This window comes from Anolis carolinensis, chromosome 4 (assembly GCF_035594765.1).
Source record: "Anolis carolinensis isolate JA03-04 chromosome 4, rAnoCar3.1.pri, whole genome shotgun sequence".
Lineage (NCBI taxonomy): Eukaryota > Metazoa > Chordata > Lepidosauria > Squamata > Dactyloidae > Anolis > Anolis carolinensis.
Genome location: NC_085844.1, coordinates 207,795,849 through 207,867,937, shown reverse-complemented (window position 1 = coordinate 207,867,937; position 72,089 = coordinate 207,795,849). Strand labels below are relative to the sequence as shown.

Sequence of the window (72,089 nt, the reverse complement as noted above, 5' to 3'; positions counted from 1 at the left end):
CCAATATATTCTTACTTTTAAAGTGAGATTCTACATCCGGACTAAGAGAGAGGTTGTATTGACTATGTCAGCTAATGATATTCCATTGATGCTCAAATAAAGCAACGTATCTTGCTCTTTCTTCAATTCATAATTTATAATTCAAATTAATTCAATAAAGCTCTGAGGATTATTGAGCTTTAATAGCAGGTAGTAAAACCATTTAACAAAAAACATACAGTGAAACCTCGACTTAATAGCATCCCAATGTAAGAGCGTTTTGATTTAAGAGCCGTCACTCAGCCTAGGTTTATCTTTGACATATGCACAGTATTTTGATTCAAGAGCTAGCGAGAGAGGGAGCACTAGCCTGAGAGTACAGGGCATTAGCACTTCAAGGGAGCAGCCTCCATGCCTCGTGCCTCCATGTCTCATGCTCTTTGGAAGATTACTGCCTGCCTTGCTCTTGTCCACTTTGAGAGATTGCTATCCACTTTGCTCTTGTCTTCTTTGAGGTTAGTTGATTTTATGTGGATTTTATTCCTGGCATGTTTGCTTCATGAAGAGAGAGTGTGAAAGAGAGCAAGAAAGATAAGGAGTTTGGAATGAGTACAGTATGGAGAAAATGATGCTTCTGCCTCTTCATTTTGTGCTTTGTGGTTCCTTGCCACAACTTTGTACTTCTAACCATTTTAACGTTGATCTTTCTTTTTTATTGTTCCATATGAATGTGCATGTATACATTATTTGTAATTTATAAAGTACATGTTCTTATTTAAAAATGCGTAACAAAAATGGGGGAGGGGTTTGGGGGCCCAGAATGGATTAATAGCATTTTAATTGGAAAATTTGCTATGAGGTAAGAGTGATTTGAGTTAAGAGTTCAATCACAGAATGAATTAAACTCTTAACTCAAGGTATCACTGTATTGTGTTGTTAAATATGTTTAAGTTTTCATTTGAGTGTAATCATTATAAATCAGCCATTTTACATTATGTGATGGTTTTCATATTATGACTAAACAGTCCTTGATGCCATTTTCAGATTTTGTGCCTATATTTTTAGCAATAAGTAATATATTGGCCAAGTAAATAATATAGAACAAGGTATAACAAAAATAACAAGAACATGTCACAGGGATGCTGAGAACACAGAGGACTGTTTACATCACTGTACATTTTCATTAATGTTCTGACTATCTCTATGCCTCCTTTTAAATTTTGCACATTTTCATTTAAAATGTGATAGAAAACTAATAAAAATGTAAATAAGTATAGACTGGGATGGACAGCCCTCGCAAGATCAGGCACCAATTTTTACTTTTGCATATGCCTAGCAGGCAACATCACACCATATTTAACTAATAAATCAGCTGAAAATGGCAACAAGGGATCACTTCTGATTGTGAGTTTAGAATTCAGCGATACATTTGCAACAATGGGGGTGTTGGGATGGAGGGTCATGGTAGATTCCAAAAAAGTAACTTGTCACTCTAGAATGCCTCCAGGAGTGGCATTTGTGCATTTGGAAATAAAATTGGGCCTGGAGCTTTGGAGAACCAAGAAAAGCTTGGGGCTGATTATAGAAATAATGGAAGTCCCTGTTCCAACAGTTCTACTGCCTGCTGGTCTGTGTCCAGACACAACACAAACTTCTGAAAATGACATATAAAACCCTATATAGTTTATGTCCAGGCTATACTGGACATTATCGTTCTCCATATGAAGTTATGTATGGGCATATCCAGGTCCTGAGACCCAAGGAAAGGATCAGCCTCTCAGTTCCACTATCCTTACAGATATGGAGGGCCCTCTCATTAGCAGCCTCTACACTTTGAATTTCCCTCCAAGATTGACTCCTTGCTTTCTGTCCTTCTAAAGACAGACAAAGACTTTTTTGTTATTTGGATAGCCTTTAGCATATAAATGTCTGTATTGTTCTAAATTGTATGTTTTCAATTGTTTTTAACATGGTTAATAGTTGAATTTGGTTTTAATGTTGATTGTTTTATCTGATTTTAATTATAATGTAATTACTTTAATTTGTAAACAATCTTGAGTTCCAATCTTGGAAAAAGTTTTGAACTACATGTTTCTCGTCCTTATCAGTACTACATGGATGTTTGTCCCAGGACTAATCTGGAATGGCAAGTGCTCCAGATTAGCCCTGGGAAAGTTTTGACTGCCAACTTCCCATCCGCTGCAGAAGCAGGAGGGAATCCTAACCATCTGGCAGAGCCTAAATTGTTTCAGTGCCATTAGATGGCCACCTTTACAGTTTCTTTCTGTTCTCATCACATGGTCAGTGGGTGTGACATTGCGACAGTTGGTCACTCATTGCCTAAGGTGACATTGACCAGGGTGCCAATGCAATATGGGATTGTAATGGGGAGGGGAGGAATTGGCTCCTCCTGTCCCTTCACCCTTCTCTGATCATTTCACTGCTCTGGCAGGCTTCACTCCAGGAGACGAGTGACTAACATTAGCCATGGCGTGTCTGCTGGCCACTGTAACAACAAATTGAGGTGAGTGCCATCCTGTGTCTCCAGGCCACCTGAGCCCAAGAAATATGGAACAGCTATATAAACAGTTGACACCAGTTCCATCTTGCAACGGGTCCACCTGCTTCATTGGTCCAAAGTAACAGTTTGTTCTGGATTCCCAGGGATTCCCAGGGAAAATTTGGAGCAACCCATGAACGTTGTTATTGTGGTTCAAGTTGTGTTAAGCAGCTTTGGCCCTCATTAACCTGAATCAGCTTCATGCATCATTTAGCCCCCCATTCAGGATACCAGGTCAGTGTAGATTTGCCCACTGACAAATAATGCTATTGTACAGTGTTACTGTTTCCTTCACCAGCCATTGGTGAAAGACTTCATTTTTAAATGCTGTTCAAGGTTCTGAAAACAGAAGGGAGTTTATAAGCAGAAGCAGCTTATACAAAAAATCATTACAGGATGTGCTGTGAATGATCATCAATTCAGGTATATGTGAAGGCATTCTCTGGCCCAGACCTATTAAAAGAAATGTGGTTCTTGAGAAATCCCAAGAGGCAAATGGAATGTAAAGGAGACTGACATAATTGGAAGAAATGTGAGTTGGATATATGTGTGTGTGTGTGTGTGTGTGTGTGTGTGTGAGAGAGAGAGAGAGAGAGAGAGAGAGACCATTAAAACCTTTAGCAGTAGGAACTGCCAATTGAATCATTTCAACAGCCAAACAACCTGTTAAACCATTTTAGTCACATCACTTTAAGTGTTAACACTAGTTTATATAGTTGGGTCCATTATTTTGCAAGAGTCAAGTTTATGGATATTTCACAACTTCAGTAAAGCATGTGATTTAAGTCACAAATCAGAGGCACACAATGCAGTTCTTTACAATATCTTTATGACACTGGGACAGTATCCAATTAGGGCCTATTTAGAAATAGACTATTCACTCACCTATCCATTGTGTATCTTTTCAGTAGACTCATAGGTTTTCTATTGCTATCTTTCTTGGATTCCTAAGGGAGAAAATGACAGTAACACTCGCAGATTTGATACTCAACTCACAGCATTCTCTAACCTCTTACATCTCTGTAGATGTAGCAAAATGCTGCATATCCAGTGGTAAGTCATGCAGAAGATGACACAAACTTGGTTTTTTCTACTTCAGAGAGTGAAATAAGAACCAGTGGGTTCAAATGAGCAGAAATGATGTTAGTTCTAAACATTATGAAGGAATAATCAAAGCTGTCTTGCCATGACATAGGTTTCCTGAGAAAGTGATGTACTCTATTTCATTGGACATATCTAAACAGAGGTTGGGTAGTTCTCTATCTGCATAGAAATGTAAATTCTTGACTATTTCATCCTCACATGTTGGGGAGAATTATTATGGCACTCCAACATCCAAAAGAGCCTTTTTCTCCTCAACACTTCAAAATTGGAGGGATGTATGTTTAAGAGTCTTCTTCATCTATTATTCTTCCTTAAAAGCGTTCCCAACTGTCCAGAATCCTGTTTTCTTAAACTGGGAAGGAATAATAATCTTTTTTTTCCATCCCTAATGAGGAGTGCTTTAGCTGTGGAATCATGCAGGAAAGGCTTGGAGTGGGTGGCCATTGTGGCTTCTTCTTGCTCTATGATTCTATTATTGGATTGCACTTCTCTTAACTGCCTTCTAGACTGTGAGGGTTTGTAAAAGAGGCACCACTATGTGGTGAGTTAACTGGAAAGGACATGTGTCAACAGCTGATTGGCTGAGCCAGCAGGAGCCAGAATTCCGATTGGCTGCTGTCTCTAGCTTGGTGCTGAGGCAAATGGTTTTTAACTGTCACTTTCATCTCAGAGAGGGAAGAGAGCAGCTGACTGGAAACTGGTCAGGAAGGAAATGGCTGACATGCTCTCCGAAGCCTGATTATTTATAAAGCAAACAAGGCATATTTAAAGACTGTTTAAAGAGACTGTTTTTCCCTATGTTCTCTGTGTGAATTCAGAAAGACTGCTATACATATTGTTGCCCTGTTTAAACTTTTGAACTGAAGTAAAGATACTGTTACTTGTCACACAAGCCTGAGTGACATTTTATTATACTGCAGGGTTTATCTTGATTCAGAAACTATGGTAAAGCTTCTATTTATTTATTTCTACAACACTCAGCATAGACGATATACTCTGCAGATGCCTTGGATTACATTTCTCATACCCAGTCAGCATCCCTACCAATGGGGCACATACAGGGCCAATGTTTTATAGCATGGTTTGTTATTTAACATATACAGTCATTTATTTGAATCATGAATGTTATCCATAATAAGCTGGGCTGAAGAGCAGCAATCACAGTAACAATGAAATGAACCGGGCTGTGGCGCAGGCTGTTGAGCAGCCTGCTGCAATAAATCACTCTGACCATGAGGTCATGAGTTCGAGGCCAGCCCGTGGTGGGGTGAGCACCCATAAATTAAAAATAAAAAATAGCCCCTGTTTGTTGCTGACCTAGTGTCACGACCCAGGCAGCAGAGCACCAATAACCATACACAGAAGCCAGAATCTATCTAATATCTTTATTAAGGAAATATATAAAGTTAATAAAAGCAAGCGTATGAATTAGTCCAGGAGTAGACCTTTCAGGAAAGGTCAAAATTAGTCCAAGGAAACAATGTCCAATATGAAATATTAAGGTCCAAAGTTGTAATCCAATAACCGAAACACTCACTTGCCAAGCAAGTGAGGGGAGATGACAAGGTCCTTTAGTCCATGAACTTGAGCAAGGCTAGGAAATAACTTGATTCTTGGAACACAAGGCTTGATTCAAGGCAACAAGGAAACGAGGAGCAAGAATAGGATCCGTGGAATTACTTGGCGAGGTCCGGAAAACAAGGCAAGATCCGGAGAGTAAAACAAGGCTGGAAACGAAGGCTTGAAATCGGGAACAAGGCTTGAAACAGGAACGAGGCTTGGAAACGGAGTAGCTGTCCACACACGCTACTCCGGTAGCTGACGAATTGACTCCGCAAGATCCCTTTGTGGGTAAAACACCTAAATAGGGTCCCGTTTTCCCGCCAAAGAGCAGTTCTCTAGAGAACCAGAAACGAAAGCTATTCTCTGAGTCCAGATGTGTGACTCCTTAAGTTTCACATGGAAAGCAGACTTAATCAGCTGAATGCTTAGCAGCTATCCTCGCACTCCTGCGAGAGGCCGCTTGAACTCCCCTCTGTTGTTTACAAAACTCATGGCGAGAAAACGTAGGAGATTTAGGTTCAGGGCTTGTTTGACAGACTTCTGGAAGACAAATCTCTTGCAGGTGCAAGGTTTCCAAATCTGGCTGGGAAAGTTCCAATTCTGACTGAAACGGTGAAAAACCCAAGTTTTCCTCTTCATCTAGCACCACAGTGCCAGGAACGAGACTACATGGCCCATGACTCATCACACTATCCCCCTCCTCAAGCCCCCTCTCAAACTGGGACTCTCTCCCCGAGGCGCGAGGCCGCGGCTTGGAGGGATAGGTCTGATGGAAGCGGCGGGTTAAATCGGGAGCGTGGACTGTGGAAGCGTCTTCCCAAGAGCGTTCCTCGGGGCCAAAACCCACCCAGTCAATGAGATATTGTAGGCGGCGGCGGTGAAAGCGAGAATCCAAAATGTCCTGAACCTCGAACTCCTCTTCCCCATCTACCAAAACAGGAGTGGGGGCCGGCCGGTCTGCATCAGGGCGCACACCATCCGCCGGAAGGAGCAGGGAGCGATGAAACACTGGATGAATGCGCATAGAGCGCGGAAGTTGAAGTTTGAAAGTCACGGGGTTAAGTTGCGCCACCACTGGATAGGGGCCAATGAAACGGGCATCTAACTTCCGGCAAGGGCGATGGGAGGGCAAAAAACGAGTGGACAGAAGAACCCGGTCTCCTACCTTGATTTCGGGGCCCGGCTGGCGATGTTTGTCAGCGTGGCGTTTATAGTTCTCCTTGGCTTGGTCCAGTTGCTGGAGCAAAAGTTGTTGCACCGCTGTGAGTTCCTGCAGCCAGTCCTCTGCTGCGGGAACTTCTGAGGTTTCAATGACTGGGGGGAAGAAACGTGGATGGAAGCTGTAGTTTGCAAAGAACGGGGTTTCTTTAGTTGAAGCCTGGACCCCATTGTTGTAGGCAAACTCTGACAGCGGTAACAGGGAAGCCCAATTGTCCTGTTGGTAGTTCACATAACAGCGAAGGTATTGTTCCAAAGTGGCATTGGTGCGCTCAGTTTGCCCATCCGTTTGGGGATGGTGAGCCGAAGATAAACGAGAGTCTATGCCCAATAGTTTTTGTAGTGCTTTCCAGAAACGAGAGGTGAATTGGGACCCACGGTCTGTGACCAAACTCTTGGGCAATCCATGCAATCTGAAAACATGTTGGAGGAATAGATCTGCAGTCTCTTTGGCCGTGGGAAGGCCATCACAGGGAATGAAATGGGCTAACTTGGTAAAAAGGTCCACCACCACTAGGATCGTGGTGAATCCACAGGAAGGTGGTAGATCGGTGATAAAATCCGCAGAAATTATTTCCCATGGGCGAGATGGGGTAGGGAGGGGATGTAGAAGCCCTGAGGGCTTTTCCCTTCTTGTCTTGGAGCGCTGGCATACTGGGCAGGTGTTGACATATTTTTCCACATCCTTGCGGATCTTGGGCCACCAGAAATCTCTTAGGATCAAATGCATGGTTTTGAATAGTCCGAAATGCCCTGCTGGCTTGCAGTCATGACACAGACGAAGTGCTTTTTCCCTGCCCGGCCCTGGGGGGATGTAAACATGATTTCTATAGCAAAGTAGCCCATCCTTAAGCGAAAAGGGAAAATGTAGCCCTTGGCGAAGTTGATCCTGTGCCCAGGCATCTGCTTGCTGACTAGCCCTGATTTCCTGAGCACAAAGGGGTCCTGGGGTAGAGGGAGTTGATTCAATGGGAGTGGATTTGGTGTTTCCCACCGTGAGCGTGGCAAAGTTCTCGGGTTGTAGCAGCTGGGACTCAAAGGTCTCCTTGCGCCCTGCAGCGTATTCCGGTTTCCGCGACAGAGCATCTGCTTGCTTGGTCTGGGCTGGGGTTACATAATGAATTTGGAAGTTAAAACGTTCAAAGAATAAAGCCCAGCGTTGTTGCCTCTGATTAAGCTTGCAGGCAGTTCTTAGATGCTCCAGATTCCGATGATCAGTATGGACTTCAATGGGAAATTTGGCCCCTTCTAACCAATGCCTCCAGGTTTCAAAGGCTGCCTTTATGGCCAATAGTTCCTTTTCCCAAATGGTGTAATTTCTCTCTGGTGTGGTCAATTGACGGGAATAAAAGGCACAAGGATGAAGATGATCTCCCACTGGTTGTAGGAGTACAGCCCCAATTGCCACATCGGAGGCGTCCGCCTGCACGACAAATGGGGATTCAGGATCTGGGTGCTGAAGGATTGGCTGAGACGTGAATAATTTCTTTAGTTGCTGGAACCCTTTCTCTGCTTGATCTGTCCAGCGGAAGGGCTGTTTCCCACGGATGCAGCTGGTGATTGGGTCAGACCAGCGGGCAAAATCTGGAATGAACTTGCGGTAATAGTTCGCGAACCCCAAGAATCGTTGCACCTCTTTTTTGTTGGTTGGCGCCCGCCATTCCAATACTGCTGAAACCTTTGCCGGGTCCATGGAGAGCCCTAGTGGCGAGACGCGGTACCCCAGGAAATCTACCTCTTGTAGATCAAAAGCGCATTTTTCCAGCTTGGCATAAAGTCCATGATCCCGCAATCGTTGTAATACCATTCTGACGTGGTTCTCATGTTCTGATTGTGATCTAGAAAACACCAAAAAATCGTCCAGGTAGATGATCAAGAACCGATCTAGATAATCCTGAAAGATGTCATTGACAAAATGCTGGAACGTTGCGGGAGCTCCACATAATCCATAATTCATAACTCGGGACTCGAATAATCCAAATTTAGTCTGGAAGGCGGTCTTCCACTCGTCCCCTTCTCTGATGCGAACTAGATTATAAGCCCCCCGAAGATCCAGCTTGGTGTAGACCTTGGCTCCTCGAAGTCGGTCTAGTAGGTCCGAGATTAAGGGCAGGGGATAGCTGTTCCGCTTAGTGATATTGTTCAATGCTCTATAGTCCACCACCAAGCGTAAGTCCCCTGACTTCTTTTTCACAAACATCACTGGGGAGGCGGCTGGGGATTGAGAGGGTCTGATGAATCCCTTGCGAAGGTTTGTCTCTATAAACTCCCTGAGAGCTTCTTGCTCCGGTTCAGTCAGGGAGTAGAGATGTCCTCGCGGGATCGGGGCCCCCTCCACCAAGTCAATGGCACAGTCATAAGGTCTATGTGGGGGTAATCTCTCGGCTTCCTTTTCATTGAATACATCCCAATACTCTGAGTACTTCTTGGGCAAGGTGATAATGGGTTCAGTGTCTGTGGCATGGCAGACCTTGGCTACAAGGCAATGGTTTTGGCAATATTTTGAAGCAAACTGCAGTTCTCTGTTGGACCAGGAGATGCTTGGGTCGTGAAGTGTCAGCCATGGAATTCCCAAAATCACAGGGAAATGGGGAACCTCGGTAACAAAGAAGGAAATCTCTTCCATATGTTCCCTTATCCACATTCTGGTGGGTTCCGACCACTGGCTTACGGGACCCGTCTTGAGGGGGCGGCCATCGATGGCTTGCACCACACGGGCATTCTTGAAGTCATGATATTGTAATCCCAGAGAGTCGGCATACTCTCTATCAATGAAATTGTTGGTGGCTCCGGAGTCTATCATGGCATGGACCATGACGGGTCCTTTTTTTGCTGACCACAAGGTGACCACTAGAAGAAACAGGACCCCGGTTGGCGGCTCTTGAGTGGGTTTTTTGACCGGGTTGGCGAGCCTCTCTACGCCCGGTCGCTGGCTTCCCCCGCCGGCTGTGCGCCAGCCGCCTCAGACGCCTTCGTCTCCGTGGAGGACGCCGCCGCCAGACGGGCGGCGGGCTTCCCTTTGGCTGGGCACTCTCTGGCGAAGTGGCCCCCGTTTCCGCAGTACCAACAGAGATTTAGGCATTGGCGGCGGGCCTTCTCGGCGGCATCTAATCTGGGACGCACATTGCCCAACTGCATCGGCACCTCCTCGCTCCCTCTGGGGTATGGGGCTGGTGGCGGGGGTCTCCATACTGGACGCGGCTGGACGCCGGTGGGAGCGGGAGGTTTCACCCCAGCTCTACCGCTCTGGCCTCGGACCCATTGTTTTCTGTTGGCAAGCATGACTTCAGCTCATAAACATTGATCAATGAGTGCTTCAAGAGAGTGGGGAGGATCCACCTTGGAGATTTCTTCCAGCATCTCAATGTTGAGACCCTCCCGAAATTGTCCTCTGAGGGCTACATCGTTCCAGCCGGTGTTGTGGGCCAGCACTCGGAACTCGGCTATGTACTGGGACAAGGGTCTGTCCCCTTGGGAGAGGCGCCGGAGTTTGTGTCCGGCTGCCTCCAAATTGTCCTCGATTCCCCAGGTCGCCTTAAGGTGGTCCAAGAAATGTTGCACTGACCTTAGATGTGGGGAGACTTGGTGGAACAGTGCCGTCGCCCAGTTGGCCGCTGGCCCGTCCAAGAGACTGTATATCCACGCCACCTTGATGTCTTCTTGGGGAAACTCGGCAGCACGGGCCTCTAGATAAGCCTGGCATTGGCGACGGAAAACATGAACCTTAGAAGCTTCTCCAGAAAACTTGGTTGGCAACGCCATGGCCGGGAGACGGATTCCGCGCTCCTTCAAACCCCTTATTTCCCCATCCTGCGCATTGAGCTTGTCACGGATGCGGTCCACTTCGTCCTTGTCGATGGTGTAGCTGAGTGGCTGGCCACCCGGCACGGTTCCGGTAGACATACTGGCCTAGGTTAATTGGTGTTTAGGGTGGCGGAGTCAAACTGTCACGACCCAGGCAGCAGAGCACCAATAACCATACACAGAAGCCAGAATCTATCTAATATCTTTATTAAGGAAATATATAAAGTTAATAAAAGCAAGCGTATGAATTAGTCCAGGAGTAGACCTTTCAGGAAAGGTCAAAATTAGTCCAAGGAAACAATGTCCAATATGAAATATTAAGGTCCAAAGTTGTAATCCAATAACCGAAACACTCACTTGCCAAGCAAGTGAGGGGAGATGACAAGGTCCTTTAGTCCATGAACTTGAGCAAGGCTAGGAAATAACTTGATTCTTGGAACACAAGGCTTGATTCAAGGCAACAAGGAAACGAGGAGCAAGAATAGGATCCGTGGAATTACTTGGCGAGGTCCGGAAAACAAGGCAAGATCCGGAGAGTAAAACAAGGCTGGAAACGAAGGCTTGAAATCGGGAACAAGGCTTGAAACAGGAACGAGGCTTGGAAACGGAGTAGCTGTCCACACACGCTACTCCGGTAGCTGACGAATTGACTCCGCAAGATCCCTTTGTGGGTAAAACACCTAAATAGGGTCCCGTTTTCCCGCCAAAGAGGAGTTCTCTAGAGAACCAGAAACGAAAGCTATTCTCTGAGTCCAGATGTGTGACTCCTTAAGTTTCACATGGAAAGCAGACTTAATCAGCTGAATGCTTAGCAGCTATCCTCGCACTCCTGCGAGAGGCCGCTTGAACTCCCCTCTGTTGTTTACAAAACTCATGGCGAGAAAACGTAGGAGATTTAGGTTCAGGGCTTGTTTGACAGACTTCTGGAAGACAAATCTCTTGCAGGTGCAAGGTTTCCAAATCTGGCTGGGAAAGTTCCAATTCTGACTGAAACGGTGAAAAACCCAAGTTTTCCTCTTCATCTAGCACCACAGTGCCAGGAACGGGACTACATGGCCCATGACTCATCACACCTAGCAATCCAAAAGATAGTTGCATCTATCAAGTAGGAAATAAGGTACCACTTATAAAAGTGGGGAGGCAAGTTTAACTAATTTACAACTTGGAATGAGGAAGTGCCGTCAGAGTGGATGATGAAGCAGCTGTTCCCCCCTGTGGCCAGAATCGAACATCCCCTCAGGAGAAGGTTAAATTGCCTCTGCGTCTGTCTGTCTCTGTTTGATGTGTTTATGGGCATTGAATCTTTGCCCTATATGTGTATAATGTGATCCTCCCTGAGTCCCCTTCGGGGTGAGAAGGGCGGAATATAAATACTGTAAATAAATAAATACTTCATTTGTATTGAATGCTATTTTAGACAGGCATTTCTCAAGTTCACCAAGTGAAATGAACAGAAATGCATGTTTATAAATTTCCCTAAGGGACATGATATGTCCCTATGACAAACTGTTCAAGTGAAACACTGGAAGCATACAAAAAACTGGTGCCTTTCTGGAAAGAATGTGGAACAACTAAACTAAACAGTAATAGCTATCATATAAATTAAAATCTGAATTTTAACAATATCAGGTGTAGTTGATCACAGAATAATAAGAGAAATATTGTGGATTTTGCATTAGGTGGATATGAAAATAATAGAAAACCCATAGCTTCTTCTTTTCTTAAAACGACGTATATTTTGCAACAGATATGTTCGGAATTTTTGCCCCCCAAATGAAACTTCAGTTCTATTACTCATGCTTTTTGCTATAGAATGAAGAATGTCTTGATGAAAAGTGGCTTCAGGAAAAGCCAGTTATAAAACATTTGCTAATCCTCTCCCCTGTCCCTCCCATCCCTTCCCTCTTTTCCTATTCTCTTCTTTGCATTTTTCACTGCTGGTGCTTACAAGCCCTCAGAGCTGGGTCATGACCTTGGTTAAATGTTTCTGCTGCAGGTGACACTGTTAAGCAGCACTCAAGTCTGTCTGACTGTTTTAGCTATGCCTAGTACCCATTATTCCATTAATGGACATACACTGTGAGACTTCCCATTCACAATACATTACATTGATATTAATATAAATTCAAAGGAACTTTCCTTTAACACAGTAGTAATGTACCATGAAAAATCACATGAAAAGTTATAGCTTATTAAGCATAATTGACATAAACCTGAATAGACCTGAATAGATTTTGGAAATTCAGAAGATGGAATAGTGGATCTCTTAATAGCAGTGGTGGATGCACCCAAGACAACAAATTCATAAGAGCAAGAAGGAAATGATAGAGTATTAACCCTGTTCATATACAGTAGGGGTTGGGAGGGGGTGCAGGACTCCTGCAAAAGTGGGGAAACCATGAATTTTAAAACCCACTGTTTTAAACTAAGAAAAATTCTATAAGAAGCTCAAATTTCTCTAGAGTGAATCTGTGCTCAACTTCTGTCAGGCAGTGACCATAGAACAGTGGTTCTCAACCTGGGGTCCCCAGATGTTTTTGGCCTTCAACTCCCAGAAATCCTAACAGCTGGTAAACTGGCTGGGGATTCTAGGAGTTGTTGGCCAAAAACATCTGGGGACCCCAGGTTGAGAATCACTGCCATAGAATCATGCTGGAGAATCTCTAGGTTTTCCAGAATGTCTCTATGATCAACTTCTGGCAGACATTGACCATAGGATCACTCTAAGGCAGGGGCGGTTCAACCATTAGGCCAAGTATGCAGTTTCTGAAGGCTCCATCCTCTAGGGGGCACCGTTGAGGCACCTCCACCCAGGCGTGGCCTTCCTGCCTCTGTGGCCATGACCTGGCCTGGCCTCCGCGGCAGGCGGGCCACCATGGCAGTTAAAAGTGGCGCCGAGGTGCCTTCACTTTAAAGCAAAGGCACAGAGTCACTTCCTTCAAGTGCTTCCCAAGCTTTGGTGGGGACCCAGGTGTATTGGACTCCAGTTCCCACCAACCCCGAGCATCAGCCAAAGCAGTGAGGTTGTTGGGAGTTGAAGTCTCCTCCTTGGGGGCATGTCCTGAGGAGGAGGCCACTCAAATTCGGGTGTGGTGGCTGCAGCTTGCTCCCAGCACTGGTGAGGAATGGAGGGCGGTGGTGGCATGGAAAGCAGGTGCCAGGGCGACGGGGGCACCTATGGAGCGGCCAAGGTGGGCAGCCCCTTTGACCTGTGGCACTTCCTGCAGCAGCCCCAAGTCCTCGCCTGACTCCTCAGTGCCATAAGCCGGGACTCAGGGTGGGTGGGGGGTTCAGGAGGGGGTCGAAGGAGCTCTCTGAGCACTCCCAGGGAGGACTGAGGTGCAGTTCCCTGATTGGTTGCTTCAGATACCTGGGCTTGAAGGAAGGAGTCACCTGCCCGAATATTTTCCAGCATTGAGTCATGGCAGTTAAAAGTGCTGCCAAGTTGGCTGTTAGGAATTGTGAGAGTTGGAGTCCAAAACACCCGGAGAGCCGAAGTTTGCCCCATGCCTGATCTAAGGCAAACAATTGGCATAATAAAGCATACTGGGTTCAAGTTAACTAGCAAAGAAATTGGGATGATGGTCATATGGGGTGTCAAGGCTCTTCTGGACTCTTGGACCGGTTCTTAAACACGCTTCAGGTATTCCAAGTAGACTGAAACATACTTGTGGGTTATCTGCCTTGATATTCTGGGTTATATGGCTGTGTGGAAGGACCCTCAGGGCTCTTCCACACAGCCATATAACCCAGAATATCAAGGCAGAATAACCCACAATATCTGCTTTGAACTGGGTTATCTGAGTCCACACTGCCATATAATCCAGTTCAAAGCAGATAATGTGGATTATCTGCCTTGATATTCTGGGTTATATGGCTGTGTGGAAGGACCCTCAGGGCTCTTCCACACAGCCATATAACCCAGAATATCAAAGTAGAATAACCCACAATATCTGCTTTGAACTGGGTTATCTGAGTCCATACTGCCCTATATCCCAGTTCAATGTTTGGTGCTAAATTCGCAAATATAGTAATTCCTACATAACATTCCCATGTATTGAACTGCTTTTTCTGTTGATTTGTTGTAAAACATAATGTTTTGGTGCTTAATTTGTAAAATCATAATGTAATGTGATGTTTAATCCCTCCTTATTATCCAACATTTTTGCTTATCCAACGCTTTTATTTTTCAGTGATTGGCTTGGGGGTGGGGGGGTGGGGGCAAACTTCTGTTCACTTACACTTGAAAATTACCTAGGGCCGGCCCTGCTCTGAGGGATTTAGTGATTCCCATCTTTGTAAAAGTTAAACCCACCAATGTAGAGGGCTGACTGTAATCTCTATTTAGAAATAAAGCATGTGTGTATCGGTGGGTTGGGGTTCATGGGGAGTAGGAAGTTTTTCATTATTGCAGAAGCCACAAAGTCATTGTGGATGACAAGTTAATTGAATCCCCAAAATAAGGTTTAGATGCTGAAAATTTCAAGCAAATTGTTGCACTGTTGCATCAACCATAAAAAGACCTGACTACTTTCTGAAACAATTTATAGCCTTGTCCTTTGCAATGCCATGCAGAACCGCTCTGGACCGGTTAACATTCCATCCAACTACTTCCATCAGTATGCAGGGATTGTAACTAATTTCATGCATTTGAGGCACTCATTTTATGGCATTTCTTATGCTCACATTCTAGAATGGTAGGACTTTTTTTTCAATAAACAAGATGCAGCCATTTGTTTTAAAAAACTGGTCTCAAAAATTAATTTCTTGAACTGAAATTTGGTGTCACAATTTTAAGTTTCTTTTGCTAAAATTAATAGATGAAGTTGATATAAATTATATTTGATTCAACTTTAAGTCTGCTTTAAGATTGTTTAGATGTCAGTGGATAGAAGAATTATCTGATGAGATGGATACTTGGAAGGCTAAATTGGAATTCAGTTGTGTAAATTGGTGTAGTGGGGCAGGAATCTCAGGGGCAGAAGTAGCTATCTGCAAAGCACAGGATGAAGCACACAGCAAGAACCCCAGAGATATTGCTATGAATACTCACAAAATGGTCATTGCTATCAGCAGTAGCATCACTGGTTGCAAATTGGGGATGTTGGATTGAGATCATTGTTCTTTCCTCCCTTTTTTGATCTAAACAATGAATGGTGTTAGGTCTATTATTATCTGTTAGTCATAAGATACTGGAGACTGGGCTTCACCATCTATGCCCTACCCTTTAATACAGACGTGGTTGAAGAGTTTGCTTGCTCAAGATAAAGTCTTGTAATTTTTTTGTAATGTTAAAGAAGGTTTTATACTGCAAAATGTATACCTACAAAGATAATTTGGATGACATTTTTTGAAGAGATCTTCACATCTTTGAGCACCTCCTACATAAGTGCCATCAAGATAGTTTATAACAATAACATAAAATACAAGAAAGAAAAATGAAAACAACCTGTGAAGATGTTGGCCACAGATGCAGGCAAAATATTAGGAGAGAATGCTGTTGGAACATGGTCATACAGCCCGAAAAACTCACAGCAACCCAAAAATGAAACCGTAGAAACAAACAAAAGATAGCACAATTAACAGACAAATAAAACCCACTGAAAACCTGGCAGAATATATAGTGTCTTCACTGCCCATATAAGACAAAACCATTAGAAGATATCAACTATGGTGAGCATTACAACTGTTGAAAGCACAGGTGATTACATTGCAAAACCCAAGACAAAATTATGCTGTTTTTCTTTTAAAATCATTTTTAGTGAAAACATCACAGAATATTATGAATTTGGATTTCCAAGTTATTGGTGAAAAGAAACTAATTGAAGGGAAACTATGGTGTGATCAAGGTTGTTATTAAAAGAATAGCATTCTGCTTCTCTGCTATATATATATCCATCTCCCCTGCTTTTTGGAATGGTTCTGATTAAAACCATTGCTGTGTGTTTGTGCCTGGCTTAATAGAGGCAATTTGGCAATATAAATTTTGATTATACCAGGTCTTCACTTAATACATGAACTAGTACTTTTTAGCTAGCACTAATAAAAATGAAAATATCTGTGACATATATTATATTTTTTCCTGTACATTATTTGGATTCAGGTTTTTGAAAAAATTAAATAATCTGGTGTCCCTAAGCATTACTGGTATTTGGGGTAACTGCTTTCAGGGTTGGTTTGCTCCTAAAATGCTTTCCCTGTATATTTGCAAAAAAAAAAAATCATTTCAAGACCTTAAGACTCCAATGCTCTTATTCATACAAAGGAAATGAACTGCACTGCAACCCTCTTCCTTGGGGAGCAAGTAACAATTTTTTTTTTACTAATCATCCTTGCTTTTCCTTTTCTTGATTTCTATTAAGTTAAGTATGGAGGGATTCAAGTCTGTTTGTGTTCACCTGTACCATTTCCTCAGAGGCCATTTGTGTGTTTGCTTTAATCAAGCAGTGTTTATTAGAGATCTGTCTTCCTGCGCTTGATCAACACAAAAGAGTACAATTCCCTTGATAAGCCACTAAATTGGTCTGAGGGGAAAGCAAGAGAGAAAAGCGCCACTAGAATGCCAGGTCTAGTTACACAACACAAAAACAGATTATTGACACAACCAGTTGGGCTAGTCTGGAAGGGATGCCTAGTGTCAGAGATTTCTTTCAAAGCCAGTAAATTGAGAAAAGGCTATATATGAACATGAGTATTCAAATGAACAAACAGTTCTAGATTTGAATATCCTCTTCCTTAGGAAAAGGGTCAAGGCACTTTCAAAACCGATCCATGCCCTAAAATAATTATAAAACTGTCAAATGATGAACTCAATTTGATAACCCATGCCATGTAAATGGCAAATATATTCTACAGTTTCACATATTGCACACTTACTTACAATTTACAATGCCCCATGGTTATTTCAAGTTCCCTTTCTCTGCAGGTTGGGGAATACAGTTGCTGGATCAGACCTAAATTCATGTTTAAGATAAGCACTTTTGATTTCTCAGATCATACTTTGGATAACCAATGTATTGTGCAGCTTATCTTAAGCTGCAGAGCACAGTTTTCTGAATGTTTGACAACAGCCTGTTCCACTGTGCTTGAGAATTTCTAAACTTTTGATTGTGACAATCACTGTTTTTTGAATTTAAGACTTGTGTAACATTGTAAGATCAGTATATTTCAAAGCATTCTTGTTATTATGTTCACACTTGCTCTATTGGTATTCTGAATATGCAGCTTGCTCACTTCAAAAAAAAACCCTGACCTTACTGTAGAGCTAAGTCCTGTGCATACTTAGTTCCAGATGTAATAATAATAATAATAACTTTATTTTTTATACCCCGCCCCATCTCCCCGAAGGGACTCGGGGTGGCTTAGATGGGGCCTAGCCCGATAAAACAAGGCCTTGCCCCTTCTCTTGTTGTTGAATCAATGATAAAATTAAAAGCACATAATCATATTTTTAGGGCTCTTCTGAAGCCCAAAAGTGTTGGAGCTTGGCCTTCCCTTAAGTCCCAAAATAGAATGAATAAAATACACATATGCTATGCTTTTAGTTTATCCTGTTTTGTCATACAGATAAATGTAATATCTTATAGAAACATAGAATTGGAGGAGATCTCCATAGGGGGAATGGATCTCCCCCTATGAACCATCAAGAACCCCGAGATCGTCTGGGGAGGCCCTGCTCTCGGTCCCACCTGCTTCGCAAGTGCGGCTGGTGGGAACGAGGGACAGAGCCTTCTTGGTGGTGGCCCCTCGGCTGTGGAATGCCCTTCCTAGTAACATTCAGCAGGCCCTGACACTCTTTAGCTTTAGGAAAAATGTAAAGACATGGCTCTGTGTGCAAGTATTCAATGAATAATCATTATGATCTGACACGGCCCAAACTAAGGTTTATGTATGAGGCATTTGGAGGAATGGACTGAAGTATTTATGTGTTTTAAATTTTGTATAATTTTTTATTAAGTATTTAATTGATGTAATTGCTGTTGATTTTATTGAATTCTGTTTTTGGGCATTGAATTTTGCCAACCCTGTAAGCCGCCTTGAGTCCCTACGGGTGAGAAAGGCAGGATAAAAATGTTGTAAATAAATAAATAAATAAAGAGACCACAATGAATATACAGTTCAACTCCTTGCCATGGAGGAATATACAATCATAGCACCCCTGACAGATGGCCATCCAACCTCTGTTTAAAAACCACCAGGGAAGGAGACCCTACCACTCTCTGAGGCAGTGTATTCCACTCTGAAACAGCTCTAATTGTCGGGAGGTTCTTCTTAATGTTTGTGTGAAATATCTTTTCCTATAGTTTGAATCCATTGCTCTGTGTCCTAGGCTCTGGAGCAACAAAAAGAAGCTGGCTCCATCTTCAATATGATATCCTGTCAAATGTTTACATGTAGCTATTATGTCACTTCTTAACCTTCTCTTCTCTAGACTAAACATACACAGCTTTGGGTTGTTGTATGTTTTCCGGGCTGTATGGCCATGTTCTAGAAGTATTCTCTCCTGACGTTTTGCCCACATCTATGGCAGGCATCCTCAGAGGTTGTGAGATATGGAGAAACTGAGTTCTAGAACTCAGTATCTGAGAACTGAGGTATTGAGAAACGTCTAGAACATGGCCATACAGCCCGGAAAACATACAACAACCCTGTGAACCCGGAGATCAAAGCCTTTGACAACACATACACAGCTTCTTACTTTGTTCTTCATAATGCATGGTTCCCAGACCTTTTACCATTGGGCTGTCCTCCCTTGGACACATTCCTGCTTACCCATATCCTTCCTGAATTGTGGTGCCCAGAATTGTCAGGCACTGTATTCCAGGTGACCAAAGTATAATATAGTGGTACTTTTACTTCCCTCAATCTAGACATATACTCCTATGACTGAAGCCTGCCACATCATACTCCTATGGATAAAGCCTGCCACATCACACTGTTGATTCATATTTGACCTGTGGTCTATTAAAACCTCTAGAATTTTTTCTTAGGTATTATTGTCAATCTAGGTGTCACCCATTCTACATCTTTGTATTCAATTTTTTAGTACTTCACTTTTCTCTCTGTTGAAATTCATTTATGGTATATATATTTTTTTGCCCAGTTTCCCAATCTGTTAAAGCCATTTTGAATTCCGATTCTGTCCTCTGGGTTATAGCTACCCCTCCTAATTTGGTGTCATCTCAGATTTGATGGGCATGCTTGTTATTCCATTGCCCAAGTCATTTATAAATATGTTGAATACCTCTTCAAAGTAGTTAGAGAATGAGACTGGTGCACAACACAGTTTTGGCCACATTGATTCATGACTTAATTGTCTCTCATTTAGACTACTGAAATGTGCTCTGTGTATCTGCCCTTGAAGAGGATTCAGAAAGTGCATTTAGTGCAAAATGCAGCCAGATAGCTTGTTTGTAGTGTGTGTTTTGCTGGCTATATTACAACTACACTGCCTTCCAGTTTCTTTCAAGGCACAGGCCAATGTACTAGTCCTAACATATGTAGCTTTAAAGTGTTTACAACCAAAATAATGGAAATTCGTCTTCCACTGACCATAGTTTATTGTTTTGGATTCTTTGTTTTATCAAGATGTTTGCTTGTAATGGATATGAGATGTAGTCATTCGAATAGCTGCACCATGATTGTGGGGCCCCATCCTTCAAGGTACTTATATTGGCTCCATACATAATTGTCTTTATTTCATCCATTTAAATATTTTTGTCCCACCTCCTCCATTTAGTGTACATTGCTAACTATACTCATGCAGTGGACATATTTTGTCAGCAGGAATAATAGTATAGGATTGGTTAGATATGTGCTTCAACATATTAGATCTTGTGTGCTCTTAAACCACCCCTTCCTTTTGACAGAAGTTGAAAGGAAGTGAAAATGATTTGTCCAGGGAAGCAAAAAACTAGGGAAAAAAAGGCAATGGCATCCTTTAAACAATTAAAGAATTCCTGCCCCCAGAAGCAACGGTTAGATCCAATAGGATTTGCTAAAAAGGAAAGTAAATTTTAGGTAAACATTAGGAGAAACGCCTAAATGGGAATAACAAATTGGCAATGGAAACAATATTCTAGGAAGATGGTCAGATCTAGCTTGCTGGTACAAAAGGTGGTTAGCTGCCTGATGGGAATGGACCTGCAATTCATTTTCTGCGCTAAGCAAGGGCTGCACTACCTACAAACCCCCACTCCCTCCCTGTTATGATTCTGTGACCACACTAAATGAGAAGACATGAACTCCCAAAGGTAATACATTTCTATTCAAGTCATTACTTTCTACTGTTTCTTTTCTAGCAATGGAAAACACCAAGCAAGGTCATTGTAGCATAACGCCTTACATGTCCAACCACTTCCATCCACAAATAAATTTGTTTTGCTACAGATTTATTGCATCAGGCCATGTTAAATTAGAAAACATGATTTCATGGATTTAATTTTTCTTCATACTTGCAATCAGTAATTCCTTGCAGAAGATTGCCTTTGCTCCCTAGTCTCCTTCTGTTTTTCTCCTTTAGATTAGTCTGCATTCAGGTTGTTGCGGAGGGCATCAAGTGATCACATCAGAAGGCTATGATGTTATTATCTAAGTAAAGAAAAAACATTTGCAGGTATATTATTGCACCTTATTTATTAATGGATGAAAGGGATTAAAAATGAATCTGCCAGGGCCTGCTGCGGTTAGGAAGAGAATTATTGATACCCAGTCTGCACTTTGAGAGCAGAAGGGGAGGAGAGCAGGTTGCATGTTGATTGAGAAATCTGACTTGTTTTCTAATAACCATGATGAGAAAGTATAGCAGAAAAGCAGCACTGTCTCAGAACTGGAAAGTATTATTTTGTGCCTTTATTTATTTGATTTATATCCTCCCTTTCTCCAGGTATGGGACCCAACAACTACAACTTAATTACAACAAATGCAGCATGGAGTGCAACTCCCATGCTTGATATCCAAGAATGGGACCCGAGATCCACAGCCACTGGCAAAGCTTAGAAAAAGCCTTGTTTAAATTATGATCCCCAACCCACCCCCACACCCCCACACCCACCCCAGGGAATCCAATATCAGCTCTGCTGTGCTGATTATAGAGTTTGCTTTGGGGGCTCCAATGGTCTGAAAAGAAAAAAGGCAAATGTCTCATAATTTAATAAAAAGCTTCAAAGACCTTATACATTAGTAGGGCAAAAGTAGAATGTCCCTTGACTTAACACAACCACTTCTCAAATCCTTGAGAAGTACAAAGCATACTCCTATCAAAATCTACCAGAATAAATTAGACCATGCATGTCAAACTGCTGGGAGTCACTCATCAAATGTCCAACTCCTATATAAATAATTTCTTCTTCTTTCTATCTTAAAATTAGCACAAAAAGTCATCATACTGCATACAAAGGGAGGAGAAAGGGGGAGGAAAATCCAGAAAAGTGGCCTTCAAAACTAATAGGTTTTTATTTTTGTATGAGCTTTCCTGGATATAAGGGCACTTCTTCAGATGCGGTACCTACCTATTAGCATAAGGCCTCAGGCATAAAGCGAATTGTTACAGTTGTAAGAATGGGATAAAATATAATAGGATCCAGAAAGATGCAATCATACGCCAATGTTCAAAGGACATGTGAAGTGATACAGTCTGTTCATTTGCGAAACAAATTGGATTTGCTTACCAAGTGTTACTTTGTGAAAATATTCCTTTTGTTATATGTGGAATAGCAAGGACACTTCCATTAATAGACAAATATGTCATGAAGCCATTTTCCATGTTAATATCTTTGCTAATGGATTGGAATTTGTGGATATAATTCACTCCCAGCTGTTTATCTTTCTAGTCTTTCTTTGTCATTTCCAGATTTAAGGATCAAAACCTATAAATCCCTTACTGTGTATCCAAGAAGGTTGAAATGTTCTGCAACTGGTTTCTGGATATTTCCATTTCTAATGTCAGATTTATGTTCACGAACCCCCTTGGGTAGAGACTATTTTATTTGTCCAGTGTAGAATTCAGAGGGATATTGCTGACATAGGATGGCCAATATCACATTGGAAGAAGAACAATGTTCCTCTGATGTTGTGAGTTATGTCATTGGATCTCCTTAGAAAACCAGTTGTATCCTTCATCTAACTTGGAGCGTTGATGGCATATTTCATATTTGATCATTTGGATTTCTTTCTCTGTTGCCCTTCTCCCTTTAAACTGCTTTTAAACATTCCCATTTTAGCTTTCCTACTATCTTTGTGTCCAGATTACTTCAGTGGCTACAACCTGAGTTCAAAGTGCAAATTAACTCATGGGGGGCAGGTAGAGTCCTGCCTTTCCAATAGGCTCAGACAAAATCAGACTGCTACACCTCTCCCAAATAGCGTGCTCTTCCTCATTTGCACTCTTTCTTGCTGTATTCTGTGATGTGACTTCTTCACACAGTGGGAGAAAAGCAAAGCAGTGTTTGAGTAAATGAGCAGAGTAATGAGAAGAAGATTTGTATGAGCGTCAATTTTTAATGGCTGCATTGCAGTACTGCACCATAACTCCCTGTTCTGAAAACAAGAAACTTTCTTTTGACACAGCAAGCTTAAGTTTCCTTTGGTATACTTGCAATGGACTGCCATGGATGAAGGTATCCTGTCACTATATATGTTTTACTTGTCAGTAAGCCTCATTCTAAATGTAACATTTCTGAATCTTTTGCAATTGTTTAGAAAAGTTGTTCCCCCCTCCTTTTAAAAGAAATGTTGGCCCTGAGGTCCACCGGGGAAGCCTTTCTCACGGTCCCACCACCATCACAAGCACAGTTAGTGGGGACGAGGGAAAGGGCCTTCTCAGTGATAGCTTCCCGATTCTGGAATGCAGGGTCAGGTTTGTAATCCTTTTAATCTCAGTGTATGTTTTAACTGTCACATACCTTCATGTCCATCAGTGACACCCATAAAGTGTTTATGGTGTTTTTATGCTTTTATTATTGTATATTTTAAGGTGGAATTGGCTGTATGTTTACTATTACTACGTTGTGTTTCTTCTGTTGTAAGCCATCTTGAATCATTTTGAGAAGAGGGGATGAAATATAAATAGATTATTATTATTATTATTATTAATAATAATAATAATAATAATAATAATATGTTTAGCTTGGAAAAGACAAGATACAGAGGTGATATAACCAACCATCTTTAAATATCAGAAGAAATGTCATCTAAAAATGAAGTAAGCTTGTTTTCTGTTGCCCCAGAGAATATAAAATAAACAAATGAATTTAAATTCCAAGAGAAGAGATTCCTCTTTAGCATTGAGAAGAACCTCTTTAGTGAAGCTCTGGCAAAAAAAAAATGGCCAGCTATTAGCAGCACAATTTGATTGCTGCTCCTAGCGTTGTATGATTTTTTATTATCTTTAAGGGTATAAAGAAGGCTTCTACATGTGAAGGAACACAATCTCTGATACCCCGCCCCTCAAGGTCAGGAGTGGACTGGTGAGCTGTCCATTGTAGTTTTCAGGGGAGAGCTGTGCACCCTGGAAAATACAACATTTCCCACATTAACGCTGAAGAACTACAAAGATTCATTAAGATCAGTTAGACAAAAGCTTCCTCAAACAAAGATTTACAATATTATTGAAGGATAACAAGGATCCTTGCTGCACAAGGATGGAGAATGTCCTGCTCAGTTAGTGATGTATTATGCTTAAATAAGTACAAACATTTGGTTTTTTAAATGTCATATCTGCCATAAAAATAAAGTTAGATCTCTGCTAGAATTCATAGAAACCTTGATCTTGAGTCATTTGTTCTTGGTGAGATGTGATGCTTCCTATGAGAAAGGCATTCTCCCACCTGACAAATGTTTGCTGTCCTTGATTGGATAGAAATTATCTTTCTTGGCAGCTATACTGCTTTGTCATACAGCAATAAGCCAAAGAAGGATGTCAAAAACTATATTATTATCTAGTCTACTATTTAAACAGCTGCTTCTCTGAGAAGACTTAGCAGCATCAGCGGCATGGTCTACAATGGCATCACATCACAACCAAAAATAGCAGCTAATGTGCAATAATTTAGATGCTCTAAACAACAGGTACACCATCCAAACTCAGGATGGTGGCCAAATGTTTTCTAAGGACAGGCTGCAGCATAGATATATATATTCAATTTTATCATGTTCCAAGCTGTGAATTGCATCCAACCTGCTAGGAATTTAAAAGGTCAGGAATTTCAGTTCATTTTAAAGAAAATGGAATGCCAAATCAAAGTTTTGAACAGGCAGCCAAATGTCCTTTCTATTGAAAGAGAGGTATGTGTGCACTTACTCAGTTTTGCCTGTTTGCTCTCCTTTCTCATTTCCAGACAAGACTGGACTTTGCACACTTTGTTCTGCAAGAGAGCAGCTAGCCTATTAAAATTCCAGAAGCATAAGAAGGCAGGTTCGTTGCTTCAGGAATTGCTGTGTTAATGTTTTCTCAGTATATACACAGAGATTTACCATAAGCAACTTCCTAGATCTTAAAGCCTCCCATCCTCCTTTTGAAATGGAGTTGTTCCATTTAACCTTTATGTAGCACATCAAATTGTAAATCTCAGAATGACACTTGTATCCAAACCACACACAGCAGTGGGGCCATGGACTCAATTGACTTAAATAAAGAATCAAAGTGCTGTCCAAATCTAACCTGGAGCTGGATGACAATTTATCCCTTCCCAAACACATGTGTGAGGTGTCACAAAGCTAACCAGTCTTGAAATGTCTCAAAGTCACTCTCTCTCACCCCCCCTCTCTCTCTCTCACACACACACAAACACACACACACACACACAGGAAGCTTTACTTTGTAGGACTGTTGTTTTACAGGAGCATGGATTAGTATTTAAAGTAGAGCTAATCCATCAAAAGCAGCACTGCACCATTTGCTCTGCCTTCTTCTAATTATGACAGTGGTAGGTGATTAATAATACAGCATAATATGTCCTTCAAGAGACCTTTGCATGGTTGATAATTAAAAGGGAACTTTTCAGTCGTGAGCTGGTTTCTTTATCTACAGACTGACAACATGTCACTACTTTTTATGACACTGCTATATTGCTATTGAAGTAGCAGTGTGGATCCATAGCCCATTAAAACAAACAGGAAGTTAAGCCTTTTGAAAATAATTGTTTTTTAATACAAAGATTTACCCAAGCCATTCTGGGTTAAATTGCATGAAAAATCATAGAATCATAAATCATAGAGCCAAGAAGCAGGAAATTGGATTCAAAGCACTTCAAACAGATAGCTATTTAGCCTCTGCTTAAAAGCTTCCAAAGAAGGAGCCTCCACCACACTCCGCTGCAGAGAGTTCCAGTGCTGAACACCGCTCTCACAGTGAGGAAGTTCTTCCTAATGTTCGGGTGGGATCTCCTTTCCTGTAGTTTGAAACCATTGTTCGGTGTCCTAGTCTCCAGGGCAGCAGAAAACAAGCCTGCTCCCTTCTCCCTATGACTTCCCCTCACATATTTATACATGGCCATCATGTCTCCTCTCAGCCTTCTCTTCTGCAGGTTAAACATGCCCAGCTCTTTAAGCCACTCCTCATAGGGCTTGTTCTCCAGACCCTTGATCATTTTAGTCACCCTCCTCTGGATACTGTCCAGCTTGTCAACATCTCCCTTCAATTCTGGTGCCCTGAATTGGACAGTGTGATTCCAGGTGTGGTCTGACCAAAGCAGAATAGAAGGGTAGCATGACTTCCCTGGACAATGTGATGTGGCAGTTTAAAAAGCCAATGGGATTTATGCAGACCAAAATCCCATTGGCTTTTTAAGTTGCCGCATCACATTGTTGGCTCATGTTTAACTTGTTGTCCACAAGGAATCCAAGATCTTTTTCACACATACTGCTCTCGAGCCAGGTGTCCCCATTCTGTATCTTTGCATTTCATTTTTTCTGCCTAAGTGGAATACCTTGCATTTGCCCCTGTTGAACTTCCTTTTGTTAGTTTTGGCCAATCATCTCTCTAATCTGTTAAGATTGTTTTGAATTTTATTCCTGTCTTCTAGAGCATTACCTATCCCTCCCAGTTTGGTGTCATCTGCAAACTTGATGATCATGCCTTCTAACCCTTCATCTAAGTCATTAATAAAGATGTTGAACAGAACCGGGCCCAGGATGGAACCCTGTGGCACTCCACCCGTCACTTCTTTTCAGGATGACGAAGACGCATTGGTGAGCACCTTTTGTGTTTGTTCACTTAGCCAATTACAGATCCACCAAACCGTAATTTTGCCTAGCACACATTTAACTAGTTTGTTTTCCAGAAGATCATGGGGGATCTTGTCAAAGGCCTTACTGAAATCCAGATACGTTACATCTATGGCATTTCCTGTATCATCCCAGCTTGCAACTCTATTGAAAAATGAGATCAGATTAGTCAGGCATGAGTTGTTTTTAATAAATCCATGCTGACTATTAGCGATGACCGCATTCCTTTCTAAGTGCTTGCAGACCACATCCTCAATGTTTTCCAGAATCTTGCCTGGTATCGACATAAGGCTGACTGGACAGTAATTGTTTGGGTCGTCCTTTTTTCCCTTCTTGAAGATAGGGATCACATTTGCCCTCCTCCAATCCACTGGGACTTCGCCCGTTCTCCAAGAACTCTAAAAGATGATTGCCAGTGGTTCTGAAATAACTTCCTCTTGTTCCTTCAATACTCTTGGATGTAGATGATCCAGCCCTGGAGACTTGAATTCGTTTAGAGGGGCCAGGTGTTCCTGGATAACTTGTTATGGTAAATGCACAGCAGCCATTTTCTTTTACTCCAAAGTAAGTGCACACTGTTCTGATGTGGACTAGGGCAAACACATATGGGTTGAGGATATTTAAATGTTTCCTGTCTGGCCTTTGTACAAAAAATTGGGAGTGCTAGGTTTGGGGGGGGGATTCCATTGACATCAATGACTAATTTTCCACCAAGAAGTAAAAAGATTTTAGATTAAAATCAGTTGTTTTGAGAGCTTTAACATCCCACAATTTACATTGGTCCCAATAGATCAGTGGTTCTCAACCTGTGGGTCCCCAAGTGTTTTGGCTTACAATTTCCAGAAATCCCAGCCAGTTTATCAGCTCTTAGGATTTCTAGGAGTTGAAGGCCAAAACATCTGGGGACCCACAGGTTAAGAACCACTGCAGTAGATATTAAGGATTTACATACTTTCTTTATTGTAAAAGTTTATTTTATTCTAGAGTGAAATAAGGTGATCTTGAGTTTTGCATTATGTATTTAACAGAGTGTATAGCTTACCAAATGGAGGTTATAAAAATGTTTCAGTTACAACAAATAAAACAATAACAATTGTCACAGTCTGACCCCCTAAAAAATGACTAACCAACTTAAGGTAAGTTGTATCTACGTAGAAAACTGAAACATAGTGTTTATGCTAAAGTGATCTTATGGATGCATTCCTTGGGTTTTTCAATTTTTAAATTGCATCGATTAATTTTAATTATGTCAATTTATTGATGAGTCTGATGCCTGAAGTACCAACTCCAGTAACTAGGTGCCAGACTTCCTAAAATGCATAGGTTTGCAGCCGATCTATTTTGAAACCATGGGGAAGTAGATTGAGGCATAGAATGATAATGCTGCTCTGTCTGCAGTGCTACAGTGCAGCTCATCTGTGCCTTGATAAAGTGTAATACCTTGCATGATGATACAGTGGAAAGAACTTTCTTTCAGTCAGCTTTAAGGATGAATTATGACCATGGCATCGCTTAGATCAGGTGGAAAGATGTGCCTAATTCTAGCAAGGGTGTACATTTCTTGATGTTTTGGGCTTGGGGTTTTGGTTTAAGGTCTACTAGAACATGGAAATGCCAGTAAATGAGTTAATATGTGAATATGTTTGACACATGTATAATGTACAAAGTTCTGATGTCCTTTGGTAATCTCTACATATAAAAGCCAACGTATGTATGTATGTATGTATGTATGTATGTATGTTTGATCCACAAAGGTCTCTACATGGTTTGATGAATCTGGACCAAATATGAAACACATGCCTTCCACAGTCCAATTTGAAATACTGATGGGGTTTGGTGGGGAGACCTTATAGAGGATGATGGGATTTGGAGTCCAGACACACACAAAGAGCCATGCCAATCCCACACACAATGGATCTGGACCAAACTTGGTACACATACCCTTCAAGATTAAATTTTAAATACTGGTGGTTAGAAGGAGGCTTGATGGAAAATGATGGGAGCACAGGTACATAAGCTAGTAAATGATAGATACAATTTAAACTATATAAATGACATCTCAAAATCTAAAGCTTAAATTATGGATAGCCACTCTGTGGATAGCCAGTCCTTATTAAAAGCCAAATGAATAAAGAAACTTCAAGAACCCATCTGACATTTAAAAAGCAAAACAATAAAAGTCCTGCAAGTTTCCAGTGCTCGCAAAGCTGAATCACTTCTTAGAGGTTCACCAGATATGTCTGTGATTAAAAATAAAATCAAACTCTGAAAACCATAACGGAAATCTTCCTCAAGGGTGAAACTTGACAGATGCACATATTTGAGTTTTTGTAATATTAGGAAGCCAATTGTAAGACTAGAGAAATTCCCAGTTGTTGTAAATCTATAAAAAGTGTCAAGAGAAAGTTGTCCATTATGGTTTGCTGTGAAATCATTCAAGTGAAACTGGAAGGCTACAGGATTTTCATTACATTTGATATTTACAAGGGGATATCAATACCTGGCCTCCTCGGACAGTTGCCAAGGGCCCTATTTCACAGCAGAGCCATTCCTTAGTTAATTTTTGAATGCTTCCTCAGCCTCAAGCTGCAAGGTCCAGCTCCCATTTTAATTCCCCATAATACCCCACAATACTAAAATGACAGAGTTAAGGGTAGGTGCTACTAGGTAAGCGTGCCAGTACCTAATAATGGAGGGGATCCACTAGACATGTAGCCCTGGGGTTGCATTTTCCATACTCCTGCACTAGATATTTGTTTAGTCCCTCCTTCTTGCCGCAATCTTGTGCCAGCCTATTACATTACATACTTTCCTTTCCCTTTGCTACCAAATCTTCTGCAATGGCTTGAATGGCCATTGTAATATGATTTTCATTCAGGAAATGTTACCTTATCCCTAATAAACAGTTTAAATGTATTATCAATTATTAAAACCCCTTTCATGGCCTTTAAAACAGATATTCCACTTTGGATCTCAAATTGAGAGAAATTCAGTAAATAAATAAATAAAATTATTGTATTCAAAAATCCTGTCAAGTTTCACTTCTTTAATGAAAATATATTTGCTATTTCTAGATAGTATTTGAAACATGAACAGTGTCTGTGTTGACTATGAAATTATGGCCACCCCATAAATTTGATAGTATTTTCTTAGGCAGAGAATTCACAGAGGTGGTTTGCCATTACCCTACCAAGTATTAGCCATGCCTAACTTTGCTTAGCTAACCACACTTATTAATACAATCCATACTTAATATTACAGTATTGTCTCACTTATCCAACATAAACTGGCCGGCAGAACGTTGGATAAGCGAATATGTTGGATAATAAGGAGAGATTAAGGAGAAGCCTATTAAACATCAAATTAGGTCATGATTTTACAAATTAAGCACCAGAACATCATGTCTAACAATAAATTTGACAGAAAAAGTAGTTCAATATGCAGTAATGCTATGTAGTAATTACTGTATTTACAAATTTAGCACCAAAATATCATGATGTATTGAAAACATTGACTACAAAAATGCGTTGGATAATCCAGAACGTTGGATAAGCGAGTGTTGGATAAATGAGACTCTACTGTATTCCCCATTTGATAAGGAAGTTGGTTTGAAAGGCCTCTGCAGTTCAGTCTAGATGTTACTTTGTATGAGAGCTATTTCTTCAGGCCACAACTTTGTTTCATTTCCCATTGGTGGTCTTTGTCAGATAAGAAGCTGTGCGGCTGTGCCAGAGAGTCATGTCCTGAAGCTGAAAACAAGAACTCTGACCTTAGATTCTAGCTTTCAATGTAATGATATGGTACATCATTCCTTAACTGACCACATTGCGTATATTTAGGTGACAAAGAGCTTCAGCTGCCTTAGGCCATATGATGACAAGCAATACTGTTCTGTACACCTGTGTGAGTAGAAATAAAGACTCATGTGACAATTACAGGTGCTAGAAAATTTAATGGGATACTCACATGTTACTTAAGATCTTTATAATGTATGGTTACTCCAGAAAATAACTTTTCCCTTACAGATCTAGCAGGGGCAAGTCTATACAGGCCATAAATCTGGACTGGCCCTGAAGGTGGCCAAATATACTCAGCATAACCCATTGTGGCACCACATTGGCATCCACGTGGTCCAGCCAGGAAGAGACTCCAATAGTCCCACTAGACAAGGCATGGGCCAACTAAGGCCCAGGGGCCGGATGTGGCGCCCTGGATGCTTATTTCAGGCCCTCCTCATTTTCCCTGTCCTCTTGGAAGACAGGCAAACCAGCTTTCCATGTCCTAATGCCAAAAAGATGGGGGAGGAGGGCACATAGCAGCTGAGAGCCCTCTGCAGTGCTCTCAGCCACTGTGTGTCTTGCTTTCCCCCCAGCATAAGGACGGTACGAGCAGCCCCATCCTTACGCCAGGAGTATGGCTCAAGGAAGGCATGTGGTGGCTGACAGCCATCCGGACTACTCTCAGCCGCTGGCCTCCCTCTCTCCCAGCATAATGCCAAGAGGATAGTCTGAGGATCAGGAGAGGGGGATTGGGGGGGGGGGGAGAATCAGGGCAGTTGCCATGTGTCCTGCCTTCCTCCTGGCATAAGGAATGGGCGAGCAGCTGAAAGGACAACCTGAATGACCTGGGCCCTGCGCTACCCTGCCCCCTCTTGGCCCTGCCCTCTCCCGGGCCCTCCCCACCCAACATATGCCAGGCCCCCCTCCTTCCTTGCCCAGCCCTCCCGGTCGGGCCCACAATGTGGCCCCAAGGCAAAAAAGTTTGCCCATGCCTGCATTAGACCATCACAATACCCTCCATGTTGCTGCCACCACTCACAGCCAACCACAGAGCTGCATCTGAGATTCCGATTATCTCCTCTCCTTCTTGCTGATTATGGGAGAGCCTCTGCTGATTTCAGAATGGGATGCCCATGATGGCCAGGAGACTGTGGCAAGCTGCGAGCAATAGTGGTAGAGACATAGGCATAAATGCAAGAAAAAAGTGATGGCACTGGTATCCCATTGGGACAGTGGATCGAGCCCAATCAGACCGGATTCTGATGTCCAGAGTTTCTAGTAAACTGATTTGGCATTTTTTAGCTTTATCCTAATTTTTAAAAAATATTTTAGGAGAAGCTTTCCAATATATTATAAAAATATAATATTGTACAAAACAAAGAAATAGAAAAGAAAAAGAAAGAAGAGAGAAAACAAAACAAGAAAAAAACAGAAAGAGAGAGAAAAATATTTTACCTTGACTTTTGATATTTTAAATATAGTACACATCATATCAAATTATTTATCCAGCTAAAACACTATTCATGTACTTCATTAACTTAACCTAACCTACTACATAATTACCCAAACCTACAGTTAACATATTATTCTCTCTATTCCTCCCAGGAGAACTGGCTGATGCTTTTACTAGTCTGAAGTAAGAGCGCCTTTATCCAAGGCTTTTCATTTTGATGATTTCATCATGGCTAATTTTGATCCAGTGTTTAATGAAGGATGTACCGTGTTTCCCCGAAAATAAGACATCCCCATAAAATAAGACCTAGTAGAAATTTTAGGGGATTGTCTAATATAAGACACCCCCCAAAAGTAAGACCTAGGCGGCCCTTCCTCTCCTTCCCGGGTGGTGAAGGCTCTCTCTTTTGCCACCCAGGAAGGAGAGGAGGAGTCCCTTCCTCTCCTTCCCGGGCGGTGAAGGCTCTCTCTTTCGCCACCCAGGAAGGAGAGGAGGGGTCCCTTCCTCTCCTTCCCGGGCAGCGAAGGCGCTCTCTTTCGCCACCCGGGAAGGAGAGGAGGGGTCCCTTCCTCTCCTTCCCGGGCAGCGAAGGCTCTCTTTCCCTCCTTCTCCTGCACACCGCTGCCGTGGAGGAGGAGAAGAGAGTGAAGTAAGACCTCCCCGAAAAGTAAGACCTAGGGCGTCTTTAGAGCTAAAATAAAATAAAATAAGACTGTCTTATTTTAGGGGAAACACGGTAGTTATCAATCTGTTATATTTATTAGATTTTATTGTGTAGATTTTGTCTTTATTTATTTTGGTTGATGACCAGCAATAAAGGGAAAAATGTAGGATCAGTAAAATATAAAGTAATGTGTTAAAATACAATATTTGAACCAGAGTTAAACACAATGGTAAATATAAAATATTTATATTGTAATGATAAAAGCTAGCATAAAATGTTAATACTTTTAACATTAAGACAGCATCCTGCACCAAACAAGCTGTTTCTGTTGCACGACAACTACTTGGCTTTAATTTCAGAAAACTGATCAGCCATAAGGTTCCGTAATCAATGTAAAATACAGAAAGACTTTGCAATTCATGGCACATTTTTGATGAAGAATGCTTGTGTTTGCAAGCAGCCTTGCTCGAACATTTAATGATTCCTAGTGTTTGGGACCTCAACAGATACAGTGATCTGTGTTCAGGTTTCTTTGTTCAAGATTAAAACATATGTTGGGGCTATAGGATCAAACCCACGGGTCTGACATACCTTCTCATGCTCAGATTCATTATAGTGGATCGAATAAAGATGAGGCATATGCCTCACCAGAGTGTGTTATAAAATAGCTTATCAATAAATTTTGTTTTCTGGAAAACAAAACATATAAGAAGTTTCAAGGGAGTGCAGGTTGAATCAACAGAAAAGAGTTTAATCTTCCTTATGTACATCTGAACCCTGACCCTAATAACTGGGTTTTTTTTTGGTTTAAAACACACTTGGGGATTCAGTCTGCAAGTTTCTGCATCCCATCCGTTCGTATTCATGCTATATTATACAACAATGTAAGCATGGATTTGTGATATAGAGAATATATGTACCCCAATGGCGCAGCGGATTAAACCGCTGAACTGCTGAACTTGCTGAATGAACGGTTGGCAGTTCGAATCTGGGGAGAGGGGTGAGCTCCCACTGTTAGCCCCAGCTTCTGCCAACCTAGCAGTTTGAAAACATGCAAATGTGAGTAGATCAATAGGTACTGTTCCGGCGGAAAGGCAACAACGCTCCATGCAGTCATGCCAGCCACATGACCTTGAAGGTGTCAGCTCTTTGGCTTAGAAATGGAGATGAACAGCAACCTCCAGAGTTGGACATGACTAGACTTAATGTCAGGGGAAAACCTTTACCTTTTCTTTATCCATTAGTCTCCAGGCTATATAAAACATAAGCATGGGTTTTGTTATATGGCGAACATATGTACCAGAGCTATTTTTAAAATAAATATGCCCTTTTGCTTGTCCTCAGAAATCATGTGATTTGCATTATTTAGCAGTACAATTGCCTTAAGTACTATCTGGAAATTCAAATTTTAAAAAGGACAGTGGGCATCAATGGAGCAGCACAATCAATGGGTTAATTTGGATAGTTGCAAGCTTTCTGATGCAGCCAAGAGATTTTTTTTTCCTCTAGAAGCAATGTTTGTTCCAAAACATCTGGGGCTTGTTAATGGCATTCTGCTCCATTTAACTGCATACTTTTCCAAAACATTTACCTGGGAAACTCAAGGCATGTTGCAATTGCTTGCAATCTACTAAATTATGCACTTTAACTGCTATCTACTTTCCTTAATGAGGAAAGAGTGCTTAGGATTTTATTAGGTCATTTCCCTAGCCCTCCAGTTTTCTCATGATCATCTGCCGGTAGGTAGATGAAATATACATATACATATACATACTAGGCTTGCTCAAATAATTCGTTTTCCCCGTTTACCGTTATTGATTCGTTATTTTCGTTAGTTTTGAAGCAATATTGAACCTTGGTTGTCCACATGCCTGGATATCGCGGTTTAGAACCGCGATTGGCCGTTTTCCGTTATGGCGCCTTTTTTTTCGTTTTTAAAAAATGCTTTTGCAAATCACCTAAACTTGTTTAATGGCACTGGGGCAACCTAGCGTGTTGTTGGCACCTTGTGGCCAATCAGAGAGCACGTTAAACCAGGGGGAGGGGCTGGTAGGACGTCCTGAATGAAAAGAGGCTGCACTCAGCCTCGTGGCTCATTCGCACCGGGCTTCTGAAGAGGGTGGAAGGGAGTTTGGGCAGGCAGGCAGGGATAAACTTTGCTGCGTCACAGCCTCCTTGGCTGTTTTCTAGTGCTGAGCTAGGCTGAAGACCGGGAGAAAATTTTGGGTGGGTGAGTTTTGGAGGTGTGGGTAAACTGTTGGGTGTTGGGTGTTGGTTTTATACTTTTTTGCAAAGGGCCTGTGGGTGTTTTTTTCCTCACGAAATTGGCGTTTGCAATTTTCCCACACGGCCAGCAATGGTGATTTGGCCCTTGCCTCATGCAGGGCTGTTTTTCTCCGTGCCAGGGTCTCTGAATAAAAAGCCAACTTTGCCAAAAACAACTGCAGCTCCCATTAGTGCTTGGTAGAACTCAAAAACTCCTTTTTGGGAAAAAAGGGACCCACTTTTGGCCTCTCATTGCTCAAATAGGGCGGTCTCTCCGTGAAAGGGTCGCTTTCTGTGTGTTTCAAAAGCCAACTTTGCCAAAAACAACTGCAGCTCCCATTATTCCTTGGCAGAACTCCAAAAATCCTTTTTGGGGAAAAAGGGACCCAATTTTGGCCTCTCATTGCTCAAATAGGGCAGTCTCTCCGTGAAAGGGTTGCTTTCTGTGTGTTTCAAAAGCCAACATTGCCAAAAACAACTGCAGCTCCCATTAGTGCTTGGCAGAACTCAAAAAATCCTTTTTGGGGAAAAAGGGACCCACTTTTGGCCTCTCATTGCTCAAATAGGTCGGTCTCTCTGTGAAAGGGTCGCTTTCTGTGTGTTTCAAAAGCCAACTTTGCCAAAAACAACTGCAGCTCCCATTATTCCTTGGTAGAACTCCAAAAATCCTTTTTGGGGAAAAAGGGACCCACTTTTGGCCTCTCATTGCTCAAATAGGGCAGTCTCTCCGTGAAAGGGTCGCTTTCTGTGTGTTTCAAAAGCCAACTTTGCCAAAAACAACTGCAGCTCCCATTATTCCTTGGCAGAACTCCAAAAATCCTTTTTGGGGAAAAAGGGACCCACTTTTGGCCCCTCATTGCTCAAATAGGGCGGTCTCTCTGTGAAAGGGTCGCTTTCTGTGTGTTTCAAAAGCCAACTTTGCCAAAAACAACTGCAGCTCCCATTATTCCTTGGCACAACTCCAAAAATCCTTTTTGGGGAAAAAGGGACCCACTTTTGGCCTCTCATTGCTCAAATAGGGCGGTCTCTCTGTGAAAGGGTCGCTTTCTGTGTGTTTCAAAAGCCAACTTTGCCAAAAACAACTGCAGCTCCCATTATTCCTTGGTAGAACTCCAAAAATCCTTTTTGGGGAAAAAGGGACCCACTTTTGGCCTCTCATTGCTCAAATAGGGCGGTCTCTCTGTGAAAGGGTCGCTTTCTGTGTGTTTCAAAAGCAACTTTGCCAAAAACAACTGCAGCTCCCAGTATTCCTTGGTAGAACTCCAAAAATCCTTTTTGGGGAAAAAGGGACCCACTTTTGGCCTCTCATTGCTCAAATAGGGCGGTCTCTCCGTGAAAGGGTCGCTTTCTGTGTGTTTCAAAAGCCAACTTTGCCAAAAACAACTGCAGCTCCCATTATTCCTTGGTAGAACTCCAAAAATCCTTTTTGGGGAAAAAGGGACCCACTTTTGGCCTCTCATTGCTCAAATAGGGCGGTCTCTCCGTGAAAGGGTCGCTTTCTGTGTGTTTCAAAAGCCAACTTTGCCAAAAACAACTGCAGCTCCCATTATTCCTTGGTAGAACTCCAAAAATCCTTTTTGGGGAAAAAGGGACCCACTTTTGGCCTCTCATTGCTCAAATAGGGCGGTCTCTCCGTGAAAGGGTCGCTTTCTGTGTGTTTCAAAAGCCAACTTTGCCAAAAACAACTGCAGCTCCCATTATTCCTTGGTAGAACTCCAAAAATCCTTTTTGGGGAAAAAGGGACCCACTTTTGGCCTCTCATTGCTCAAATAGGGCGGTCTCTCCGTGAAAGGGTCGCTTTCTGTGTGTTTCAAAACCCAACTTTGCCAAAAACAACTGCAGCTCCCATTATTCCTTGGCAGAACTCCAAAAATCCTTTTTGGGGAAAAAGGGACCCAATTTTGGCCTCTCATTGCTCAAATAGGGCGGTCTCTCCGTGAAAGGGTTGCTTTCTGTGTGTTTCAAAAGCCAACTTTGCCAAAAACAACTGCAGCTCCCATTATTCCTTGGCACAACTCCAAAAATCCTTTTTGGGGAAAAAGGGACCCAATTTTGGCCTCTCATTGCTCAAATAGGGCGGTCTCTCCGTGAAAGGGTTGCTTTCTGTGTGTTTCAAAAGCCAACTTTGCCAAAAACAACTGCAGCTCCCATTATTCCTTGGCAGAACTCCAAAAATACTTTTTGGGGGAAAAGGGACCCAATTTTGGCCTCTCATTGCTCAAATAGGGCAGTCTCTCCGTGAAAGGGTTGCTTTCTGTGTGTTTCAAAAGCCAACATTGCCAAAAACAACTGCAGCTCCCATTATTCCTTGGCAGAACTCCAAAAATCCTTTTTGGGGAAAAAGGGACCCACTTTTGGCCTCTCATTGCTCAAATAGGGCGGTCTCTCTGTGAAAGGGTCGCTTTCTGTGTGTTTCAAAAGCCAACTTTGCCAAAAACAACTGCAGCTCCCATTATTCCTTGGCAGAACTCCAAAAATCCTTTTTGGGGAAAAAGGGACCCACTTTTGGCCTCTCATTGCTCAAATAGGGCGATCTCTCCGTGAAAGGGTCGCTTTCTGTGTGTTTCAAAAGCCAACTTTGCCAAAAACAACTGCAGCTCCCATTAGTGCTTGGCAGAACTCAAAAAAACCTTTTTGGGGAAAAAGGGACCCACTTTTGGCCTCTCATTGCTCAAATAGGGCGGTCTCTCTGTGAAAGGGTCGCTTTCTGTGTGTTTCAAAAGCCAACTTTGCCAAAAACAACTGCAGCTCCCATTATTCCTTGGTAGAACTCCAAAAATCCTTTTTGGGGAAAAAGGGACCCATTTTGGCCTCTCATTGCTCAAATAGGGCGGTCTCTCTGTGAAAGGGTCGCTTTCTGTGTGTTTCAAAAGCCAACTTTGCCAAAAACAACTGCAGCTCCCATTATTCCTTGGCAGAACTCCAAAAATCCTTTTTGGGGAAAAAGGGACCCACTTTTGGCCTCTCATTGCTCAAATAGGGCGGTCTCTCCGTGAAAGGGTCGCTTTCTGTGTGTTTCAAAAGCCAACTTTGCCAAAAACAACTGCAGCTCCCATTATTCCTTGGTAGAACTCCAAAAATCCTTTTTGGGGAAAAAGGGACCCACTTTTGGCCTCTCATTGCTCAAATAGGGCGGTCTCTCCGTGAAAGGGTCGCTTTCTGTGTGTTTCAAAAGCCAACTTTGCCAAAAACAACTGCAGCTCCCATAAGTGCTTGGCAGAACTCAAAAAATCCTTTTTGGGGAAAAAGGGACCCACTTTGGGCCTCTCATTGCTCAAATAGGGCGGTCTCTCCGTGAAAGGGTCGCTTTCTGTGTGTTTCAAAAGCCAACTTTGCCAAAAACAACTGCAGCTCCCTTTACTCCTTGGCAGAACTAGAAAGTACAGGTATCCCCTTGTAAAAAAATAAAATTAGCTAAAAAATACATAGACGGTTTTGCGGCAGTTAAGATACCCTTAATAACATAACACGTTGCCAATCAAGAAACAAGAAATATTTTTCAACACTTCCACGACACCTTTCCATCCCCCCATCTGTCTCCTGAAAACACTCCTGCTGTCATGAAACGTTCAGCTGTACGCGGGTCTGGGGGAGCAAGTCCTGATAGTGGTAAAGGCACAGCCAGGACACTGTGGGGGGCCAAAAAAGTAAGGGTGGGCCCCCTCCGTCTGGAACGCCGAACTATGGGAGTGGGTGGACTTGATGAAGAAGCCGGCTGTTCGCATGCAGAAAGTACACAGCCCTCCACACCGAGCCAGTTGTCTTATAGAGCTGAGACCACAGGACGATCAATGGAACATACAGGTTTAGCCGTCCTGGAACTACAGGTGGTGGATAGTGAGGATATAGATAACCCCACCCCTCCACCCGCTACTGACAGTGAGGAGGAGGTAGAGGAGGTTGTACTATCCAAACAAAAAATTTCTCAAGCTGACGAAAGGGTGCCCACGACTCCTATCTCAGTGGGCGTCCCCACAGTGGCTGTGGGGAGGCCTAGGTCTTATATTTGGGACCATTTCCATGTGCACTCTCAGAGTGCTACCTTGGCTGTTTGTAGGCACTGTGGGACAAATATCAGCAGAGGCAGAGACCTGAGACATCTTTCGACCTCGGGGTTGAGTTCTCACTTGAAGCGACACCATCCCTCCGTATCGGTACGAGGGGGAACTGCAAGCCCTTCCAGTGGCAGCATTAGCACACATAGTTCTCCTGGTGAAGATGGTGGAAGGCAGACACAGTCCACCTTGGAGGATTGGGCCATTCCATTACCCAGAAAGAAAACGGGGGAAACATTACTCACACCCCAGCAGATAACCCAAACTGTGGGAGAGATGATTGCCCTTGATCACCATCCCTTCCGCCTGGTAGAACAAGAAGGCTTCGTACGCCTTATGAAACGACTGTGCCCCCGATACAAAATCCCCTCCCATCACACCTTTTCCAGAAAAGTAATTCCCGGCTTGTACGAGGGCTGTAAGAAACAAATTTCACAGATGTTGCGTAGCGCCATGGGAGGACACATCCATTTTACCTCTGACATTTGGTCAAGCTTGGGAGGAGGCCATTCCTACCTCTCTCTCACAGCACATTGGTGGGAGAAGGAAGGCAGTATGGATACATCCCATCGTTGGGCACTCCTCGCGTTGGAGGTTGTTGATCGAGATCACAAGGCAGAGACCATCTGCAGCTCTCTGGAAAACATTATGGGGGAGTGGATGCAGTATAGGCCAGAAGAAATGAGGAGGGGCTTTATGGTGACTGACGCTGGGAAAAATATGATCAAAGCGGTTGAAAGTGCCGGGTTTCAGAATGTGTCCTGCATGGCCCACATGCTTCACAATACCGTCAAGGAAGGTTTAAAGAGCCCAGAAGAGCAGCCAGCCAGCAACGCAAACATCTCCCTGCTGATCGAGCGCTGTAGAAAGATTGCGGGCTACTTCCACAGGAGCTTCAAGGCAGCCCGGCAGCTGAGAGAGAGGCAGAGCCTTGAAGGCCTCCCGCAGCACAAGCTGCTCCAGGACGTCTCAACTCGGTGGAATTCAACCTTTAAAATGCTTGAACGCATGGTCGAGCAGCAGAAGGCGGTACACGGCATCTCGCTCACTTTGGTTGCGCCAGTTAGCAAACTTGTTCCAAATAAGCAAGAGTGGGACACCATCTCCCAGCTAGTAGACATACTAAAGCCATTCAAACATGCCACTGACACCCTTTCGGACTCTAAAGCCCTTCTTAGCCAGGCAGTGCCCATGGTCTTGAGGCTAAGGAGGCACCTAGAAAGGCTTGGGGCCGGTCGAACAATGGACTCCCTGGCTGGACCGCTGACACCGCCGGCCCAGGAGGTGGTGAGGAGGTTGTCCTTTGCTGTACGGAAACGCCTAGAGCCACTTCTTTCCAGCAAAGTCCATATGCTGGCGGCCTTGTGTGATCCCCGGCTAAAGTACAACGTCTGCCCAAAAGACTTTACCGTGTGGAAGGCCCAACTAGTTAACCTTGTAAGGGAGGTCTTTGCTGCCAGGGTGGAGGAAACGGCCACAGCGGCCCCTCTTCCGGAAATGCCTGTAACCCCCAGCACTAGCGCTAGTGGCGAGACAGAAAGTCCCGCGGAGCCGGGAGGTGTTTGCCGAAGGGATACGGATCTCCAGCAGCGACCAGGAAACGTATTTTTTGCAGAGACGGTGGCCATACTAGCCTGCTCTGAAGAATCCTCTTTGCTGGCTTCTGCTCAAAAGGTAGACTCGGCCGAATGCTCGGTCAACAGGTACTTTGAGGAGCCTCCTGAGATAATCTCTTGTGATCCATTGGCCTATTGGGCTTCACGCGAACACATGTGGCCGGACCTGTCACACGTAGCCCGCCAGTTCCTCAGCTGTCCTCCCACGAGCGTGCAGAGCGAAAGGGTCTTCAGCCTAGCGGGAGATGTAGTCACGCCCCACCGCAGCTTGCTGGACCCGCAAACAGTTGAGAAACTGGTTTTCCTGAAGGCCAACTTTCCCGTGTTGAATTTCCCAGATTTGGATTTTGACACCGACGGCTCTTAGAACAATAGTTCTCCTTTAATCAGCTCTGCTTCAGAGTAACTTTGGCTAATTTGGTGGGTGGCCAGGGGTGGGGTTGCCCCTTTGGACTCTGTCAAACAACTCTCTCCTCTAACCTACAATGCTTTCCTCTCTCTTTTCCCTTCCTTTCTCGTCTTTATCATCACTCACCGTTGCCCACTGTTGTTTTCGGGTTCATCAATCACAAGGCGCTGTTTCCCGAATCATTGAATCATGGAACCATAGAAAAGTAGAGTTGGAATAGAACTCATGGGCCATCGAGTTCTCCCCCAACAGACACGCAGGAAGTTTCATTCAAAGCATTCCCGACAGATGGCCATCGAGCCTATGCTAAAAAGCTTCAAAAGAAGGAGGCCCCAACACAGTCCGGGGGAGACAGTTCCACTCCAGAACACTCTTCACAGTCAGGAAGTTCTTCCTGATGTTCCAGTGGAATCACCATTCCACTTGTTGGAACACACTGCTCCGTCCTGTAGTCTTCTGGTCAGCAGAAAATAAGCTTGCTTCCTCCTCCCTATGACTACCCCTCACATATTTGTACATTGCTAACATTTCTCCTCTCAGCCTTCTCTTCTGCAGGCCAAACAATGATTACCAGCTAATAAAGCCTGTACTCATACTGCTTGATCAGACCCTTTTTCATTGTAGTCGGAATCCTCTATACACTTTCAAGCTTGAACGCATCTCCATTTATCTGCGTTGCGCAAAGTTGGACATATTATTCCAGGTGCGGTCTGACCACGGCAGAGTAGAGTGGGAACAGGACTGCCTTGGATCTAGACGACGATATTCCCCAGTTTATGCATGCCTAAAGCCCATTGGATATTTGATCTGCCACAAACCATAGTAGGCTCATTGTTATGTTGTTGTCCACGAGGACTCACAGACAGTTTTCTCACACACTGCTGTGAAGGTAGGCGTCCAAAGAAATGTCGCTTGGATTTACATTATGTTTAACAAAGTGAAGTTTCTTTCATATGTCCCTGTAGAACTTAATAAAGTTACTTTTGGTCCATCTCTGTAGTCTGAAGTCACAAAGTTTTTTCTCTCCCTCAATAGTGACGCTCTAGAGGTAGAAGGATTTTTGGTAAGAAATTACTCCATGAAATCCTAGGTAGGATATGCATCCTCTTTGGGTTCATTACGGATTTCGTTCAATTCAATTTTTTAATTTTTTTGGGTTCAAACATTACTTCCCTCATGAGCCATGAATTTTTGGACTTCTCCAGATCCTAAGAGTTCCTGTACAGAAAGAGCAGTGATATATTTGATGAGGATACTTCGGATATTCATTTAAGGTGAAGGAATACGCCAGAGTCATTTTTTTTTTGATATATCTGTCCATCTGAACGTTTGAGGACGCGTTTTGCCACGGGGATTAATACAACACCTAGACTTTGGCCACTGGCCAGCACTTCTCTAAAGTTTCATCTTTCACTGTCCCATCGGCTTGAGCAGTTAGGGTCGACGCAGTGGCCGCGGTACGGCCGCCTTTGGTCCCCCTTTCCCTCCTGCCGCGCACGCGGGCGGTGGCGTTTGCCCGTCAGGGCGTGTGCCTTTGCGGCTGATAGTGACCTCTGGGCGCAGGTTCCATCGAGTGCGAACCACATTTTGCTGGCTTGTTGGTATAACTCAGAGGGTCGAATCGTCAAAGTCAGAGGAACACCATCAAATTTGGACTAATTTCTGAAAATGTAAACCTTGGGTCCCATCACCTTGAAAGGCTGTGATTGACGCTGTTGCTGCGGAACGGCCGCCTTTGGTCCCCCTTTCCCTCCTGCCGCGCACGCGGGCGGTGGCGTTTGCCCGTCAGGGCGTGTGCCTTTGCGGCTGATAGTGACCTCTGGGCGCAGGTTCCGTCGAGTGCGAACCACATTTTGCTGGCTTGTTGGTATAACTCAGAGGGTCGAATCGTCAAAGACAGTGGAACACCATTAAATTTGGACTATTTTCTCAGAATGTAAACCTTGGGTCCCATCACCCTGAAAGGCTGTGATTGACGCTGTTACTGCGGAACGGCTGCCTTTGGTCCCCCTTTCCCTCCTGCCGCGCACGCGGGCGGTGGCGTTTGCCCGTCAGGGCGTGTGCCTTTGCGGCTGATAGTGACCTCTGGGCGCAGGTTCTGTGGCGTGGGAACTTCAATTTGCTGGCTTGTTGGCAGGGGCAATAGAAGAGGGTGTAATCACCGCACCGCAGCAGGACACCTCGGCCTTGTCCACCTCTTTTTAACATTTTCTTCTTCCACTTTCCAAACGCCTTTAAAGGCAGTGGTACTCGACGCTGTGGCCGCGGGACGGCCGCCTTTGGTCCCCCTTTCCCTCCTGCCGCGCACGCGGGCGGTGGCGTTTGCCCGTCAGGGCGTGTGCCTTTGCGGCTGATAGTGACCTCTGGGCGCATGTCCTCTGGCTACGGAAGTGCTTCTTGCTGCCTTGTTGGCAGCGACGATAGAAGAGGGTGGAATCACCGCACCGCTGAAAGCGGGACACCTCGGCCTTGTCCACCACTTTTCTAAATTTTCTTCTTCCACTGTCCCATCACCTTGTGAGGCGGTTGTCGACGCTGTTGCCGAGGGACAGACGCCTAAGGTTCCCCTCGCCCTCTGTCCGCGCCCGAGGACGGTGCCCTTTGCCTGTCAGGGCGTGTGCCTTTGCGGCTGCTAGTGACCCTTGGGCGCTGGTTCTGTTTATTGGTAGGACGATAGAAGAGGGTGGAATCTCACCGCAGAAAGTCTTACACTCTGAAGTAAGACTTGTAGTCTTCAACTATCTATGGAGAACTCTCGGACAGATTCAGAAAAGAAATTCCTGTAGGACATCAACGGCGTCACTTCCTTCAAGTCCATGCCATCCTGATGCTATGCCTGTAAGATCACTACCTCCTTGAATCGGACGGGCAATAAAACATGGAGGATGGACCAGTTGGATCTTCTAACACTCCCAGGCTGTGATGACTCATGGGCCTTGTAGTCCTGCTCATGACATTGTGATGCCTGATGAAGAAGAAAACTTGGGTTTTTTACCTTCCCAGTCAGAACTGGAATCTTCTCAGCCAGATCTTTCCCAGGCAGATCTGGGAACCTTGCACCTGCAAGAAAGTTGTGTCCCAGAAGTATGTCAAACAAACCCTGAACCTACATCTCCTGTGTTCTCTCGCCATGAGTTTTGTAAACAACAGAGGAGTTTGGAAGCAGCTTCGCGCAGGAGTGCTAGAATAGCAGCTAAGAATTTAGCCAATTAAGCCTGCTTTTCGTGAGAATCTTTAAGGAGTCAAACATCTGGTCTCAGAGTTTAGCTTTCGTTTCTGGTTCCCAGAGAACTGCTTCGGCGGGAAAGTTAGACTCTATATAGGTGTTTTACCCGCGAAGTAACTTCGCGGAGTCAATTCGTCAGCCTCCGGAGCGAGTTGTGTCTGGACAGCGCGCTCCGTTTCAAGCCTCGTCCCTGCTCAAGCCTTGTCCTGGTTTCCAGCCTTCGCTCCTGTTTCCCAGCCTTTGTTTACCTACGGACCTTGCCTTGTTTCCCAGGACTAAACCTTGCCTTGTTTCACGGATTTTACCAAGTTATTCCACGAACCTTGTTCTTGTTCCTCGTTACCTTGTTCCACGATTCAAGCCTTGTTTCAAGTATCAAGTTATTTCCTAGCCTTGCTCAAGTTCATGGACTAAAGGACCTTGTCATCTCCCCTCACTTTGCTTGGCAAAGTGAGTGTTTCGGTTATTGGATTACAACTTTGGACCTTAATATTTCATATTGGACATTGCCTTTTTGGACTAATTTTGACCTTTCCTGAAAGGTCTACTTCTGGACTATTTCCTATATTTGATTTTATTAACTTTATATATTTCCTTAATAAAGATATTAGATAGATTCTGGCCTCTGTGTATGGTTATTGGTGCCTTTGCTGCCTGGGTCGTGACAGTTTGACTCCGCCACCCTAAGCACCAATTAACCTCGGCCAGTATGTCTACCGGAGCCGGACCTGGACCGGGCGGCCAGCCGATTACCTACACCATCGACAAGGATGAGGTGGACCGAATCCGTGATAAGCTCAATGCACAGGATGGGGAAATAAAGGGTTTGAAGGAACGCGGAATCCGTCTTCCGGCCATGGCGTTGCCAACCAAGTTTACTGGAGAAGCTTCTAAGGTTCATGTTTTCCGTCGCCAATGTCAAGCTTATCTAGAGGCCCGTGCTGCCGAGTTTCCCCAAGAAGACATCAAAGTGGCGTGGGTTTACAGTCTTCTAGACGGGCCAGCGGCCAACTGGGCGACGGCACTGTTCGACCAAGCCTCTCCACACCTAAGATCAGCGCAACGCTTCTTGGACCACCTTAAGGAGACTTGGGGAATCGAGGACAATTTGGAGGCAGCCGGTCACAAACTCCGCCACCTCTTCCAAGGAGACAGACCCATGTCTCAGTACATAGCCGAGTTCCGAGTGCTGGCCCACAACACCGGCTGGAATGATGTAGCCCTCAGAGGACAATTCCGGGAGGGTCTCAACATCGAAATGCTGGAGGAAATCTCCAAGGTGGATCCTCCCCAGACCCTCGAGGCACTCATTGATCAATGTTTACGGGCTGAAGTCATGATTGCTAACAGGAAACAGTGGGTTCGAGGCCAGGGCGGTAGAGCTGGGGCAAAACCCCCCGCTCCCGCCAGCGTTCAGCCGCGTCCAGTGTGGAGAGCCCCACCACCAACCCCATACCCCAGAGGAAGCGAGGAGATGCCGATGCAGTTGGGCAACGTGCGTCCCAGACTAGATGCCGCCGAGAAGGCCCGTCGTCAACGCTTAAACCTCTGTTGGTACTGCGGGAACGGGGGCCACTTCGCCAGAGAGTGCCCAGCCAAAGGGAAGCCCGCCGCCCGTCTTGCGGCGGCGTCCTCCACGGAGACGAAGACGTCTGAGGCGGCTGGCACACAGCCGGCGGGGGAAGCCAACGACCGGGCATAGAGAGGCTCGCCAACCCGGTCAAAAAACCCATTCAAGAGCCGCCAACCGGGGTCCTGTTCCTTCTAGTGGTCACCTTATGGTCAGCAAAAAAGGGACCCGTCATGATCCACGCCATGATAGACTCCGGAGCCACCAACAATTTCATTGATAGAGAGTATGCCGACTCTCTGGGATTACAATATCATGACTTCAAGAATGCCCGTGTGGTGCAAGCCATAGACGGCCGCCCCCTCAAGACGGGCCCCGTAAGCCAGTGGTCGGAACCCACCAGGATGTGGATAAGGGAACATATGGAAGAGATTTCCTTCTTTGTTACCGAGGTTCCCCATTTCCCTGTGATTTTGGGAATTCCATGGCTGACTCTCCACGACCCTAGCATCTCTTGGTCCAACAGAGAACTGCAGTTTGCTTCACAGTACTGCCAAAACCATTGCCTCGTAGCCAAGGTCTGCCATGCCACAGACACCGAGCCCATCATCACCCTGCCCAAGAAGTACTCCGAGTATTGGGATGTATTCAATGAAAAAGAAGCCGAGAAATTACCCCCACATAGACCTTATGACTGTGCCATTGACCTGGTGGAGGGGGCCCCGATCCCGCGAGGGCATCTATACTCCCTGACTGAACCGGAGCAAGAAGCTCTCAGGGAATTCATAGAGTCAAACCTTCGTAAGGGATTCATTAGACCCTCTCAATCCCCAGCCGCCTCCCCAGTGATGTTTGTGAAGAAGAAGTCAGGGGAACTACGCTTGGTGGTGGACTACAGAGCATTGAACAATATCACCAAGCGGAACAGCTATCCCCTGCCCTTAATCTCGGATCTACTGGATCGGCTTCGAGGAGCCAAGGTTTACACCAAGCTGGATCTTCGGGGGGCTTACAACTTAGTTCGCATCAGAGAAGGGGACGAGTGGAAGACCGCCTTCCAGACTAAATTCGGATTATTCGAGTCCCGAGTTATGAATTATGGATTATGCGGAGCTCCCGCAACGTTCCAGCATTTTGTCAATGACATTTTTCAGGACTATCTAGATAGGTTCTTGATAATCTACCTGGACGATTTTTTGGTGTTTTCTAGATCACAATCAGAACATGAGAATCACGTCAAAATGGTGTTACAACGATTGCGGGATCATGGACTTTATGCCAAGCTGGAAAAATGCGCTTTTGATCTACAAGAGGTAGATTTCCTTGGATACCGTATCTCGCCTCTAGGGCTCTCCATGGATCCAGCCAAGGTTTCAGCAGTATTGGAATGGTGGGCGCCAACTAACAAGAAAGAGGTGCAGCGATTCTTGGAGTTCGCGAACTATTACCGCAAGTTCATTCCAGATTTTGCCCGCTGGTCTGACCCAATCACTAGCTGCATCCGTGGAAAACAGCCCTTCCGCTGGACTGATCAAGCAGAGAAAGGGTTCCAGCAACTAAAGAAATTATTCACGTCCCAGCCAATCCTACAGCACCCAGATCCTGGAACCCCTTTTGTTGTGCAAGCGGACGCCTCTGATGTGGCAATTGGGGCTGTACTCCTACAACCGGTGGGAGACCACCTTCATCCTTGTGCCTTTTACTCCCGTCAACTAACCGCACCAGAGAGAAATTACACCATTTGGGAAAAGGAACTATTGGCCATAAAGGCAGCCTTTGAAACTTGGAGACATTGGCTAGAAGGGGCCAAATTTCCCATTGAAGTCCATACTGATCATCGGAATCTAGAGCATCTAAGAACTGCCCGCAAACTAAATCAGAGGCAACAACGTTGGGCTTTATTTTTTGAACGTTTTAACTTCCAGATTCATTATGTAACCCCAGCTCAAACTAAGCAAGCAGACGCCCTGTCACGTAAACCGGAATACGCTGCAGGACGCAAGGAGACCTTTGAATCCCAACTATTACAGCCCGAGAACTTTGCCACGCTCACAGTGGGAAACACCAAATCCACTCTCATTGATTCAACTTCCCCTACTCCTGGACCCCTCTGTGCTCAAGAAATCAGGGCTAGTCAACAAGCAGATGCCTGGGCGCAGGACCAACTTCGTCAAGGACTACAATTTCCCTTCTCACTTAAGGATGGACTGCTTTGCTATAGAAATCATGTTTATATCCCACCAGGGCAGGGCAGGGAAAAAGCACTTCGCCTGTGCCATGACTGCAAGCCAGCAGGGCATTTCGGACTATTTAAAACCATGCATTTGATCCTAAGAGATTTCTGGTGGCCCAAGATCCGCAAGGATGTGGAAAAATATGTCAACACCTGCCCAGTGTGCCAGCGCTCCAAGACAAGACGGGAGAAGCCCTCAGGGCTTCTGCATCCCCTTCCTACTCCATCTCGCCCATGGGAAATAATCTCTGCGGATTTCATCACTGACCTACCACCTTCCTGTGGATTCACCACGATCCTAGTGGTGGTGGACCTTTTCACCAAGTTAGCCCATTTCATTCCCTGTGAAGGCCTCCCCACGGCCAAAGAGACTGCAGATCTATTCCTCCAACATGTTTTCAGACTACATGGATTACCCAAGAGTTTGGTCACAGACCGTGGATCTCAATTCACCTCTCGTTTCTGGAAGGCACTACAAAAACTATTGGGCATAGACTCTCGTTTATCTTCAGCTCATCATCCTCAAACAGATGGGCAAACGGAACGCACCAATGCCACTTTGGAACAGTATCTTCGCTGTTATGTAAACTACCAACAGGACAATTGGGCTTCTCTATTACCACTGTCAGAGTTTGCCTACAACAATGGAGTTCAAGCTTCTACAAAAGAAACGCCGTTCTTTGCAAACTACGGCTTCCATCCACGTTTCTTTCCCCCTGTCATTGAAACTTCAGAAGTCCCCGCAGCAGAGGATTGGCTGCAGGAACTCACAGCGGTGCAACAACTTTTGCTCCAACAACTAGACCAAGCCAAGGAGGACTATAAACGTCACGCGGACAAACATCGCCAACCGGGCCCCGAAATCAAGGTAGGAGATCGGGTTTTTCTGTCCACTCGCTTTTTGCCCTCCCATCGCCCTTGCCGGAAGTTGGATGCCCGTTTCATTGGCCCCTATCCAGTGGTAGCGCAATTAAACCCCGTGACTTTCAAACTCCAACTTCCGCGTTCAATGCGCATTCACCCAGTGTTTCACCGCTCCCTGCTCCTTCCGGCGGATGGTGTGCGTCCTGATACAGACCAACCGGCCCCCCCTCCTGTTTTGATGAATGGGGAGGAGGAGTTCGAGGTTGAGGACATTTTGGATTCTCGCTTCCACCGCCGCCGCCTGCAATATCTCATTGACTGGGTGGGTTTTGGCCCTGAGGAACGCTCTTGGGAAGACGCCTCTGCAGTCCATGCTCCTGATCTGACCCGTCGCTTTCATCAGACCTATCCCGCCAAGCCGCGACCTCGCGCCTCGGGGAGAGAGTCCCAGTTTGGGAGGGGGCTTGAGGAGGGGGATAGTGTGATGACTCATGGGCCTTGTAGTCCTGCTCATGACATTGTGATGCCTGATGAAGAAGAAAACTTGGGTTTTTTACCTTCCCAGTCAGAACTGGAATCTTCTCAGCCAGATCTTTCCCAGGCAGATCTGGGAACCTTGCACCTGCAAGAAAGTTGTGTCCCAGAAGTATGTCAAACAAACCCTGAACCTACATCTCCTGTGTTCTCTCGCCATGAGTTTTGTAAACAACAGAGGAGTTTGGAAGCAGCTTCGCGCAGGAGTGCTAGAATAGCAGCTAAGAATTTAGCCAATTAAGCCTGCTTTTCGTGAGAATCTTTAAGGAGTCAAACATCTGGTCTCAGAGTTTAGCTTTCGTTTCTGGTTCCCAGAGAACTGCTTCGGCGGGAAAGTTAGACTCTATATAGGTGTTTTACCCGCGAAGTAACTTCGCGGAGTCAATTCGTCAGCCTCCGGAGCGAGTTGTGTCTGGACAGCGCGCTCCGTTTCAAGCCTCGTCCCTGCTCAAGCCTTGTCCTGGTTTCCAGCCTTCGCTCCTGTTTCCCAGCCTTTGTTTACCTACGGACCTTGCCTTGTTTCCCAGGACTAAACCTTGCCTTGTTTCACGGATTTTACCAAGTTATTCCACGAACCTTGTTCTTGTTCCTCGTTACCTTGTTCCACGATTCAAGCCTTGTTTCAAGTATCAAGTTATTTCCTAGCCTTGCTCAAGTTCATGGACTAAAGGACCTTGTCATCTCCCCTCACTTTGCTTGGCAAAGTGAGTGTTTCGGTTATTGGATTACAACTTTGGACCTTAATATTTCATATTGGACATTGCCTTTTTGGACTAATTTTGACCTTTCCTGAAAGGTCTACTTCTGGACTATTTCCTATATTTGATTTTATTAACTTTATATATTTCCTTAATAAAGATATTAGATAGATTCTGGCCTCTGTGTATGGTTATTGGTGCCTTTGCTGCCTGGGTCGTGACACAGGCACTGTCTTGTTTTTCAAAAAGGAATTCTTTTTAAAAGTGCCGTTTTTTCCCACGCTCTGCCTTCCTAATGGTCAAGCTCTGACATCTGCAGGTTTCTGGACTACGGCATTGCGATGACAATGCCAGTATGCGGTCCTCCAATTTTTGCATGAAGTCTCTTTTCTTTTTTTGTGTAGTGTGGACACAGCTCTGCAAAACCTCTACTAACTTGCAGACCACAGTCCACACCTACAGTGAGATGTTGCAAGAATAAAGTAAAGGTCTGTCAAACCCTCCTCATCCAATCCATGCTGTTGACAGTTATACATCTCTGTGGTTCCCTTTGGCTTCCTTCTCAACCCAGCTTTGGTCATTTACCTGTAATAACACCAGACACACACACAAGTCTTCCCTCTAGTTCAACGCCATAGAAACATAAACCTGACATCAGAGCCGTAAAACATTCCAGTTCCGAAAAGCCTTCGAGGACTGTGGGGTGGATCGCTGGCAGATGAAGAATTGGTTTCCAGGCAAAGAGTATTTTGCACTTTATTGATTTTTAACTCTCAAACTACCTCATCTATGTGCAATTATTCAGCCCTCGGCCACAGAGCCCTGTTTTTACACCTCTGTTTTTTAAGCAGGTAATGCTGTGACAGCTTTCTTATTTTATGTGTTATTGATGCAACATTTCCTTTGACAAATATAAAATTTTGGGGTTTAATTGTTCACATTGTATTGCTGACGGCCACGCCCCATGGAAGCTGCTCAGAGTCCCTCCGGGAAGATGTCCCGGGTAATAACAATTAAGATCTTACTGTGGTATTAGAACAATCATTATTGATGTCATGATGTCCACGATTTCCCTGTGGAATGCCATCTAGCTTGTGTCCTCCCGGGAAGGGTGCGGCCAGGGCCGCTGACGGTTTGCTGTCATGGAGTGTGCCTTTGTGTCGGCTACAGACTGTGTTGCTATGGTCTGGTTGACACATTAGTCAGTGGGGCTTGGGCCACTGACTTCACTATCAGACGTGAAGAATACACGCCCTTCCCCATGTGGGTTCAGTGGTGGGCGTGGGGCCGGCCAACGGTGGCCGGCCCCCCTGGTCAGTGGGGCTTGGGCCCACAGTTCACTATCAGATGTGAAGAATACACGCCCTTCCCCATGTGGGTTCAGTGGTGGGCGTGGGGCCGGCCAACGGTGGCCGGCCCCCCTGGTCAGTGGGGCTAGGGCCCACAGTTCACTATCAGACGTGAAGAATACACGCCCTTCCCCATGTGGGTTCAGTGGTGGGCGTGGGGCCGGCCAACGGTGGCCGGCCCCCCTGGTCAGTGGGGCTTGGGCCCACAGTTCACTATCAGACGTGAAGAATACACGCCCTTCCCCATGTGGGTTCAGTGGTGGGCGTGGGGCCGGCCAACGGTGGCCGGCCCCCCTGGTCAGTGGGGCTTGGGCCCACAGTTCACTATCAGATGTGAAGAATACACGCCCTTCCCCATGTGGGTTCAGTGGTGGGCGTGGGGCCGGCCAACGGTGGCCGGCCCCCCTGGTCAGTGGGGCTAGGGCCCACAGTTCACTATCAGACGTGAAGAATACACGCCCTTCCCCATGTGGGTTCAGTGGTGGGCGTGGGGCCGGCCAACGGTGGCCGGCCCCCCTGGTCAGTGGGGCTTGGGCCCACAGTTCACTATCAGACGTGAAGAATACACGCCCTTCCCCATGTGGGTTCAGTGGTGGGCGTGGGGCCGGCCAACGGTGGCCGGCCCCCCTGGTCAGTGGGGCTTGGGCCCACAGTTCACTAGCAGACGTTCAGAAGACACGTCTGAGGGGCTTGCGCCCACATTTCCAGGTATTTTACTTCTCTCTCTGTCTCTGGGAAGCGTGCCGGCCAACGGTGGCCGGCCCCCCTGGGCAGTATTTCAAGGTGCGGGCCTTGCCGCCTGTGGGTGTATCTTTCTTTCGTTTTGTTTTTGCTGCCTCACGGCCAACGTGGTCGTGTTTCCCGCGGTGCACCGCATCTCTCTTCTCTCTCGGCTGTCGTTCTATACCCCTTTGTGCGATTTGGCACGGAAGCCTCCTTGGGGGCGGCCACTCTTTCTTCCTTTTCGGGAAGCGTGCCGGCCAACGGTGGCCGGCCGGCCCTCAGTGCGCAGTATTTAAATGTGTGGGACACTCTTTTTCCCTCTGTGGGAAGCGTGCCGGCCAAAGGTGGCCGGCCTAGTATTTTAAGTTGTGGGCCACTCTTTCTTCCTTTTCGGGAAGCGTGCCGGTCAACGGTGGCCGGCCCCCCTGAGCAGTATTTTAAGGTGCGGGCGTCGTCGCCTGTGGGTGTATCTTTCTTTTGTTTTGTTTTTGCTGCCTCACGGCCTACGTGGTCGTGTTTCCCGCGGTGCACCGCATCTCTCTTCTCTCTCGGCTGTCGTTCTTTAACCCTTTGTGCGATTTGGCACGGAAGCCTCCTTGGGGGCGGCCTCTCTTTCTTCCTTTTCGGGAAGCGTGCCGGCCAACGTTGGCCGGCCCCCCTGGGCAATATTTCAAGGTGCGGGCGTCGTCGCCTGTGGGTGTATCTTTCTTTTGTTTTGTTTTTGCTGCCTCACGGCCTACGTGGTCGTGTTTCCCGCGGTGCACCGCATCTCTCTTCTCTCTCGGCTGTCGTTCTTTAACCCGTTGTGCGATTTGGCACGGAAGCCTCCTTGGGGGCGGCCTCTCTTTCTTCCTTTTCGGGAAGCGTGCCGGCCAACGTTGGCCGGCCCCCCTAGGCAATATTTCAAGGTGCGGGCGTCGTCGCCTGTGGGTGTATCTTTCTTTTGTTTTGTTTTTGCTGCCTCACGGCCTACGTGGTCGTGTTTCCCGCGGTGCACCGCATCTCTCTTCTCTCTCGGCTGTCGTTCTTTAACCCTTTGTGCGATTTGGCACGGAAGCCTCCTTGGGGGCGGCCTCTCTTTCTTCCTTTTCGGGAAGTGTGCCGGCCAACGTTGGCCGGCCCCCCTGGGCAATATTTCAAGGTGCGGGCGTCGTCGCCTGTGGGTGTATCTTTCTTTTGTTTTGTTTTTGCTGCCTCACGGCCTACGTGGTCGTGTTTCCCGCGGTGCACCGCATCTCTCTTCTCTCTCGGCTGTCGTTCTTTAACCCTTTGTGCGATTTGGCATGGAAGCCTCCTTGGGGGCGGCCTCTCTTTCTTCCTTTTCGGGAAGCGTGCCGGCCAATGTTGGCCGGCCCCCCTGGGCAATATTTCAAGGTGCGGGCGTCGTCGCCTGTGGGTGTATCTTTCTTTTGTTTTGTTTTTGCTGCCTCACGGCCTACGTGGTCGTGTTTCCCGCGGTGCACCGCATCTCTCTTCTCTCTCGGCTGTCGTTCTTTAACCCTTTGTGCGATTTGGCACGGAAGCCTCCTTGGGGGCGGCCTCTCTTTCTTCCTTTTCGGGAAGCGTGCCGGCGAACGGTGGCCGGCCCCCCTGGGCAATATTTCAATGTGCGGGCGTCGTCGCCTGTGGGTGTATCTTTCTTTTGTTTTGTTTTTGCTGCCTCACGGCCTACGTGGTCGTGTTTCCCGCGGTGCACCGCATCTCTCTTCTCTCTCGGCTGTCGTTCTTACCCCTTTGTGCGATTTGGCACGGAAGCCTCCTTGGGGGCGGCCTCTCTTTCTTCCTTTTCGGGAAGCGTGCCGGCCAACGGTGGCCGGCCCCCCTGGGCAGTATTTCAAGGTGCGGGCCTTGCCGCCTGTGGGTGTATCTTTCTTTTGTTTTGTTTTTGCTGCCTCACGGCCTACGTGGTCGTGTTTCCCGCGGTGCACCGCATCTCTCTTCTCTCTCGGCTGTCGTTCTTACCCCTTTGTGCGATTTGGCACGGAAGCCTCCTTGGGGGCGGCCACTCTTTCTTCCTTTTCGGGAAGCGTGCCGGCCAACGGTGGCCGGCCCCCCTAGGCAATATTTCAACGTGCGGGCCTTGCCGGCTGTGGCTTTTTCTTTCTTTTCTTTTCTTGCCTCCAGTATGTTACAACACAATCACACATCACAACACCAAAAAAAGGCCAAAAGCAACAACAGGCAATGTGCCGTGCTTTCTATATTTAGTAGTAATATATATAATACAAAATAATAAATACAGCCAGACTTTTGAGCTGCAAGGATATTCAGTGCAATTCAACCAGACCAATAAAAGATTAACCTTCGAAAAAGGCGACCAGGCTTTGAAACAGTGATACTACTCTGAATCTGACCAACCAAAGATTTCCCCTAGATAGCAAGCACCCAGGCTTTGAACCACCGAGGCTATTCATTACAATTCTACCCCCCTAAAAGGCAACTACCTAACCTTCCAAGCAGCAAGCCTATTCCTTTCTATTCCACCTCACCAAACAAGGATTCCCATAAGAAAATGGCCAGGCTTTCAGGCTACAAAGCTATTATTCACTGTTATTCCACCTACCTAACAAAGAATTCCCATACACCACAGCAACGCGTGGCCGGGCACAGTAAACTATAAAATTGTGCAATAAATCTTAGGAAAGGGCAAACGCTCTGCAATTTAGCAAACAAGCAGGGTGGATTTTGTTCTCCCACTGTACCAAATTTGATCAGTATAGCTGAAAAAATGAGAGCAGGAGAGCCCCCGACCCCCCCCCCCCGGGGCTGTTTTGGGGCGACCGCGCATGCGCGTCCACCATTAACGAATTAATTTCGAAAATAACGAATTTTCATTAATTTCGAAAAATTTTGGGGGCCAAATTCGTAAATAGCAACAAAAACGAAAAACTGCCCCCTCTAGTTTTGAAACGAGTTTAGAATCAAATTTTTCATGGATCGATCAAGCCTAATACATACGTACACACAAAGAGATCACATCCAAATGCTAGAAGCTGGAAGGGAACCATTGTACTCAGAAAACCCAGAACATAGATTTTTTTTACTCCCCACGATCTGATGGATAGAAGATCTAACAACAGTTGCTACATTTGAAAGAATGATGTTTGGACATTTGAGGTGTATCTACATTATATAATTAATGCATTTTGACAGCCATGACTCAATGCTGTGGAATATGGCCCATGGACTGTATCCTGTGAACAAGATCAGGTCTTTCCTCAGAGGGCAGAAAAGGAGTGGGGCTTCCCCTTTGGCAGGGAGGGAGGAGAAGTGACCTGTCAAAGGATTTGGGGGGCAATCTTGGCTCTTTACAAGGGCAAGTTGTGCAGGCCTGATCTAAATATATATTACTTTCAAATACAAGAACCTGAAATGAACTATAGTATTCAGGAGGGAAAGAACATGTGCCAACTCAGAACATTTGACCTGCTAAGCTGAACATTGTCCACTGCCTATCTGAGATTGCAGAAAACAGAATGTGTTGATCACTGAACCCACAGTAGACTTCCATCTAAAGGAAGCAATGTGATATGCAGGTCTACTGTAAATTATAAGCTTTCATTTGAAGATATTTGTCACATGAGGTTGACAGGCTCTGTGTGTATATATGTGTGCATACGCAAACATTGTAGTCCAATGCTTAAACCTCTGTACCATGCTGGCATTCATTTAAAAAAATACTGCAACTAAAAAAATGAAACTATGTATCTGAATGTAATAATGAACACTGTAGCCAGGTGACCTGTCTGTCTGCTCTTGGTACTATTGTCCTGTTACTGTCAGTTAACGGAAATATCTTAAAGACCTCAGCGCCGCCTTCTTCTGGTCTATTTTTTGAACTTGTTGTTTATTCGTTCAGTCTCTTCTGATTTTTCGTGACCTCATGAACCAGCCCATGCCAGAGCTCCCTGTTGGCCATCGCCATCCCCAGCTCCTTCAAGGTCAAGACAGTCACTTTGAGGATATCATCCCTCCATCTTGCCCTTGGTCAGCCATTCTTCCTTTTCCTTCCATTTTCCCAGCATCATCATTATTTTTTGAATTAGATACCCCTTAAAACAGATGATACTTCAAGAGCAGAACTGTTCTCTATAAAAAGAGGTCATGTGGCAACCATAAATGCTCAGACCATAGTTGTAGCTGCTGAAATGTCACTGAAAAATAGCAAATACATACATAGGTAAAGGTAAAAGTTTTCGCCTGACATTAAGACTCGTCGTGTCCGACCTTGGGGGTTGGTGCTCATCTTCATTTCTAGGCCGAAGAGCCGACATCATCCGTAGACACCTCCAAGGTCATGTGGTCGCCATGACTGCATGGAGCACCATTACCTTCCCACCAGAACCGTACCTACTGATATACTCACATTTGCATGTTTTCGAACTGCTAGGTTGGCAGAAGCTGGGACTAATAGCAGGAGCTCACTCGGCTCCCTGGATTCGAACCGGTGACTTTTTGGTCAGTAAGTTCAGCAGCTCAGCAGTTTAACCTGCTGCCCCACCCAGCTCAGCACAGAGATTTACTTACTAAAAGTATCCGTCAGTCCTCCTCTTTGCAGATTCAACCATTCATTGGCACTCTCACTAGCTGCTCTTAGAGAGGGATAAATCTCTATCTTCGCTACCCTGATTGGTGCTTTCTGATGCTGATGTTTTAAATATTATAGTAAAAATCAAAAAAGTGAACCAAGAAAAGAAATATAGAGTAGAAACGCAAAAAATGCCACAAAAAGAAGAAGAAAAGCAAAACAAAAAGAAAAGGAAAATAAAAAGTAGATGACCTCCGATTTATCCTCACCTGGCCAAAAGAAAACAACATAAGCTTCACCCTCTAGGCCTTCAAATGTTGACTCCTTTCCCAAAGGGAAAAAAAAACCCTTAAAGTGTTCTTCAAAACTCAGTGTTGCCAAGTCCTTCTCTTCCTTGTGCAAAAAGTGAACAAAAGATTTCCAGTCTTTTTTTAAAAAAATCCAATGTCTCCACTTTTAATAAACAGGTTAATATGTCAAACTTGGCCAATGACATCATTTTTAGCATCTAATCCTCTGTGCTGTTGTTGGTGCTGCTCTGTTCTTCCATTTCCTCATTTATATCAGTCAGACCAAGTAGAAAAGTCTCGGGTTTTAAATGGATTCCCCCCCCCCACACACACACACACATTGTTTTGGGAAACCTTATGTACGAGAATCCAGTATTTCCACCACATATGGTAGAAAGACACCACTTGCTGTTTACATTTCCAGTAAGTGCTGGAAATCTTTTTATACATCATAGAAAGTTTTTTGGGAGTAATATACCATTGATACATCATTTTATAAAATATATCTTTCAAATTATAACATAATGTGAATTTTAACCCCTTTGTCCACGTTTTCTCCTGTTAGTCCAACTTTATATTATGCCCAACATTTTATGCCCAATTTGTCTTGCATTCTTTAACTTGCTCATCTGCCATTTCCCATTTTAATAGCATGCTATACATGTTAGCAATTAAATGTTCATCATTAGCACATAATTGCAACCTCTGCCTATGTTCTTTTTTAATAAATATGTTAGACTGTCCATGACCTTTATCTCCATTACTTTATTTAGCCAAAGTTCTTTATCTGGTATCTTTTCTAATTTCCACATTTTAGTAAAAAATATCATTGCGGCTGTCGTAAGAAAAGTAAGTAGTTTATCTTTGTTAAGGTCAACAAAAGATCCTGTCTCAAACATACCCAATAGGTAAATTTCTGATTTCATTTTGTAGTCCACTTGTAATATTTTCTGGCACTCCTTATGGATTATTTTCCAGTAGGTCATTGTCTTGTCACAAGTCCACCAACAGTGCTAATATGTTCCTTCTTTCGTCTTGTACTTCTAACATTTATCATCAGTCTGTTTGTACATCAAACTTAATGTTTTAGGTTTGAGATACCATCGATGGAGCATTTTCAACCAATTTTCTTTTAAATCCATTGCATAAGTAAATTTCAATCTTCTTAACCAAATCTCTTCCCATTCTTTCATCTGTATAGGTCTCCCTATATTCCTAGCCCACTTTATCATTGCGTTTTTTATTACCTCCGTTTCAGTGGCCCAATCTAGCAGTTTATTATTAATTTTCATTATTCATTTCTCTTTATAATATGATGTCCCAGAAATCTTCTTTTTCACAAAAGCCCAGCTTCTTGTCAATATTATAATGTTCTCTAATTTGCAAATATTGGAGCCATGTTACTTCTTTATAGTTTTTTTAATCTCGTCATGAGTTCTCAGATTAAGGTTATTTTTCTCCCCTATCAGCAAGTCTTCCTTTTATATAATTATTTCTGTCCCCACCCCCTATCTTCACATATGTAGGTAAGGTGATCATTGGATACTTGCAATGATTATTACTATATAGTAATTCAACGGCACTCCCTATGATGGGAGCAAAGTGTGAACAATTAGTAAGACATGTTTGACATGGTCAAAATGTTAAGTAAACCAGATACAGGCAGTCCCTGAGTTACAAACATCCAACTTATGACTCCTAGTTAAGAATGGGGGTGAGACAACAGGAAGTGAGAGAAATCCACCCCACAGAAGGGAAATTCACTCCTGAAAGAGTTATCTTGGGAAAAAGGTGTCTCCACTGAAGCTTTATCACCAATCCTTGTTTCCACTACAAGCCAAATTTTTCATAATCCAATTATCACAGAGACAGAAAACAAGGTAAAATCTTCTGAACAGGGGCACAGACAGCAAAAACAAACACCACAGGGGTGTTAACCCTTTCCTATGCTATCCAAAGCTAAAAAATATATACATTTTTGGCTTGAGTTACAATTAGAAAATGTACCTGTTCTGACTTCCATACAAATTCAACTTCAAAATAAATCCACAGAACCTATCTTGTTCATAACTTGGGGACTGATTGTATATTACTATGACCAGATTGTGTTTGCTCTCCTTTATTGGAAGTTGGCTCCTAGATCTTGGTATACAGACTCTGTCCAGTTTAGCCACTTCCATGGGAGATGGCCTAATTGAGCTGGTTAATTTACTGGGGCATTTTCCAGGGAGCTGACAAAGTATAATGATAAAAGCTTTAGCTTAATTGGAAGCCAAATTAGCATTAATATCACTTAAAAGGGGTTACATATGGAAGTGACAAAGTATTTGAAGAGCATCCCATCAAGTGTTAAATGAGAAGAAAAATTCCAAGATCTTACCTCTTCCTGCACAGTTTGCCAAATAACATTGGCAAGAAAGAAGAAAGAATATTAAAACACAGCATATGGTTTCACATTTTGAGTTTGTAAAATCAATCCATCCACTCCTCAGTGTCAGTTCCTAAATACAGTACTAAATACAGAACTTGAAAGTGTTACTTTCTGGGACTACAGCTCCCCAAATCCTGCTTTGGAAGAAGTACTCTATTAAAAATAATACTACATTTTTGTAATTTTGACTCAGTCCTTCTGGTAGCAAATCATTTTTGACAGCAGTTGGTACTGGTCCCTAGAGGTTAAAAATAAAGTATTACATTGTATGACACAGCAAAGATAATTAAAAAAAATAAACTCAACCAAGGAAGTCATGGCCTAGAGACTGCAAGAGCCGCTGAGGATAGAATGACTTGCAAGTCTTCCATTCATAGGGCAATAAAAATTGAAGTCACCTTGATGACAATTAACAATAATACTCACTACACTCTTTGATGTCCCACTCTGTCTTTTGCTTGCAACCTGAATAAAGAAAATAAAACAGTTAAAATCAACAAAACACATAAGCAGCAGACTTGAAACTTCAAAGGAAAAGGCCTTTTTCTCAGGAAATTGTGAAAACATATCAAAACTGTATTTATTTAATTTATTTGCAATGGCAAGACTTGTTTTTAAGGGAAAAAATAACACTGTTTTGGGTGGTATTCAATAATTTTAGCCGAATTTTAGAGCTTTTTAATGAGATTTTAAAGATCCAATATGTTCGTAGCTATGTGGATTGTACCATGTCTAGTTTGATTTAAGTTGTTTTACCATTTTGTTGAGTTTTTATGATTTGTTTATATATTAGTGTTGGCACTGAATGTTTGCCACTGTGTATATTTTGTTGTAAGCCTCCCTGAGTCCCCTTGGGGAGATAGGGCGAGCTATAAATAGTTTCATTCATTCATATTGTAGAACACTGGTATGTCCTTTGCATACAAAAGTTTATAAGTTCACGTCCAGGAATAACTAGGAAAGTCTGAGACCCTGGAGATCAGTATCCGACAATATAGAAAACTGTACCAGGTAGTCATATTGTATTTAATAATCTAGTTTTTATGTATTTATTTGATTGTCCTATATATGAAAGACCTATGGTCTAAGCACTGACTAAACTGACTGTACTCAGTCAGTATGGTTGTCTATCATCTCCTCTGGTTTAATGTAAACTAGAGGCACATCATTTTGGGAATGACTCATAATATTTATATATTTACAAGAAAATACATAGCTTCTCCCGTCACTCCTCTCTTTTTTTTGGCTTGGTAATCTGAGTATTTTTTGCCTAAGAAGACAGTATGAAATTCATGGGTTCACCAACAGTCAGCAGGAGACACACACACAAGCTTTAATAGGATGTCCTCGGATATTCTAATTAATTCATTCTGAATAAAATATGCCTTCCAACTTCCTTTGTCATTTCTAATTTCCTTTTCAACTCCCATCTGCTTTTCTCATAGTTTGTGAACTTTAAAAATAAAATTAAAGAAGCCATTGATTTGAATGCTCCTTACTGAAGGCAGTTCTAACAGTTAGGCTCCTGGGATTCAGGGGAAAGGTTGCATGAGACTCTACTGAGGTATAAACAGCTGTGAGAAATACCGTTCACTTATAGAAGCCAAATGGAGGGCATTAATAACTGAGCATTTTTCATTAGACCTTAAATCCATCACACAGGGGGAATAACTGGAGCCTACATTACATAGTGAGTGTTTAAACATAGCCAATTTAGGAAGTTGGTTAAGGCTTATCAATAATGTCAATTGCTCCAAATTGCATTTTTGGAGGAAAAACAACAGTTTGACATTCCATGATAGAGTGGGTATCTTAATTCATGTCTAGTGTGCTATGGGTGCCAAATTAATGGGGCATCCACATTGTAAGACTAATATTTATGATAGTTCAAAGATAGATGCAACTAGAGAAGACTTGTGGTGTTGCTGGTACTTACTCAAGCATTACTGTTAATAAATTCTCCTTTGTGGGTCTACTTTGGTATTGGAACACAGATTGAGTTGTATCTACACTGCCTTAGATCCCAAGATCTGATCCCAGATTATCTGCTTATCCCAGATTATATCTCAGTGTAGACTCATATAATCCAGTTCAAAGCAGAAAATCTGGGATCAGATCCTGGGATTTAAATCAGTTTGGATCCAGCCTGAGAAAACTGTCTAGAAAATGGTCAGGCAAACACAAAAATCACTATATCACTTTGTCATTGCGGTGGTTATGACCACAGTTAACGTCTGTAGTGACCAAGGTGTGCTAGTAGCTAGGGTATTAATTAAGGGTCAGGGAGGGCTAATAGGAGGGTGGGAAGGGAGGGCAGTGGTTAGAGGCTATTGGGCCAGTGCAATTACCATCCACAGATAACAATACAAACAACACTGAAGCACTGGAGCACTTTTATCAGGGTTGGGGTAAAGAAATTTACATCTTAGCACTTTACGCTGAGTACACTACTGTTTCCAATTAGAACCTCAAAGGAGGTAGGAGGAGGAAGCAGTGGTAATAAGATCCTCACGTATGGAAGTGAGTCTACCATTATGGTAGACCATGTAGGGAGAGGGTGTGCATTTAGCAGCCGGGGGCCCCCCATCCAAGTTATCCAGGGGAGGGGGAGATATGGGAAAGGGAAGCATAATTTAATTCGGCCTAGGGTGGGAAATAGAGTGCTTGTAGATTTAAAACAGCCTTCTGACATAGTAAATTTGGATGCCCAGGTTGGCAGACCCTGGGCTGAATGCCAGATCTGTCAACAGAAAAGCTGCAATCATCCAGGACCTCATCCTGGATGAGCGGGCAGACCTGCCGTGCATAACGGAGACCTGGTTGGATGAGGCTGGGGAGTTAACCACACCCAGCTTTGTCCACCAGGACAGTACCAACTGAGATCTGGAGGGAGGAGAGGAGGGGTTGCAGTGGTCTATAAGGAGTCCATCTCCCTGACCAGGTGCCCCATCCCGCAGTCAACCTTGTTTGAGTATGCTCATATGAGGATAGAGGGCTGGGACAGTTTAGGGATTCTGCTAGTGTACCGACCACCCCGCTGCACTACAGTCTCCCTACCTGAGCTATCTGGGGTGGTCTCCTGCTTGGCTTTAAAGTCCCAACGGCTTATTGTGCTGGGGGACTTCAATGTCCATGGCGAGGCCACTCCCTCTGGTGTGGCTCAGGACTTCATGGCCGCCATGGCAACCATGGGGCTGTCCCAATTAGTATCGGTCCCTACCCACAGAGTGGGGCACACACTTGACTTGGTTTTCTGCCAGGGATGGAGGAAGGTGGCAGTGTGGAGGAGCTTACCATCGCTCCATTGCCATGGACTGACCATTACCTGATCAGGTTTAGGCTCACTGTGTCCCCCAACCTCCGCAGGGGTGGAGGACCGATTAAGATGGTCCGCCCCAGGAGGTTTATGGATCCGGGGGGATTCCTGATGGCTCTTGGGGAGTTTCCCACCACCTCGGCTGGTGACCCTGTTGATGCTCTGGTCACTCTCTGGAATAAAGAGGCAGCTAGGGCAATAGACACGATCGCTCAGGAACGTCCCCTCTCGAGTACCCGAGCTAAACCATCTCCTTGGTTCACTGAGGAGATGGCAGCGATGAAGCAAAAGAAGAGGGGACTAGAGGGCATGTGGTGTTCAAAGCCGAGCGAGCCAAACCGAACACGGCTATGTTCCTACCTTAGGGCATATGCCGTGGCAATAGATGCTGCAAAGAACGTTTTCTTTGCAGCTAATATTGCGTCCGCAAAGAACCATCCAGCGGAGCTGTTCTGACTTGTCAGAGATTTGTTATATCCCGTCCCTCAAGACGGGATCCATGACAACTTGGCAGCCCTCTGTGAAGCATTTGCTCAGTTCTTTGAGGACAAAGTCACTTTGATCCATTCTGGCTTTGACACCATATTAACGGCAGTCTCCGAGAGTGTAGCAGGAGCACTTGCTTGTCCTATTTTGATGGATCAATTTCAATTGGTTCAGCCTGAGGACGTGGACAAGGTGCTTGGAGAGGTGAGGGCTATCACATGCATCCTAGACCCCTGCCCATCCTGGCTGGTGAGAGAACACAGAGGGGGATTGGCCGAGTGGGTGAAGGTGGTGGTGAATGCCTCTCTTCGGGAAGGCATATTTCCAGCGAGCCTCAAATAGGATGTAATCAAACCACTGTTGAAAAAGCCATCACTAGACCCCACTCAATTCGATAACTATTCGCCTATTACCAATCTCCCCTTTTTGGGCAAGGTCGTGGAACGTGTGATGGCCACGCAACTCCAGGCATTCTTTGTAGATACTGATTTTCTGAGACTTGTGCACCAGCTGCGCCCGTTCCTTGGGAAGTCTGACTTGGCCACGGTGGTCCACACTCTGGTTACATCCCGTTTGGACTACTCTCTACTTGCTCTCTACGTGGGGTTGCCTTTGAAGACGGCCCGGAAGCTTCAACTAGTACAACGAGCGGCAGCCAGATTAATAACTGGGGCGGCTTATAGGGAGCGTACCACCCCCCTACTAAGCCAGCTCCACTGGCTGCCGATATGCTACCGAGCCCAATTCAAAGTGCTGGTTTAGACCTATAAAGTCCTAAACGGTTCTGGCCCAATTTACTTGTCCAAACTTATCTCCTCCTATGAGCCAGGAAGATCCCTAAGGTCATCTGGTGAGGCCCTGCTCTCAGACCCGCCTACCTCGCAAGCACGGCTGGAGGGAACAAGCGACAGGGCCTTTTTGGTGGTGGCTCCCTGGCTGTGGAACACCCTCCCCAGAGATATACAGCAAGCCCCAACCTTCTGAGTTTTAGAAAAGCCCTGAAAACTTGGCTATGTGCCCAGGCTTTCGATGATTAAATGATAAAGACGACCCGGCCTGACTTATGGCCACAGTACGAGGATAGTGGATGAATGGACTTTAACTATATGTTTTATATTTTTATATTTTTATATTTTTAAGTGTTGTAATTGGATTTTATTCATTGCTATGCTTACCAATTATTACCAATTGTGTATGCCGCCCTGAGTCCCTTCGGGTGAGAAGGGCGGGATAAAAATGATATAAATAAATAAATAAATAAATAAATAAATAAATAAATAAATAAATAGATATTGCGCAATCCCAAAAACATTTTGCAAATCCACAAATTATAGAAAAATCTGCTAAAACTCTCCTAATCTGTTAATATAAAGAAAGCATCGACACTTACTATGTTTGGTTTACAAGAATGAAATAAACATTTTTATATTATTTTATAATCCCAGGGCTTATAAGTAGTACATATGTGATTCTTGTCAGTTTTTGTACATGTAACAAAGTTGAGTTGCTGTTTTATCTTTTGTTTCAGGTAACAAAACATCTCGGGTCCTCCACAGACTTCAGTCCATATACAGTGGAATTTATTTTTGAATGGCTATCAATTCCATAGTAAGAAATAGTGACAACATACATTTATTAAAATAGGCAGTAGGTTCCTAATTTTTGCATATGGAGAGAGAGAGTGGATGGGCAATGCTTTTAGGCTACACAGATATATATGAGTTCTTCTTTGCCTCTAACAAGACCTTCCTTTCATTAGATTTTCTGTCTGTCGGTCTCTGTCCATTCGTCTCAACATCCATTTATACATCTGACTTTCTTTATACCAACCAGTTCTGGAATATATTAGTACAGGACAAAATTTTCTAGTTACTTTTGTTTTTCTGAGAGAGCCGTTGAACACATTGATGTAGCTAAACATTAAGACTTTGGGGAAAATTCATGCGTACATATTTGAAATGAAGTATTAGAAACATTGTGGGATTAATCAAAAGATTATTTGTTTTAACCCCACATTGTGGTTCATTTTCTTGCAGCCATAAAACACTTCAACTAACTTACAGAGCAAAAAGCATAAAATATTTGCAGACTGTGTCAGAAGCTAAAGAGTGTTTCAGTTGGGGTATATCAGGAAATAGTATTGTCTATTGCAGAACTGGGTCTTTAAAAGGCCAGTTTTATCAATCTGACGACAAAGTCTTGTCGATAAAATATCTATTTTCTCTAATACATTAAAAACACATTAAGAAATAATTGCTAAACCAAAAGCAACTTCTTAATAAAATACTTCTCAAAGAGCATGCGTTATTGTATAGATGTTGGTGGTGTTGATGTTGTGTGCCTTCAAGTGTTTCTGACTTATAGCCAGTGCCACCCTAAGGTGAACATATCATGGGGTTTTCTTGGCAAGATTTGTTCAGAGTGGGGTTGCCTTTGCCTTCTTTTGAGCCCTCTGTGTCTTGTGCAAGGGCACCCAGTGGGTTTCCAGGGCTAAGTAGGGATTTGAGTTCAAACATTCAGACCATTACACTATACTGACTCTCATTTTATAGCAAAAAATAACTTGGATAGACCTTTGATCAACCCATTAAATCTGGAGAAGCTCCTATAAATCCAGTGTGGATTTACCATCCTGAATCAACAAAGCTGTTAGCACCTCCCTTTTAAAAAAATAACTGTGCTAAATGTATAAATAAGAAAATTAATCCCCTTTTGGATAACTTAATCCAAGGACAATTCACCACCATCTGTATTAATTGTTTTTAAACAAATTTTATGCAATGACAAATTGATTTTCAAGGCATTGTACAAATCAAAGGTAATATAATACCATGCATTAAGTATCTTCTTTTTTCTAGGTTCCTTTATGGCAAAGCCTTTGGTGACATGGGACCCAAAAGAAGAGAATTAAAAAAAAATAAACTTGATCAATGCTAAAGTTAGTCAATAATTTCAGAGTTTTAATTCTGTCACTGTATTGTAAATGTAAATGTGTGTGTATATATATTTTAGGGCATGGATGATGTTTCACGGTGGAACATTACCTTTATCACATGATGTATCTGTATCCTTTTCCTTTTCTCATTTTGTACCACAGCCACTTCAAAAGGCAGTGGAGTCATGTGTCTTCCAGGCGATGTGTGAAAACAGTAATGCATACACACTGATAAGGAATGATCTTCTTATATTTATTTATAACCAATTAGGTTAATTGCACACATGGCACAATGCCTTTTGAACAGCCAACTTTGCTGCAACCAGTATGTCATCACTGTGTCTTTGTATGCATTTCAGTAATCTCTTGCATCCAATTTTTGTGATTCCTTTTCTGCCCCATATAGCATTACAAGGTAGAAAAAATAAGAAACCATGTTAGATTTTTTAAAATCAAATTAAGGGGATTTGCTTCTGATGACTTCTCAAAAGTAGACTTTCCTAGAACAGTTGTGCTAGGAGATAAATCTGCCAAGCAGAGTCTGCAATTCATTGTGGAGAGAGGAAGGTTCTGCAATCAGGACAATTCTGTCATCCCCACCCATGGGGTGCAGGGGAGGCAATAAAAAGCTTGAGCTTAATTCTAATAGGGGCATTTTAAAGATTTGACTATCCTTTGTAAAAGTGTCTCCATGGACATCATGCTGTGAGGAACACCTTAGAGCTAGGTATGTTTAGCTTGGAGTAGAGAAGGTGAAGAGATGATATGACAAGCATGTTTAAACATTTGAAAGGAAGTCACATTCAAGACAGAGCAAGCTTATTTTATACTGCTCCAGAGACTAAGTCACAAAGCAATGGATCCAATTGGAAAAAAAGGGGAAGAACTTCCTGGTGGCAAGAGTTGTTTGATATCAAAATACATTCTCTCTGAATATGCTGGATTCTCCTTCGGGGATTTTTAAACAGAGACTGGATAGCAGTAAGTTGGAACTGCTTTAATTGTGTGTTCCTGAATGGCAAGGAGTTGGACTGGATGGTCTTTATTGTCTCTTCCAGCTTTATGATCAACATGATACTCAGGGTCGGCCCTAGGTGATTTTCAAGTGTAAGCAAATAGTATTTTGGCGCCTCCCCCAAACCAATCACTGAAAAATAAAAGGTAGAAGGTAGAGGTGAATAGAATAGATAAAAGATTACTTACAAATTCTGACTGAAGCTTCTCCTCCCATAGTATATATAGTATGTGATGATATAGATATATAGTATCACATATATATTTTTGACATCATACAAAAGACATGTATATATTTATTATTTATTATTTATTTATTACAACATTTATAACCCGACCTTCTCACCCGAGAGGGGACTCAGGGCGGCTTACAATAAACACACATATAAAAATTATACAGTACACATAAATCAGATTAAAAATTATTAATTTACATCGACATTCATAAAAACATTCTAAAATACAAATGGACTTGTTCAGGTTCAAAAGACTGGGTCTGTCAATTGGGTTCTGGCATACATAATAATAATTGGTGCTGCTGATTCTTATTTGAAATATATCTATCTACCTCGTTGCCCTAACCTGGACACACACCCCTTGAACAAAGATAAAGTGGAGCAGAAGCCGAGATGTTGCATGCAGCCCAAGCGCCCAGCAATGAGATGCAGGGAAGGGGGGCAGTAATGGGGCGAGGAAAGCAGAGGTGGGGGTAGTGGGCATGAGCAAGGAAAGGGGGAGGACTCCTTTGCAAATGGGTGGGGCTGTGGGTGTGGGGTTTCCTCTGCCCCAGAGCAAAGATGCAGCAGCAAAAAAAAAAGCAGCAAAGAAAGCATGCAGCATTTTTCCTCCTCCTCCTCCTCCTCTCATTTCTTCCTTTCTTTTCCAAGCCATTGCAACTACTCGCTTCTTATATACAGGCCCAGTGCTCTCTCCTCACTTCACTGGCAGGCATTTTTTCAGGGCTTGGGGGAGACAGAGTTTGGGAGCAAAAAAAGGGGGGGAAGGGGGTAAAAATGGGTGCTGGTGGAAACTGGGATGGGGTTGGGGAGGTAGGAGAGGGGAGGGAAGAGAGAGAAAGAGAAGAGGAAAGAATGAGAGCGAGCAACATGTGGGTCTGAAGAGGCACCAAACGGATGGAAAGAGAGAGGCAGAGAGGCACAGGCAAGAGCGCAAGCACAAGTGCACACCCACCGGAGCACCACAAAAAGGAGGGAGAGAAAGAGGGAGAGGGAACTGAGCCTCTGTGTGTATGTGTGTGCCCCTTCCTGGGGGCAGAGCCGGGACGGAGCCGGGAAGGGAAGGGGGCGGAGCTGCCTGAATGATGGACAGCCAGGGGCTGCCAGTCATTCAGGCAGCTCCTCCCCCTTCCCTTCCAGGCTGAGGCAAGAAGGAGTGGGGAGCCAGGAAGGGAAGGGGGCGGAGCTGCCTGAATGATAGACAGGCAGGGGCTGCCAGTCAATGAGGCAGCTCTTCCCCCTTCCCTTCCAGGCTAAGGCAAGAAGGAGGCGCCCTCGCAACCCTCCCTGGGCGCCCCTAGCAGAATTGCACCACATGCAAATGCTTACATGGCTTATAGCTTGAGCCAGCCCTGATGATACTTGATACTAGTAACTGGGTTTGTAGTTCTGACAAATAAGTAGAATGTGAGAAATCAGGAAATCTAAACCTTCTGATAGTCCACTTCTGGTTTTGTGGAAAAACAGAATTTCTATTAAACGGGGAAGGTCCTCCACAACATATTTAAAAGGTGACTAGCCATTGTTGACAATTCTGAAATATTCTGATATGGCACAGAATGATATGCAGAGATGAGTGCATGCACACCACCACCTAGTTTTGGCTACCATATACACACTCATAAATATGTATATGAGGCACATAATCTCACCCTGGTAGCCAGTGATGATCAGCTCTATCCATTGCTGAAGGTTAGCAATGTATACAGGATGCTGTGATATTCTCTATAGAAGTGCTTTATTTAACACAAGTCCTTGTTTCTGTAATATATAAATAAGCCTAGCCTTGCAATGCAAAGTTCACAAGTCCTTGTTGAAAATCACTCCTGTGTCATTTCAAAAAAATCTGTCTAGCAGAATACTTTTTTCAAAATGTGAATTTGCCTGTGTGGGCATTTTCAGTTGAATTCCTTCCAAAGTTAAGCATACAGCATGCACAATCCCTAACTGAGAATTCCTGTACCCCACTGTGCCCATTTGAACTGGCATTTTTCAAAAGAATTGTAGAACTCAGGTTTATGAGCAGACCTAGGTAATATGAATCTCTATTGAGAATAGATGTCGTGCAGTAAAATGGCTGAGATTATTTAAGTTAAAGAGAGAGCTAGCCATAATAGCCATAATAGTCAGCCATTGGTTTTCATGCCTTTTTTATATGCTGTATTAGCAGAGTAACAAACCCTGTTGCAGTTTAATAAACCTTATTTCAGCTTCAACAGCCTTATTTCAGTACTAGTTGATGCTTAAGAAATGGGACATTGATTGTTAGAATCAAGAGTCAAGGAGTGTATAGAAAAAGGGAAAGAGGCATATACATACATAAGCAAAAAAGACAGTGAGAATATGTATTGTCCAGTATGAAACTCAGTATAATAGTTTATATTGTTATGAGTTTTCTATCACATTTGGGCGAATGAGTTTTCTATTAATATAAATTGCCTAAGGCATACATGGCCAAAGCCATGGACTTTTTAATAATAGCCCTGACAAAACTGCCAAGTACCTTCTCTTTGTTAGGGAGATGATATGATTGCTGTCAAGGAGAGCTAAAATTTTGACACATGAAAAAGTATTTTCTCCTCCCTCTTTCAGAACTAAAGAATATTCGCATCTTGGTGTTCCAGTATAGACTGTAATATTGCCTATATTGAAAGATTTAGATGAAAACCACGAGAGGATTTTGTTGAGGATTTTGTTTTGTTTTGGGTTTTGAGCCTCTGTGGCTGACTGCTGCCTATATTTGGACATCAAATATTTATTAAAATATACATATTAGTTAAATCAACCCAGACTTCTTAATAATATAAAAAACATATAAGGAGATATTACATAAATGAAGTAGTAAAATTACAACTGTAAATCACTATACTGCATTACAGAAAATAAAAATACAAGAATAACAGAAACGAATCAGGGAAAGAGAAAACATATGGCTTTCAACTACCCAGATGATGGTTGCAACTGATCACTTATCCTACTTCCTCTAGCTTTATATTTCTACATATTCATTAACATCTATTCTACAAGGCCTAATACTGATAATTTTCCTCAGTGGTTTCTCAAAAATACAATTATTGGTAACAAATCTCACTTAGTGTTACAATAGTTTTTGTTCCCTTTAAGTCAGGGGTCCCCAAACTAAGGCCCGGGGGCCGGATGCGGCCCTTCAAGGTCATTTACCCGGCCCCTGCCCTCAGTTTTAGACTTAGGCTTGCCAAAAGTCTGAAATGACTTGAAGGCACACAACAACAACAATCCTACTTAACTTGACTATCTCATTGGACAGAAGCAGGCCCACACTTCCCATTGAAATCCTGATAGGTTTATATTGGTTAAAATTGTTTTTATTTTTAAATATTGTATTGTTCATTCATTTACTAATATTGTGCTATGGTAATAATATAATATATTGTGTATACATATAATATTGATAATAATATTATAATGTAATACAATATAATATTTATTCATTACAGTATTTCTACCCCGCCCTTCCCACCCAGTAGGGGACTCAGGGTGGCTAATAATAATATTAATACAATGTAATAATATTGTATAATATATTATATATTAAATGTAATATTACTAATAATAATATGGTACAGTGGTATAGTACAATACAGTAATATATAATGCTAATATTTTGTGCTATGCTAATAATATAATATATTGTATGTACGTACAACTTATGTAAGTACGTAAGCCGCTCTGAGTCCCCTTTGGGGTGAGAGAGAGTGGAGTATAAATTTAGCAAACAAAGAAACAAATAAATAAATGATTGTTGTTGGGGGTTTTGTACCACAAATAAGACATGTGCAGTGTGCACAGGAATTTGTTCATTTTTTTTTCAAATGATAATTTGGCCCCTCAACAATCTGAGGGACCATGAACCGGCCCTCCACTTTAAAAGTTTGAGGACCCCTGCTTTAAGTCATCAATGTATCCATTTCTGCCAGATCGCACAAGTTCACCAACCAATCTTTTTGTGATGGAATAGTTGCAAATTTCCATTTCTGTGCATAGAATAGTCTCGCAGCTATGATTATATACTGTACTAGCTGTGCCTGGCCACGCGTTGCTGTGGCATTGTCTGGTGGTGTTGGTAAGAAATTGTTGAGGTAGTGGTGGTATTGAATGTGTGTTGTATGGTTGTCTTTATGTTTAGTATGCATTTGGTTGTTTGTGTACTGTGAAAGTGGTGAGGATAGAGGGGGGTCTATGTCCCTGTGTAGTATTGTATAGTATTTATACGTTGTCCATGTGTTGTGAATGCTTGGATTGTGTCCTGCTGCATAGTAGAAAGGGTTGGGCTGGATGGCCCTTAGGGGTCTCTCCAAACTCTTGGAGTCTATGCCATCATCATCATCATCATCATCATTATTATTATTATCATCATCTTCATCATCATCATCATCATCATCATCATCATCATCATCATCATTATTATGTAGAGGCTGGATGTCCATCTGTCAGGAGTGTTTGGATTGTGTCCTCCTGCATGGTAGAAGGAAGTTGATCTGGATGATCCTTAGGGGTCGCTCCAAACCTTAGGACTGTATGTTGTTGTTGTTGTTGTTGTTGTTGTTGTTGTTGTTATTATTATTATTGACACAACGACGTTGTATGACACAGCAAACAAGATAGATATGCTGGGTTTCGTTTCACAAAATCACAAGTCGAACACTTTCCAAGTGTCTAGGACTGTGTGATGTATTTTCGGATGATGCGTGCAGATCCCAGCAGGGTGGCTTTTTGCAGTTGGCAGATCGTGATTTTGTCAATGTCTATTGTTTCCAAATGCCAGCTGAGATCTTTCGGCACGGCACCCAGTGTGCCCATCACCACCGGGACCACCTGCACTGGTTTCTGCCAGAGTCTTTGCAGTTCAATCTTGAGGTCCTGATAGCGGCTGAGTTTTTCCTGTTGTTTTTCGTCAATGCGACTGTCACCTGGGATGGCAACA

General features: G+C 43.8%; 1 long non-coding RNA gene across 1 annotated transcript; it reads left to right on the top strand.

Annotated features, from left to right (window-relative positions):
* The first annotated feature begins 22,610 nt into the window (after positions 1-22,610).
* On the top strand, positions 22,611-65,879 carry LOC134298437 (uncharacterized). Its single transcript, XR_010005527.1, has 4 exons — positions 22,611-22,845; positions 26,251-26,416; positions 64,470-64,549; positions 65,800-65,879. It is a non-coding gene; the product is annotated as an uncharacterized LOC134298437 (long non-coding RNA).
* The last annotated feature ends 6,210 nt before the right edge of the window (positions 65,880-72,089 follow it).